Here is a 65892-nt window from a genome sequence, read left to right as displayed (position 1 = left end):
GCAGCAAGGGGCTGGTGAAAACCTGAGTGTGAGCTAATGCGATGCAGAGGCAACAGTCAGTCTGGGGCAACCTCTACCAGAATGATGTTCTTGCTTTCATCTTTGTATCTAGTTTGCATCTTGTCAGCGTGGTGTTTGGAAGCGCCAGGATCTAACAAGTATTTGCACATAACTGTAGAGCCAAGAAGAGTGTTGAGTCTCAGCCTGTATCTCCAGCGCTAGCCTTGTTAGTGAGTCATTGCCGTGGTAGTAGAGAAATGGAGATTACTGGGCTATCAATAGGTGTTTACTTCTCTTAGTTATAGCAATGACTCACCAGCAATGTAATCTTTTTCTGTTAATTCCCTCTTGTATGTAGTTTTCCGTTTACCTGCCGCTGCGATGTTGTGAGTGGTTCATCATAACTATTTTTCTATCGTATGACTCAGTAGAACAAAAGACAATAAGACAAAAACCTGTGTCATTTGCATCCAGATTTTTTTGTTTCATTGCGGTTAAAATGACTTCTGATTCCTTTGGTTTAAAGGGAGAGCGGTGACGATAATTTAGCTGATTTGGTTTAAAATCCTCCATTGCAAAAGTGTATCCTATATTTAATGAAATAAAGCATGCCTTGATGTCACTTGATGTCCTCACTTTTGTAACTTAACCATGACTATAGTTAATGTATATTCTTAAGATAAAGATTATTTTATTATGATAACCCTTTGTAATTCTGAAACAAGTCTCCTTTTCCCACACTGTTTCCTCCCTTATGTACAAACACTGCTTTGGTTTTTTTCAAAGCAGTTCAGTATTACAGCGTATGGATTCTCTTCATCTTGTAAAAGCATTTACAATAAAGAAAGATGCAAACAAAATATGGTAAATGTATATAAAATTCAGATGACAAATTGGGTCTATCAGGCGGAACGCCGTCATCTGAGATGGAAAGTATTTTAAAATTTGTAATTTTTCAATCTTTCATGGTACTGAAGGTTAACTTAAGACGGCAAGAGAATTCAAACGTCTTTGTTACCGGATGAGAACTCACTATTGGGATGGAGTAATGAGGTAAAATATTAATAGGTTTTTAATGGGCTTGATATACAGCTGAGTGTTCCATTGCACTTGGATGATCCAAATGCAGGATATTCTCCTCAACCGAAAAGCAACTATTGGCAGAAAGAGGAAAAGCTCTCAGAAGAGCTCTCTCCCACTATTAGTCTGTAGATGTGTAAGACCATAAATATTAAATGCTGGAGATATGTATCTTACATAAGAACTGAATGTTTGTTGAAAAACAGATTGTAGTTTATTTTGGCCTGGTTTTAAGTAAAACAATAATTTAAAGTTCTTCTATTTTGAGTGAACTACTGGATGTCTTGCTGGAATATGGAAGGTAACTATTGATCCCACTGAAAATGCACATAGACCGTATCTCAGCATATGGATGCCCCTGGGTAACAAACCCAGAACCACAAGCCTTGTTGATAGCAGGTCATCTCCTTACGGATTTGGGATTTGACTGTGTTGTAACTCCTGTTGTGGAAAATCAGGGGTCTTTCCACACAAAAAATGAATCAGTGAGATCTTATTCAGGGCTGCATTACACTCTTCTCCTTGAGAAACGGAATATAACAAATTGAGTGTGCTAATGCCCTGTTGGAAATTTCAAAAGGGCGTTATTTCAAATGTCAACGTTATTGAAATGACACATTACTCAGAATTTGATATTTGAGTTTTGATGTCTTACAAAAAAGCCCAGTAAGTAATGTGCTAATAAAATATTCACAAACAAAACCTTTGTTAAAACAGGACTTCAGGATTCTCGAGAGTGCTGCTTCTCATAGCCTCCTGGCATACAGAAAAGCTGAGACTGAGACTGGGTGAAACCAGGCAAGCAGAGCTCAGGCAAGCAACACTAATGTTGCAGTAGATTTATAGGGAGAATTAAACCAGTATCTTTTATTAGACTAAACAATACAATTTCGAAAAAAAACCACAAGCTTTTGGGGGTTTGATGCTTTCTCTCTGACATGTTTGTACACTCTATCAGAGTATAAGAGGCAGCACTGCAAATCTGGGTACTTGTGCTCAAGAGCCATAAACCCACACGCTTTCTCCATCAAGCTGTAAGACGATTTACTGATCAACGTCAGGCTCAACCCCAGAAACAAGCACTTCACAAAGTCACTGGACCTGGAAATCGTGCCTCCTGTAACTTAGGCAAGTTTTTCTTGCTTGGTGATCAGCTGGGAACATGCCCACTTATATTTGGAGAAGCCTCTAAACTTGTGCTGGGAGAGTGCTGGAGGCAAGGCTGAGCGAAGGGAACTGGAGAGAAACGTTGAGTGTCCAGAGGCTCGATCTGGAAACAGAAAGGTGTTGTTTCTTTTGAATTATCCAAAAGCTTATTGGAGCCTTTATTAGACCAACCTTTTTCAGTTGGTCTAATAAAAGACGGTTTCCCCATAGAAATCCTCCTGTCCATTAATAGGTGATCGCGACTATGAAGACACTTGCCCAAATGGCACTTTGTTTCTCAGACACCGACCTGATTTTTCACAGGTAATATCCCCCGTTTACTTTGGGACACGCACAAACCACTGTTGCTGTTGAGATTGCCTTTCCCTCGGAGCCTCGTGCGAGCCCTGGGAGGAGACCGTAAGCGTGTGTGATAACGGGCACAGGCTTGCCTGAGCCCTGCCACGGAGGTGTTCGTTACATTGTCTGCTTTGGGGCACAGTCGAAAGAGCTGAGCCTGGGTCTGTGTTTGTTTTGGAAAGGATAGTGTTTCTCATTGGATAATGAGAGAAGTAGGTCACCCAGGTCGTGAGGGGCCAGGTTGGATGAGCTGAAAGACGATGAAAGACACTGGTTTCCTGCCAGTACAGGTGCTGCTGCATTTCCTCATGGTTAGTGACACACGTGATTTTCCACGTGTTCATCCCAAGACGAAAGTATGTTCTGTGCACTCGCAAGGTGTGCAGTGCCTGGAGGAGTTTGGCTCAGGTTTGTAGAAGGCTTACGGCTGTGAAGCTCCGACTAAAATACCTTACTTTATTTCTAATTTTTTTAGCACAGCTATTCCTGCTGTCCTCTGCCAGCTGGGAAGGCCAGTGGGCAGGGAGGGACTACTGAGTGATTCACGGGCAGCTGTTGAAGGCAGCATGAACTCAAGCCATTCACAAAACCATCATGGAACTAGGTGCTTCTGACGGGGCTATGGGGGACAGCTGGGAAGCACCATGGAACAGCAGTTTGGGAATGACCTCAAGCCTTCAGCCAAGATGTGGTCATGCTCCCTCATCAACCTGTTGCTACAGCGCTTGTATGTTTGAAGTGGCTGGGGTGGTGGCAGATTTTTGAGAAAATTGAAAGTCTTTACATCATTGCTACTTTGATTTCAAACAAGGCTTTTACAGCTAATCCTTTTCTCTCCTCTGGCATTCCCCCTGCTGGGGTGTTATGTCAGGTCAGCTTTTTGCACCCCGGAGCCTTCCTTCCTCCTCCCAGCACCCTGGAAGGCAGCACTACCCCATCCTGGCAGTCAAGGTCCCTTGTGCGCACTGACTGATTATTTTTTCCTCAGGTTTTCCCCTGATTTTTGCAATTCCAGAAGGTTCCCTGGATACGAGGGGTCGAGGCAAGAGCTCCCACAGCTTGCGTTTGGCTCTCAGAGATGTGGAAAAGGCCCCGACGATGTAAACCCCAGTGAAAATTTTCATATAGCCCATGTTACCCGCCCCATGACCTAGCTAAGGGGTGCCCCCCGAGCGGGGCGGGGGCAGCGGCAGGCAGGGTGCTGTCCTGTGCCCCCCCGCCGCCCGGAGCCGCGGGGCGCCCTGAGGAGCGGTGGGGCTGAGGGAGGTAAACCCGCCTCACCGCCTGGGGCCTCGCGCCCGCTCAGGCTGCTCGCACGGCGCGTGTCTCCGGGCGGGGCGCGGAGCGAGAGCCAATCGGAAGGCGCTGCCGCCTCTCGGGTGGGCGGTGGCGCGGGCTTCTGCACCAATCAGACGAGGGAGGGGGGGCGGAGAGTGGAGGGGGGCGCGCGCCCGTGCTCGCGGTGCCAGGGGGGGGCGGCCGCCGCTCGTGGGCGGGGCTGTGGGCGGGGCGGCTGCGGGGCGGTGGCGGCGGGTAAACACGGCGGCGCGGCTGCGGGGAGCGCGCGCCCCGGTCGGCCATGGCGGCTTCTCCCGTTGAGGTATTCGGGCTGCCGGGCGAGGAGGTGAGGCCTGTGACCACCCCCCCTTCTCCCGCGCTTCCCGCTTCCTTTCTCCGCGGAAGGCATGCGGCGGCTTCCCCGCAGGGCTGGGCTGGGGCGGGGGGTATCCCCTCAGGGCGGGGGTTTCCTGCGGGCCCGCCGCGATCCGGCGTGGCGGCGGGGTGGGGGAGCAGGGTGAGGTGAGGTGAGGTGAGGGGCCCGGGCCCCGGCGGGCCTGCCCGGGAGCGGGGCAGCGCGGGGCCGACGCCCCCGTGTCAGCTCCCCTCGGTCCCGGCTGCCGGGCCGCCCCGTCGAGCCCCGGCCGGCGGCGGGGAGCGCGGGGAGCCGGCGCTGCCGTGTCTCCTCGCACCGGCCCCGCTGGGTCTCGGCTGCCCCTCGGAAGCGGTGCGAGCCTCCCCCTGCGGGCGGAGACGTTCGCGTGCGTTGGGCAACTTCCTCGTGACGGAGCGAGAGGGGTGAAGCGGGATTTCTGCTCCCCCGGGGCTGGAGAATAAAGTCTTTGTTCGGGGCTTTGTTCGCACCACCGGAGCGGTGCGTGGGTTAAAAAGGCACAAAAGGTAGTTCGGGGCCTGAGCGGTGGTGCCTTTCTCTGCGTTGCCCTTAGCGAGAGTGTGACGTCTGATGCGCGTTTTAGTGTTTTTTGCGGTAAACTCGTGGGTAACTGAAAAGTGGTTTCTGCAGCGACTTGAGTCGCTGGAGGGGTCGTAGTTCCCGGGCACATGAATCTTTGGAAGGTGAATATACTGACACTGGGGTGCCTGTGGCCGTGCGGAAGGGGTGGGCAGGTGGGATGGGTTTAGGGCAGATTGTTTGATGGAATAATTAACTTCATCAAGAAGAAAGAAGATCACTTTTCTTTTTAATTGCAGGTACAGGAAGGCTAAAAGCTGTAGCCGTCTGAAATCTGTTTGGTGACCTGTGTGCAATGTCAGTAGCATTGTCTTTGAGCCAACAGGATATTTCACCGCACTGGTTTTGATCAGTTCATTTTGTGTCCAGGCAGCGATGAGCTCTTTGTCAATGCACACTTGTTGCGTCCTTAGAAAGAATTCACTTTATTAAAACTATTAAATGTTATTCCTAGTCTGTTAGCGTGGGTGTCTCTCAAGTTTTGCTTTTCTTCTGGAGAAGTAACTATAAAGCTCTCAAATTATTTATTTCTTTGTCTTAATATTTTAATTGCATAGGAGTTCTAATAGAAAATTAGCACAGCGCACTGCAAGAGTTGCGTAGCACTTCCCAAGCACTTCCAAGATCCTATTTTCAGTTGCTAGTGACTTTTTGAGGCTATGTAGTTGGACTAAACCATTCAATGCCTCAGGCTCTCTATTTTAACTTTATTAAGAATTGGTCAGTTTAGGTTTTTCTTAGGCTTCCTTGCTATGGGGAAAATATTTTTAAATCTGGTCAAAATTGAACAATTCTGAAATTCCCTTCAGAATCCTTTTGAACATGAACATGTTCCTTTGGAACAGCTGGGGGGAGGGAGAAAGTTTGAGTGTGTAACCAATCTGTTGGATCCAACCTTTTCTGTAATTCAAAAGCTTAGCCAAACTTTTCCAAGTTACAAATATGAATGAAGTTTATGATCAGAGACTTTGATATTCAGTTAGTGCTTATTGATTCACATGTAAAGAACTTGCTCGGTTTTCTTCATACTTTTCATGTGTGATTCTGCTTGCACAAACGACAAAATGAGTGATCTTAGGGTTACAGGAAAACTGCTGCCAGCTGCTTTTGCCTAGGCTACTAGAGTGGAAACTAGAGTTCTGCCTCTCTAGATTATGTTTTTGTGATTCTGTGTATGCAATCTTCCAGACTTAAGCTTTGGTAAGACAAAAAAAGATAAAGTCGGAAAACCGAATCCTATTGGAAGTAGTGTGAAGGAGTTTTCTGTGTAAGTCTCTCCCGCCCTCGTTTTGCAGGCTCTTCATAGTGTATGTCTGCACAGCGCTGCTTCTGCGGGGCTGCTCTCTTATGCGTTCTGGAAGACGGATTTGCCTGGGGTATGAATCAAAATGGTCTGATAAAAGAAAGCGGTGTTACCTGCAAACCTCTCTACTTATTGCAGCTATTGCATATGATTGTATGGTAAATATAGTAGTTGTAAATAAATGGTAACTAAAACAATGAAGGAAGGTGAGGAGAAGTTGGTTTAATTGTTGAGGCAGTTGAATGCAGTATTAGTGTGGATTGCTCGCACTCTCTTCCCCCCACCCCCAGGTTGTGCGTTTCTTCCAGATTTCTTGGTTAATGGTGCGTTAGTCACTTGGACTTAAAAAAGGATTGCTAATACCTGAATTTCAGTGCCTGAATCTAGCAGATGCAGTTATCCTTGATTTCTCTGGTTCAGTTTTTTTTCTGTAAAATGGATCCTTCTATCACTCGTAGGATGATGTATGGCTTGGTTGGATATTGAAATAAGGAGCACTAGAAAAGCCGGTGGGGAAAACAAAGTAAGAGCAGGGTCTTAGCAGTGTATGGAAAATGAGGTCTGTGGTCACATGCTGAAAAATGAAGACAGGAGAAAATAGAAAGCAGTAGTTTGCGAGCAATCCCAATTTTGTTTACTTAGTAAGGTGTCTCAGAAATAAATTACGATCCTATCATCAGAAGTTCTAATGGGATGAACAGGCAGTAACAGGCTAAAATGAATATAATGTAGGAACAACATTAGGCTAAAACTGAATGCTGATCACGTTTCTGAATTTTTTTATTGTAAATTATTTTACATTGCAGGATAGCATGTAGGAAAAAAAGGCAAATGAACAGATTATACACCTTGCTAGAGCTGATCTCAATGTAGAAAAATAAAGAGCGCTAATAATATTTTTAAAAATTACTTTTTATCCACTCATTAACTTTTTTTAAAGAGGAAAGAAATGCCTTAAAGTATACTTCCCACCTGCAGGTCAAATTTTCTCTCATAGTGCTTTGCCTCAGGCTGCTTAAAAAAAAATCAGTTGGGAGCATGAACCGCTGCTGCAGACTTTGTCTTGACCTGTGAGGGGGGTAACTGTCTGTTGTTGCATACTCAGGATATGTCGACCTTTGAATGTAGTTGCAAGTGTTGATTTAGAGCCTCAGGAGTGGACTGACACAACTGCTGCTGGTTTTTCTTCTTTGTCATAGCAGTGGTGACATTGCTGGTGCTCTTAATGTGCTTGTTGAGGTGAGGTGTCCATAGCTCCAGGGGCTTTGGCTGAGGGACTTTGATACAAAACTTTCAAGTTGCTATGACTTGGATTTCTGTAGGTTGAACACTTCCATCGAGCGTTTTCTGACACTGAGCTATTCACTTCCAGTTACTGTGTTTTTGTGGCAATTGGCTGCAATACTAAATACAGCACTTTCTGACAGTAATTATGGAATGATCTGTCAGAGACTGAAGGAAGAATTGTTGATATCTCAGCTAATGCTTTGTTATTTCTTTGGTTACTGAAGGAACTGAATTTTTCAGTGGTTTGCTGTGTTAAAAAATGTAACTGTTAAAGAACTGTCCAGAATGACAATTTATTTATTTCTGTTAAAATACCTGCATGCACTGTAGGACTTTGGAATGGCATTTAATAAAATTATGCCATTTGTCTATACACATATATTTCATAGCCAGTTTAATTTAAAAATGTCTGTATGTCGGAGTTCTTACACTTCCAGCCTGAATGATGGACCTTCTTACTTTGCTTAGCTATTTTTAGATCACGTAAATAGCATGGTAAGTTAGCTAACATTTTTGATCTGTTGTGTCTGTTATGCTTGATCTGTTCCAGGGATCAAACTTGTAATGGGAACTTCTCACAGGCAAAAATACACTTCCCACTTGTGTGCGTTTGCCATTTCAGGTTTCTCAGTCGCTTGAGAGCTGTCCTGTGTAGAGCAAGTGTTCTTGTTTTCTACAGGTCACGTAAGATTTCTCATAAGCATATGGTATTTCATTCTGTAGAGCGTTAGATATATTTTTATATTCCTTTAGGATATGCTACTGCAGTAGGTTGTTTATGGTTATTTAGCTTGCTGCTGGTGAACTGAATGTCTTGGATACATGGTTTGTCTTCTCTGCCTCTGCATACCATATCCCACAACCCTTCACGTATTGCTGTATTTTGGAGATGATGGTGATGGCCAGAAGTCTTTCAGCCATTACTTCGGAGACTGGCATGGAGTAGTCTTCCTCTGGATTGCTTCTGACCAAACCAGTAATTTTCTTTGGCTCATGCGTGCCTGAGCTTGAGGCAGCCCAGTGCTTCTGTTCCTGTTCAAACCCGATGGCCTCCCCAGCACCTCTGTGCTAGATGTCAGCTCCACCTGACTCTGTTCTTACATGGGGCACTCAAACAGAAAAACAGACATGCATGCCTCTGGGCTTCAGGAGTGATTTGAATTTATTCTGGGCTGTGAAGGACCTGCCCTTTGCAAGGCATGATCCGGAATCCAGTGTGTCTGGAGTAGTTTAGACACTTGTAGAAACAGCGTTGCTTGCTGATTTGGGGTTTTGGGAGGTTTTTTGTTTGTGTTTTGGGGTGGTTTGGTCTTGGTTTGGTTTTGGTGGGGTTTTTTGAACAGCAATATAGTTTGTGTAGCTCTGATGGTTTCCAGAAGCTATCTTATATACCTGGGTGTGTTTTGTTTGGTTCTGCCACACTGAACTAACAAACACTGACTGTGACTGTGGTGGATATTGGGTTGCACATGTTGAAAAGTGGTTTGATTTTTGGTGTGTGTGGTTTTTTTTTTTTTTTGGGGGGGGGGGGGTTGGGGTGACAGTGGTGTTTGGTTGTGGGTTTTTTTTAAAGTAAAATTCTGTTGACAGATGGATGACTTCGTTAGTGGACTCTTGTCTTCTTCAATCTTTAATTTGCAATTGAACAGAGGTGTTAAATACAATCTGTAGCAACAGCCAACATTTCTGGAAGGATGATGCTCCCTTATTTATGAACACAAAGTACTCCTATGGTACAATTAAGTTCTTGTAGTGATTTAGTAGGACTGGACTGTAACCAGCAGGCGGAAGTAAATGACTTTCATTATGTTTACAAAGTAGATTAATGTAGCTCTACAATAGGTATCTTTCTGAATCTAAAACTTGCTTTGCTTGCTTTGAGAAAATTTCTTCAAAGGAAAATGGCTCAGCTGTACTGGTTGCCATAGAGGGGGAAGAGAGGGCTCTCTGGGTTGTGAAGGAATGGTCAAGACAACAAAGCCTCCTTCCCACTTCCCACCTCCTGGTGAAATGAACTGGTGATGCTAACAAAACTTAGAGGTCACCTGATATGTATGTCTGCCTCGCCTGCAAAGTCTGAATATTGCAGGAACTATTTTCCTTCGGCTGAGGCTCACCATTCTGTGGGAAGTGCTTTCTTTCAAATGACATGGTAAGTTTTAACAATAACTTCATTGGGCCTGTTCCTCATGCTGTCAACTTGCTATCTAACTTCTGCTGGAATTGCTCAAGCTGAATCTAGCATATATAAGTGCACTTAGCTAGCCTAATCTTACAATTGCATGTTGGAGTTTTTTGTTTAAGATCTAAAGAATTTTGTGAAGAATGCCACTATCTTGTGAACTACTTCTAAGGGAAAACATTCTGTGCTAACCTCAGTGTAGGTAATGGAAGAGGCAAATCCTTAATTATTCAGGCTCTGAAAGGTTTCTTTGAGATGAAAAGACTGCTTATGGCTCTAGTAAATGCCATTAAGGAATATGTTTTTGTTGTGAAACACTCAAACATAACTTTTATGGTCACTAATGATCTCAAGGTAAAAAGCTCCAAACAAAACAACAAAACAAAACAAACAAAACAACAAAACAAAACAACAAAAAACAAAACCACAAACAAAACCCAAACAAACTTTGAATGCAATTATTTCATTAAATAAGTGCTTTTGAGTGGGAGATAGGGAAACTTGCTAAGATACAGGGGGGTTTAAGTTCTAGAAACACTGCAGTGCCGTCTACTAAAACTGGCAGATGCAAGAAACTATCTATTCAGCTGGGATATGTAGGCACTTTAGCTGTAAGTAATCTTTCAGCATCGTTTCCGAGCTGCTCCTAGGCTCATAGAGCCTTCTGTGTGGTGGGTCTGTCTTTAATCAATGATTTGTGCTTGAAATACAAGCTACTAGTAGAGTGAAGCTGGGTACCTTGACTAAGATGTTTCACAGATTCGAGAAGCATGCTATAAAAGAGACTGCATTCATGGTGTGTGTCTCTTGGGCTAGTACTTAGTCTTGGCTTCAGTGTGCTCCCACCCATGCAAGTGCCCTAACTTTTCTTGCTGTTTATAGCTGCTCCTTAATGAGGTCAGCACTCTGTGTAGGTGTGCACTGCAGAACAATCTGTAATAATCTTTTTTGTTTGTTTGGTCCGTGTCGTGTCCCCCCCGCCCTTTCTTCTCCTCTACTGACTTTCTGGACCTCTGTGCATGGGATGGAAGGGATTGCTGTACATGGGATGTACAACATGTTCAGCCTGTTGAACATGTCTTCCTTTTAATGCTGTTTCACTGGGCCAGGCTATTTACCAGTTTGTTTTGAATTTCCAAACTATTGGTATGCTTATTTTGGCTTGCCTTATCTGCACATGCCCAAATCTGAATTCTCTGTTCTCTTTTTATCTGTACACTATATGCAGACATGGTATGAAGCTTAAGAAAGCCTTAATATCTAATTCCTGATATTAACAGAATCTTAAAAAGCGATGTACAGTTTTATCATTGCAATATCCTTTGGTGCTCTTTTCTTGGCTAGATTTAGTGGTAGTTGATTCTTGACCTATCTAACTGGAACAAAAGAATAACAGGATGTTATTGCCTAGAGCAATTGTTTACTACAGAGTGTGCTCTCCATTAGGCTACTTGGACACTTATTTTGGCTTTCTTGAAGAAAGCTGTCTAGTAGTCCAGCAGATACTACCGTTACATGTTTTACATTAGATTAGCCATCCTGTTTTTTGTGTTTCCTTAGATCCTGTGTGAATCTCTTCTTAAGAAGTATATTGAAAAGGCAAAACCAAAACTTGAACCGAAGTTTAAAAAAGGATAGCTAATAAATGATTTTTTCAATACTAATCAAATGCATACTCTGAAGAATGCTTCTCCTGATTAAAAGCCTTTATCTTCTACTGCTATACAATTATTTTGTCTGAATTTTTTATGTCTTACACGTGTCAAACTGCTTTTTCTGTATGGTAGTTGTTTATCAGAGTTTGCAGCCAGTCACCTGCTGGAGGTTTGGGATGTGTCAGGAATGATTTGCAATCTGTTTCTCTGGTTGAACAATTGCTGAAAACTTCTGTAAAATTGTTTGGACTTGAAGTGTTTACATCAAGATCAGAGAGAGCCTTTATAGCCACTGAATTAGATAACAGCAGATTATGTGTTTTGTCTTGCTGTTTCAAGCGGAGGAGAGCAGTTAGTAGTGTGATACGTTCATTGTTGAATTACTGGGTGTTGCACACACTAATGACTGGCAAAGGTAAATGCCTGTTGCTGGTGTAATGTTATAGTGTTTCAATGCACAAAACAAAATTTTGAGCTTCCCCACCTCCCCTGACTCAGGTATAGGAGCTGCTAAAACTTGGAAGGTGACAAGTGACAACTCTTTATTGTAATCTTGTTGTGAATCTTATCGCTGTTAGTTTGTGTAGGAAATGTTTTATCATTTACAGTCTGTGGAACTGGCAGTGCACTCTGCACGCACGTACTTGCATACATACACACAGATGTGCACACTCACAGACTGGGGACTACCTTCAGGGACTTGGATGAGGATCACACTTGATCATAGTTCTCTGGTTTGTTCAGTGTCTTGTACTGAAGTCGTCACCATGTCACCATTTCTTAATTTCTGCTGCCTTTCTCAAGCTTTCTGCATGTGCCTTTTCTTCTGTCTTCTGCTCCGTCTTGGACTTACACCACTAAAATAGGAGTCACTCTCCCAGCTGTTGTTAGCATTGTTTTTCCTGTTCGGGAAGAATGGTGGTGAGAATGGGCAGTGTTAATCCTTGTCCTTTATAGTCATTGACTATAAACAGCTGTAAAGCTGTGAGCAAATTTAAACTCCATAAAAGCTTGACAATTCTTTTCCAAATGCTGTTTTCTTGCCCAAATTCAACAGTTCAAGAACTTCTCACCTTAATGTGTATTCATTGAATCTAGGTAGATTCATGGTGACTTTGCGGAAATGAAACGCTAGCCACTTCTGGAAGTGCCACTTTATTAATTTTGACTCTTGCTTTCTGTGTAGAGAACACATTTTTAAACTATTTTACTAGACATATATAAAAAGGATTTCTGTGTTACAGTTAGTTCAAAGTACCACAGGCTGGCAGGCATTGCCTTTAAAGCTTTAAGTGTTGTCTATGTATCAGCTCAGAAACCTATTTCATCATCTCGTTACATACTATCTGTTAGTAAATAGATTCATTGTTAGAGGGTGTGAAAATGGTGTGTGTTAGCACATCCAGCTATTTTGACCAGTTAATGTTGAACATGTACTTTAGAATATACTACTATGTTTAACAATAAAATAATGATAAAACCTGGAAGTTCAAAATAAGACAACTAACTTGCTGATTCAGCTTTGTAAAGGATGTTTTGTCTGACTTAATCAGACCAAGAATTCTTGGGCAGTTCAGCCTCTGTAATACGTGGTAGCCTTATCCCCCTCCTCACCCCTCAGCTTTAAAAATATTATATAACCCCTAAAAATAATTTATCCTCGAATTTGTTAGGAGCAGACTGATACACGCACTCAGGGTCATTTGGGCTTCATTTGTATGCAGCCACTCCCTGGTGGATTCAGTAGTTTAAAAAATACTTATTTTGCCACACTGTTTTTACCTGATGCGTCTTGGGGTACTTGTATTCTCAGAGGTAACAGCTTAACAGTTCACAATTTTAATGGTGAAATGATCTGCTTGTGTTTTATATATGATGCTGTGTTGTGGGCCATTATTGTGTTCCTTTTTTTTTTCCCCCTGGTGTGTTTTGGGTTTTTTCTGTTTTTTTTTAATTTATTTTATTTTCCTCCCCTCCAGCCTCCAAAGTGGCTGGCAGTCAAATGTCAAAAGAAGCTGAACATCCTTGCTCCATCTCTACGAACAACCCCTGTACAACTCCATGCCCAGAGCTCCCCCTTTGATGGGGGGGCATCTCTCATATGTGCATGTCTCCCAGAAGTGCGTCTCTGTGTTACAGAGCGGCTGGGTGCTGGGGCATTAAACCTGTCAGACTCCTAGTGTGTTCGCAGCAGCAGTGAATACTCTGCCTTTTCAGCTGCACAGACGGAATAAAGTCAGACTGACCCCTCCAAGGGAATGTCAGGACTGCGGAAGCGAGCGTAGGCATTTATGGCCAGGGAGAGACTCTAGGGGAGGTAAACTGGTCTGAGCACGCCTTTTCCTAGACCAGCTGCCATGCTGCTAGACGTAGCTGGGCTGTTCCTGGTTACTGACTCAGTGCCTGTCCCTTCGTGTGCCACCAGAACAGCTGGAAGCACCACGGTGGTGGAAAAGAGTAGCATGGTGAGCTTGAGAGTGCAGTCAATACAGAAGAGGTACAGGCTGCAGCCTGTGTTTCTTGGACCATGAAAACACTCTCAGGCTGCAGCTGCCTGTGGATCTACAGAAGCAGTTACTGATCCACCATTTCTTGTATGTGTGGCTATGAAGGGGGATCTCCTGAGCAAGGTGAATGACAAAGAAAAGGTTCAAAGTTGCCTTTGAAACCGTGAAATTTTGGTTTTGAAGCTATTCCCTGTGGATGCCGGATGCAAGTATATGAAGCTTTGTCTCTGTGCAGAGCTTGTGTTGCCTAATTTTTGGCTGCATGAAATTAGCTTTAAGCTAACAGTCCTGGAGCTCTTTGGCTGCTCATTGCTTTCTGAGGTCAGCTTTTGTGAGCTGCAGCAGCAGTCCCTTAGCAATTCTGCCTGTTGTCAGGGAGTGGGGAGAAGGGGTCATATGGTCACAGTGCAGAGGGGTAGCCTGTCAGCAGGCCTCTCTGCCTCATCAGGGTCTACAGGACTGTGGCATAATGGGTCCTTCCAGTGTAAGGCACTTCTGACTGCATTTGGATCAAGCTGTCTGAATTTCTCCTGATCTCCTTGCACACTAGTGTGGCCAGAGAGTGAGGAACCTAATTAATGATTAAGTGTGAGCAGAGAATGGGGAACTTAACCTAATCATTAAGTATTGCACGTTAGCATGGCTTTTTTTCCTGAAGTTTCTAGTCTTTGTAGCTTGGAAAAGGAAGAAGTGGACCTTTCAGTATCTTCTATCAGCTTAAAAAATATACAGAAAGGTGTGTGGGGGTCTTTGGGAGTGTGAGTGGTTAGTGGAAAAAGTGAAAAAGGAGATCTGTGAGGAAGATTGTTGTGAACAATTCAGAATTTTTTTAAACTGTTTTCATTAATCTAGAAGGATATTTCTACATGGCAGTTCATAACCAAATGTCAGCTTGCTTACTTGTTCTGCTGAGCTAACCAAAATCCTGTAGCTGTCCTAGTGTGGCACCAACCCCAAACAAATAATACTTTCTCTTTCAGCAAGGCATGTTTAGATCAACCTTCAGCATGCCAGCCTCAGGTTTGTGGCTTCTGTTTTCCTGAGGTCACGTACAAAGCAACTTGGCTTTCTGTAAAATAGCATTCAGATAGATTCAGATCTCTGTTATAATACAAGTAAATAAACTGCACGATTAAGCAAATTTCAAAATCTGAGGAGTGTGAATCCTATTTCTGGGGTCACCCCCACATGAACTACACTGCTGCCCTGTTAAGCGTGACTCTGAGATGACGATGCCCAAATGCATCGAATTGTCTTTACTTTTCTCATGCCTGAATAACAGAAAACTTGTGGTCCAAGCAACTAAACACAGATGCCAGAAAAGGGCAGTCTTTTAGGGCAGTGCACCAATGTCTGCTCTCGGTCTTTTTATGAGGCGGTGAGATTGTTTCTCGAACTGGATTCTGTCAGCTGGGTCCCACAGGCTGTGACTGAGGACCTCCCTCTTGCTGGGAGAGGGCAGTGGTGTCCTGAGTGACATGCAGAAGTGCTCGGTGAGAGCAGAAGTGCACATGTGGTACTCTTCAGCTTCAGTACTCTCCCAAACTTGCTGATGTTGAATGTCGCTGAAGCCGGATCATTGGTACAAGACAAACGGAACGCTGCTTTGGAATGTAAGACAAGGGTGGATATTTTAGGATATTTGTGGTATATAAAAATAGTAACGAATGGCTCTTCTTAATTTCATGCCAACATAGTTTTGTACTTATTTTTATTAAATCTGGTTGGCTCTATTGCTGTTATAAAACATACTCGTAACATTATGTACCTTAAAGCCTGATCATGACTAAGAATTTTGAAAGCTTAGGACACCTACCAGTGGTCAGTGCTGGGTGAGGTTGGTTGTTGGGTATTTCTGTTCTGAACTATTAGGTTTCCTAGTAGGAGACAATTTTCTTTGAGGTGAAGGTAGAAGATAGACTTGTGATTTGGCTGGAGTTGTCTTGGCCAGTTGACTGTTTGAGATGTTAATCTCATTTCACTGGCAACCACCTCTAACTGTACAGGGTGGGAGAAACCGGCTTTTTTTTTTAAAAAAAAAATTTTGTGTAGTGGTTTGTTTTCAGCTTTACCTTGTTAGCCAGCAGTCTCTGCCTCAGGATTAGCATGCAGTTCTCTGTTAGCTTTACAAACCCCTCTGACTGGTATTGGTTAGGGAGTCCAGCCCTGTGGTGTTATAGGAGAGCAATGATAAAGTAAACTTTCTGAGCGCTTCCTATGAATCTCCTTTTGAAAGCAATTTCATGCATATGTGGAATTCAGGAAGGCCTCAGGGACAACATCTGCTGCTTCACCCATTGCTCTTGGTATCTGTTTAACTTCTTAACCACCTAGATGGGATCAGCTTTCCTCACAAATGCTTCTGACTAGCCATTGCCTACAAACAGTCCTTCAGCTGCAAAGCTTTTTGCTTTCCAGAGAAACAGTACTTGTTTGTCTTCTTCCTCTGACATGGTCACAGCTGTGGGTATTTGTTTTTCCCCTCTTGAATTCAGTATCTTACCAGATGAGCCATGTAGGACTCTACACAGCTATATTACTTAACAGAAGTGCAATCACTTATGTCATTCCTATGGAGCTGTATTTTGAATAATGTGTAACTGAAGTAGTTTTTTGGTTTTTAAAAATCTCATACCTGTTAGCACAGGTCTTTTCAGAAATATTTTGTGTGTGGCCTCTGTGCTGTAAAATTAAAATAGATGCAAGAATTCTTTATTCTTTCCTTTTTTCCTTTACTGCTTTATTCATCTTTTCTGATAAACTTGATACCCTTTTCATTCCTCCCAGGAAATAAATTTGTGGTCAGAGTGGTTTCTCGCCCTCTGATGAATGCTGAGATGCCATTAGGTGAAAACTTGCTTGGTCTGTAGTCATTTGTGTTTAGTGCAACTGGCTTGAACGGCTCGTGAGATGTAAATGGCAACATGTCCCTTGTGTCCTAACAGACCGTGCCCAAGTGCATCAAAAATTGTTGTGCTGTTCAGAGCATGTTCTCACAAAGGTCCCTGCCTGTTCTGTAGAAAAGCTGGCCAAGAACTGCCTGCTGAGGAACGCGGGAGCTGCTCATGGAAGCTGCTCCCAGATGCCCACCTTCTGGGAGCAGTTGGGAGCAGTAGGAGCCGCCGGGCCTTGCCCTGAGAGAAGCTCTCAGGCGTGCGCTGGGCAGGACGTGCGTGCTGCGTCTGTCTGATAGCGGCGGGTTGCTGGGGGAAAGCGGGGACTGCCGCTGCTGCACCATGTGGGACTCGGGAAGGACGGCTGGCGGGAACAGGTGTATGCTAGGTGAACGATCCTGCCCCGGGGCATTCAGCACCCTGACTCAAAACCAAATGCCACTCCTTTAGAATGCTGAGAAGCAAAATAAAATGAATTTTTTAAAAAACCAAACCCTACTGTATTGACTTACCCAGTTTTTTAGTTTCTGTGTCTACTGTTGTACGTGGATATGATGGTGATAAGCCTTTAAAAGGCGTAAAGGTAGAATAAATTTGCTACTGCAAGTAGCACCAACTGCTTTACTTAGTCTGTAGGTTTCAGTGTAAATTTAAAATTATGCCAATAATTGCTTTTAGCTTTATAAATTAAAACTAGACCTGAAAAATCTGAATGCATCTTGAATATATTATTTTGTATTTTAGGAGAACACGCGAATTGTCAGGGTGAAGGTTATAGCTGGAATTGGCCTGGCCAAGAAGGATATCTTAGGAGCCAGGTAAGAATATATGTTGTTAACGTATTAAGGGACAGCTGCTTTTTTTAATTGCCTTTCCATCTGTTTAGATCTTAGTAAATCCTGCTGTGCCTCTTTCCAAAAACATCAGAACTGTTTTAACTGGTAACCTTATAAAAAGTGATCAGAGACTATATAAACATGAAGATATCTGTTTTCTTGCCCAGGAGTCACTTGGACAGATCTTATGCATTGGCAAAAGAATATGTGGAAAGGTTTAATTCTCTGCATGGTAAAATAGTTCTGCCATGCAGGATAGATACATGTATATGTTTTACTTCAGATAGGCTGCAGCTAAAATAGCAAGAGTTCAGTTGTACTCAGAATTGTCTCATCTGTGCTTTAAAGACTTGGAATGAACACAACGCTAAACACTGGTAGCAACAAGACTATTTAAACTCAAATTATATGCAGAGGAACTGCAGCCACCAGTTCTGTAGATGTGGTAAACCCATGCCAGTGGCTGCAGGCTCCGGGTATGTCCAAATTTAAAAGTTAATACTCTATATATAAGGGAAGAAGCAATCGAAGCGGCTTAACATTTACCACAGGACAGATCAGACTTTTGGATTGGTACTTGAAATGCTTTGTAGGATCTTGTAGAATTGGCAAGTGGCAGCGTGCAGCTTGTACTAAAGCTACTTTTTCTTCTGGCCCATGTACAGAGCGTCTAGAAAAGTATTGATGGGTTTAATACTAGTTCTGCTGTCAGCTGCTTGGCATATATACAGGAATGTTAATATTTTAGGGCTAGCAAAATTGTTATGTGTGACATCAGTTTAGCGTTAGAAAAATTTGTCTTGTGATATTCATCTTTTCCCTAAAGCCAGAGTCTCCAATTTTTTTTCACATGCAGTTTTTTACTTTAAAGGAAAATAGGGCAGGTTTTCGCATCACAGCTTAAATATGTGAAAACAGCCTCGGTCACATTTTGTTACTAGTCTGTTTGAGCAACTGAATGCCTTGACTCTGTTCATGAAAAGTAGATATTCACAGAATCTGTTGTTTGTTGTACCACAGGAAGGGGGGGAAAAATCTGAGACAGTAGGCCATTTTAAGCAACCATATTAGGACACCTTCATTAACAGAAAAATTCGGGTTAAACTCAAATTCTATGAAACTGGTAGAACATTTAGTAAAAATATTGCATGTTCAAAGAAGTAGCTCAAATTCCAGATGTTTTAAACTGTTAAACCCAGGACATTTAATACTTTGAGCTTTTCCAGTCACAACTGGTTTTTTGTGTATGTCTTGTTGAAATGGATAAAGATTTATTAAATCTGTTCTGATGAAATAGTAAGTGTCAAAGAGGAGACAATCAAGTTGTAGTGATATACAGAATACAAAATGGTGTAGCTAGTCTGGTCATAATCAGTAACAATGTTTAGATTAGTTTTATCTCTCAAACTTATTTAGAAAATTATTGTAAGTACAAATTGTATGGTGTTCATAAAGTTATTGTAACTCCTAGTTTCATAGCTTCTATTAATTTAAGCATTTCAAAACTCAACTGCTAATAATGCTGACCAAAAAAGGATATATAGCAACATGCTTATCTTTTTCTTTCCCCTTCCTAGTGACCCGTACGTGAAAGTGACAGTGTATGACCCGGTGAATGGAGTCCTTACCAGTGTTCAGACAAAAACTATTAAAAAGGTTGGCCATCTTATCTTTGTGGGGGTGGTGGTGGGGTTCAGTTGGTTTGGGTCTGTTTGATTAGGCTCTAGAGGAAAAGTTAATACTACAGGAAATATAAGGGATTAATGTCACTTGAGTGAACAGACACGGGGAAAGGAATGTTCCGTGGCCTACTCTTTTTCTCTGTTCATGGCATTATTTTGGTATTTTTCTCTTCAATGGTTTTAGTGGAAGGTAGAGAAACACTTAAGGAATACAAGGTGAGTATTGATTCAAAACTACATCATTCATGGAAATACTGGATTGTTCTGATTTTTTTTGGAGATCTTTAATGAAATAAGAATCTCTCTTGCTGTATGATTTATCTTTTATATTTGAAACACAAACACAACTTGTGTTTCAACATCAAATTGCACAGTTCACCTGAATACTAGTCATTTCTCTAGAATACCGGCAGGAAAAAGTCAGTCTTACTACTGGTACTGGTAACTTAGGTCAGATCAACTAAAAATGTATTTGTGAGAGGGGAAAGTACTCTTCCAAATCATTGTTCTCGGATAGTGGCTGTGACTTGTTTTATGAGATCACTCATACATTTTCCCTTTACGTTGATAATTGTATTTAGCTATGATGAGAGTTCGAAGTATCTCTAGTATTTTTAAAAATAGCCACAATTGAAAGATGTGTTTAGTTGAGCAGGTTACATTGAGCTTGGCCCACGTGTGCCTGGTCTGTCTAGATTATGTTGTGGAGAGATTTGGCATTTGCTAAGAGTTCGTGGGTTTGGGATTAACATGTTTGCATGTAAGCAATATGGACAGTGGACTGAGGAGAAGGCAGTGATTATTACTGAAGACATACCGTAAATTAACTGATTTGAACTGTATCATGAGCCCTTCTCTGCGTCCATGGCATTAGCCGAAATCTGAGAATACTTGCTTAAATTGTCTTAATTCTGCACTGTGTTGAAGACTCCTGTGGCTCTTACCTGCAATAGCAAGGTTAAAGCTTTTGTACCTTCTTTCTGAAGTGGATTGTTACATGGGATAAAATGGGTGTAAAACATCAAAAAAGACACCAATATGGAATTGTCACTATAACAAATGCTGTCTTCCTTTTTTCCTTTTTGTTTTCTTCCTCACATACAGTCCTTAAACCCCAAGTGGAACGAAGAACTCTTATTTAGAGTAAGTGTTTTTTTACAGCCTTATTACCTATGTCAGATTTAAGATTAACACATTAGGGAAAATGTTTTCTCACTACTTCAGCTTAAAATCAGAAATATGCCTATAAATAATGTTCAGAAAGGTTCACAAGCTGTTTTTGTTCGAAATACATTTGTTGACACTTATCTGTGCCAGAGTTAAACTTTCAGTCTTGATTTCATCTTCTTTATTCCATGAATGATTAAAAACATGAACATGGATTTGAAAACATTTTGGGATATCACCCGTCTTGGCTCATTGGTTCCAATAGAAATGTGTTGCATAGTGAAATGGCAGCAAGGTGTAGATTTGCTGTTTCATTTCGGTCTTACGTATTTCTTTCCTCCTGCATAAACATAGAGATTTTGCTGAAGACAGATGCTTGTACTTAGCATATATTTTAACTATTAATGTATTTCTTTTTCCTAGGTTAATCCTCAGAAACACAGACTCCTTTTTGAAGTGTTTGATGAAAACCGTTTGGTAGGTCCTTTTGTGTTAATATTGCAGTATGTTAAAGACGTGAATGAGTGTAAGTTCATCTGGATTCAACATGGATTAAAAAACCCCCAACACACCAAACAACCTTAACTTCTATAATGAAACCTACAGCTGAAGGCAGACCTAATTTGTTTACTTACTTGATAACTACCACACTTCATGATGCTCTGAAGCAGTTTTATTATTATTAACTTCTAATGTGCTTTAACTCATAAGAGCTGTGTTCTTTTATCGTGCTTTTCGAATGATATGGCCCAGTTCTTTGGTGATTTTTGAATGCTCTGCACTGAATATTTATTTTTCCCACAAAGTAGTATTGACAACATAGGTGTCTCTGTACGTGGTGTAAGAAGGTTCTTCAATGTGTGAGGAGTAGCATGGAAGAAAGCATGTGTGCATTTTCTTTGGAGACCTTAATGAGTGAACAGTGGTTTGTGATCTTGTAGAGAAGTGTCACTCTCTGAATGCCAGATCATAAGAAAGATAGCAATAGCTTATGCATTAATTTTCTTGGTGAAATCAAAACTCCTTTGACCATGCTTTTATTTTACGTGTGAAAGTGTCTACTTACCTATCTTTCTGTCTGTATGTTTTATTGTAAATAAGGCTGATAGCAGTACAGTTGTGACACTTGCATCCTGGGGCCACTTCACAGACATTCCTTGTCACTGAAATATATACCTTCTGCAGTAGTTTGAAACTCATAGGGGTTGAGTGCTCTTTAGTTTGTACTCCAAACACAGTTTTATTCTGATAGCTGTTCCAAAGGATCTCTGTGCTCGAATAGTGTGTCACCTATGAAAAACTTGTTATTTTTCCCTAATGCGTTCTGCATATATTCAGCAATTCATTGTATCTTTTATGGAGGTGCTGCTCTGCTAAAGTTGGGAAGAGTGAAAATGCATGTAAACATAAGTACAAAGTGTCTAGAATAATTAGGTTTAAGAAGAAGAGGCTTGTTTCTTGGTTATAGGCATTACAGAGTCCTCAAACCATTTACTTCTTGGCTGGCGGTGTTACCAGTCCGAAGTATTTCAAATGTGTTGTCTTTTTTTTTTTTTCCCAAGCAATTTTAAAGGGAATCGCCAGCATTTGTGGCTTACATGGCAGGTTAAATATGATTTTTCAGGATGCTCATGTGTTTATCTCAACATAATATTATGGGCTACCGTGTATTCTTCATGAGGTCAGAGTACTTTGTCCGTTAGTCATTGGAACATTACTGCCACCCCCTGGAAGCCGGGAGGCATGAGTAGAAAGTCAGATTCCTAATTTTTTTATTTCTTTATTTTTCTGGAGAAGGACAGTGCTTTCTTTGTGGTTTCCACCAAGAAGATTCCTTAGCATTCTTTCTCCGATCTAGAATAGCTGAGTTTGACCTCTTTGCTCGTGGGAGAGGAACCAATAAAACATTTTATTGGCTTCAACTTGGAAATGGTGCTTTGTTTCCTAGGTATGAGTGTACTTAGAGATCAAAGCATTGTGACCATATCAGTCACTGTAGTTCCTCAATAGCCCTGATATTTTTCATCTTTTCCATCCCCTCATTTGGGGAGTGGAAAAGTCTGCCTCCCTATTTCTCTCTAGCTTGCTCTCAGAAACACTGTTTCTATCCCAGTTGTCTTGAGCCATTTTGAATAAGTTGCTGTTTTAGCTGTGGTTGGTTTAGCATTGACAAGCTCCCCCACTTCTATTAATTCATCTTCACATCAGAAATTATAGGTGCTTTGCACTCTTTCAGTAGGATACACAGCTGTGATCAGAAGATGTTTCATCTTGCATTATTTTAGTGGGCTTCAGTGTTAATCAGCCTGCCTTTCTTCTACCTATTGGGTGATAGTTTAAACTCTAGGTGTGAGCAAGCTGATAAAACTGAAATTCTCTTACATTTCTGAGATGGTCTTCCCAATGGATAATTTCCTCTTTATAAAAATTTATCCCAAGTAGTTTTATTCTTTGTAACTTTTGGGGGTAAATTGAAGCTGAAATATCATCTTTTTGTTTTTTTCAGAAATGTCGGTTTCTTGAAAACTAGGCTCAAAACGTTTCTTCATTGTTACACTTAAATTCAAAGTCCTGCTGCACTGGTTGTATCACCAACAGCTGGAGTTTTAAAATCTCTCTGTAATAGCTTTCAAACTTTTCAAAGATCACCTCCCTTGGATTTAGTAGGGGAACACTGAATGCAGTATGTTCTGCTGACTTGTGGCAAACCATTAACAGAATAAAGAGCTTGAGCAGTTTGTGGAGTCCTCAATTATGGTAGTCTTTAAAAACACATTAGGAAAATCTCACAAGAAGGACAATGAGATCACTTCTGAGATGGACCAGTGGATAGCTGACTTTTTGGTGTCTCTTCCTGTCTTAACAGTAACTTGTCACAATTACGTATGTTTCAAATGAAGTATCAAAGTCTTACTGACACTGAAGAAGTCGTGATGTTTAGATTTGAATGGAGCTATTGGTACTGTTAAATTATTATTTTTAGTTTATTTTTGTCAACTCTAATTCAGCAAGATAGAATTTTGCATTTGAAAAGCTTTTTTTTTTTTCACTTTAAAAGCCGTTTTGTGTTGACTGAGGAGGCTGTAGGTGGCTGACTATACAGTTATGGCCGAGGAAGAGTGATGTGTTGAGAAATTTCACTTAAATCTGAAGCCTGAGTTACCAAATTATGTCTGCTTATCGTTTTCTTAGAGGTTTCTTTAGTAAAATTGGAAAAACATTTCGAATCGTCTTTTGGGGGAGAAAGTGGAGCTTTTTTCTCTCGTAAAAGCCGTATCTCTAATGAAGTGGTTGCGATTTGCTGTGTATCACATTAACATAAACTGTGCTGCTAGTAAATTTGTTGTTGGGCAGAAAATGAGCTATAAGAAATGCTTTTTACCCTTCACTCACATATCTTAAGGTGAGGTTTTTTGGTTTTGGGTTTTTCGGTTTGTGTTTTTGTGTGTGTGGGTTTGGTTTTTTTTTTTTAAATATTTACTTGGGGTTTAAATGTAACTTTCTGAAACTGTGACCAAAAGATTCTTTTATGGTATTTTGCTTTCCTCTTCTCTCCCCATTCCAGTCCCCCTCCAACATACACCATCAGAAATCCAGTTGCTAAAGCATAATGAAATAAATGAACTATTGTATTTGTTGGCCTTTTATGAATAAGCTAGTATTCATTTATTGCTGCATTCTAATAATGGAATTCAGGTAACAGAGGTTAAGTAAGCCCTGGAGTATAATTAGAAAACAAATTTGTTGCTTGCAAACAGGGTACTGTGAATTTGATTCTTGGCTCTTTTTTGGGAAGGAGGTATAAATGTTAATTTTACTGCCTTCTAGCTTAAAATACAGTGAAGGTTAAATAAATATGGAGCAGAAAAAAAACCTAGTAGTATGACCCATAAAAGTATAAATGGCCTAGTGTTCTCTTCTGTTTGCACTTTGTCAGCAGCACTAAGTAATTTCATGTTAGTGCGGTAGCATTTAGTACTGCATCATATATGGCTTCTGTATTCAAAAGTACATTCATAGGCAAATGTTTGTTTTAAAAAATCAAAACAACAAAAAAAACCCAAACAAGGAAAAACCCCACCTAACAAGATTTAAAGATTGTCTTTTTTTCAGAAGTCCCACTAGGTGCCAGCAAAGGACCTTTTCAGATACGAAACATTTTGTAGGAATTCTCAATCCCATTACTTTTGTAAGAGTTGACAGTATATTAACTTCTTGACATGCTGATAATGTTATTTAAAAAATAGAAATAGATTAGTAATTAGCTATGAATGTATGAGAGTTTGTATATAACTATACATAATAACTTTCTTTTATAACTGTGCTTGGTAATCTTAGCTCTGTGTTCTAAAGTTTGCATAGCTGGTCATATATTTGCATGCCATAATTGAACTCTAATGAATGTCGCCTTATCGTGGGCTTCCAGCAAACAAGATGAGGTAGTTCAGTTTGGAAGAATAGTTTTGTTTCTTTCTGCCTTTAACAGCTGTAATTTGGAAAGGTTAAAATGTAAAATAAAAGTTTAACGTGGTAGGCTGAAAATAAATGCCAAATTATTAATCAGAATAACTTTTGTGCTTCTAATTCAGTTGCACCTCACTGAAAATTATTAATTAATTGGCAGGAGAGGTTTCTACTGTATGCAAATCTTTAGAAAGTGTGATTGCTTAACAGTGTTTAGATTGCAAGATAATGCCAGATTTCCTTCAGGTTTTATTTAAATAGTGCAGGAAGACTTTTTTTTAAGGGGGAGGAGGCTTATTTCACTGGTTTATACATAATCAGACCTCAGCAGTTTGCTAGCATGGTTACTATTTGGAAATTCAATCCTAGACTTGATACTCAATTATATGGGACTTCATTCCTACCAACTTCCTGTAATTCTAAACCTATGGGTAAAAATATTAGTAGTCATACGCTGCTGAGGAAAGTACGGACACATTGACTCAGCTAGTGCAGCTGCAGCAGGAGTTGCTGTTTTAAACTTGGAAGTACTGGAAGTTTGTTATTGTATTCATTTATGCAAATTGCAGAAGGTATAATGAAACAAGGTCAGTAGTGTTTGTCAGTGTGTTGCAGCTGAGGTTGTTGGAACGTAAGTGCTTTCTAAATGAATGCTTTCTGACTGCCAGCAATCAGACGGTCCAGAAACTGCAGTTCAACGAATGGCTGACTTATTTCAAGAGGTACAGTTTGTTTTTTTAACACAAGTATCTTGTAGAAATTAGCACAAAGACTGCAACTTTTATGGGCTTTTACTGTTGTGATGTACTAGCTCTAGGTTCTGTATAGCTGCCCGTAGCCTTTCTGCTGAAGGATCTTTGTGGTTTTCATTTGCTAACATGCGTGGAAATGAGAACAAATGGCACGACGGTTAAGACTGCATTTTGCTACCCAGAGAAGCAACACAGATCCGTTATCGGAAACCTCTGAAGATGTTTTGGATAGTAACAATTTTATGTACTTCAAAAAATCGCAGAATTCTGCACCTACTGTTACACAAATGAAGCTGACTCCTAGACAAGTTACTCATGCACCTGTGATGCAACAATTAATTAATCAAGAGGAAAACGCACCTATTTCTTCCCTGCAAATAAAAAAGAGCACCTCGCTGCACATTTCCCTACAGTCTGGAAAGTATAGTGGATATTTTCAGTCTGGCGGTGCTGTAGCTACTGGTGAAGATACTTCATTCCTTGGTATTGGTAATGAAGGGAATTGTGGTGCTAGAAGTGGGGCTGATCATCGATGTAATGACAGCCTTCTGAGCAATACTGCTCTGTGCAATGGCAGTCTTGGCAGTATTGCAGCCAGTGACAGCGGATCGTTCAGCAGTGCTGGAAGTGACTACGGATCATGTGCAAGTACCACCAGCGATGGAGGTTCGTATAGTAACAGTGTCATCAGTGACAGCGGTAGTGGCAGCCTTTCAACGAGCGATGGTACTTTCTGTAGTAGCGTTGTACTTGGTGATTCTTCATGTAGGAGCGTTACAAACAAGTGGAATCCCTACAGGAATAACTCATCTCAGGAAACTCTGTGTAGAAGTAATACTACTTTTGACCAAGATGCTTTGTCAGTGAGGAAGAAAACAAAAATTCCACTTCGACGTTGTTCGTCACTGGTTATTTTCCCTAGGAGTCCTTCCAGTACTCCTCCAGCTTCTCCAGTAAGCTCAGGTCAGCTACCACATAGAGGTGCCTATCAAACATCCCATAAACTAATTATTTCTCCTAGTGAGCTGGCACTAAAAGAAGATCAAACCATTTCCAAGGGATTCCTTTCAACAGCAGTCAATGGACTTCGACTGTCTAAAGCAGTTTGCTCTTCTGGCGAAGTCAGAGACATTCGACCGCTTCATTTGAATACATCATTACAGGACAAAAGTCAGATTTTGAGTAGTTCCGAGCAGGCAACTTGTGAAGAAGTGTCTGGCTTCCCGTGTATTTCAGTTCATCTCACTCAAAGAGCGTTTGCATCAAGCAGTGAAATGGTTAAGGGCTGTTGCAGTCCAGAGCTAAATCTGAACTCCAGTGCAAAATACCCTCATTTAAAACTGGCACGTAGCACATCTGCCTGTTTGCCCTCAAAACCAGATTCAGAATATCAGATTAATATCAGTGAACTAGAAAGACCGAATGCACAGCTGAGCAGAACCCACCAAGTTTTGCAAAGAAGCGTTTCATTGGAAGGATCACGTCAAAAAGTTTCTTGCTGTTTATCCAGCCTTAAATACAAGTGTCATAGTGCAAGGACGTCTCAGTTGCACATACAGTTCAAACCTGGGAATGAAGGAAAAACAACTGGTGTTAAGAAAAGATATGGAACTCCTAAAAGGGAAATGTCTAGCACTTCTTTGTGGAGGCCCCATAAGGTGAGTGTTCTGGTTTATAGAAAAATTTTGCAGTATTTCACAGCTGAAATTTAACAGGAAAATAATAAAATTTACAATCAAGACTTAAACACAACAATTTCAGAATTTCCTAATGGTGTCAAACTGTCACAATTAGGAAGTTAATTTTTGTATTATCTTTAACATTTGGGTTTTAGATTTGTTTCTTAGAATATGGTACATAGAGTAGCATAGTTGAATTGGTCTTGCAGTGAAATACCTGTATTTAATGTATTATAAACAATAATTTCCTGTTTACAGGAACTCAAAGGGATTTTTTGTCTAGTTATGGAGACATGGGAATTATTTAAACTTCAGATGAAGTTTTATAGTTTTAAATAGATAACTTCTCAGTAAATTAATAGTAGTTACTAAGATTGGATATAAAATGGGTAAAAATGAGATTACTCTAGAGTCCTTTACGTTTATTTCGTATAGGCTTTATTTTACAGAACAGTTTGCTGTATGTAGAATTAAAGATAAGTAATATTTGAGCACAGAAACTGTAAATACCATTTGTTTCTGTATACACCCTGAACCACAGGAATTTTCAGTTTCCTCTCTTTTTTTTTTTTTCCCCTCCCCTTCCAACCACTACTTCAGCCTGAGCAGTACACTGTAACTTAATACTTCTCCCAACAACTTTGCTGTTCAAATTATAGTACTGGAGTCTAGAAGGCTTATATTAAATATATTTTTTTGGTAATGAAACTCACATCTGACTAAACCGAAGAAGTGTGTTTGCTCTTATTAACTCTTAAAGCAGTTTATGTTGTTAGTAGGGCATAAGCCATGTGAAATGTGGATTTTAAGACTTGTTTACATAACGTTGTGAAGCTTTGAATGATCTGAATATTATATAATAGTTTTAATTGTGAATTAGTTTTAATGCTGCTAAAACTGCAACTACCAAAATTGGTTTAAGATCTCATTCTCTATTAATTAACACTACTACCATGTAACTAACGTGTGTTTAAGCAAAAGGCTTTATGCCAAAAATCTGCAGTTACGACAGTTACTTTCTAAACTAGTAATAGAATTACCTTGGAGGTATTAGCCTGTATTTTTCAGTTTGTTGTTGCCTTAGAGTAGTGCCTGATGATTCTACACTTTTTGACTTCTTTAGAGTTTAGTATTGCTTTTTGGTTAAAAAGAGTTTGAAGAAAAATGCACTTTCCTTCTTGTAAAACTGTCATTTGTGTTTGAGCTTCATTATAAAACTGACAGTGGATCGCAGGTCATCACTATGCATATTGTTTGGTGATTCCTTGTCCCAAAATCAAACTGTAAAGTTGATGGTAAATTCCCCAATAAGCAGAAACAGATTATGACATATTTTAAGCAGTCTGGATCCTAGTTATTTTTAAAAAGTGTACTGTAAAAGGAAAACATGTTGAGTCATGCACTTCAAGTACATTTCTCGTCAACTTGCACTGCTAACCTCTGTGTTTAATGGCACTTGATATGCAAGATATTTTATATTTTAATACTAAGTGAATTTTAATAAATTCAGTTTAGATAGAATCCAAGTTCAGAATTAGACTGTTGGCCAACATTTCCAGAAAATGTTGGAGGATGCTGGATGGACAATAGTTTGTTTTGGTTCCTGGGAGTGGATTGACATAAAATCTAAGGACACTTAACTTTTTAAAGCATTTGATAGCTTCTGAGGTAGTTGAGCATTTTTACTGTGCTAATGTGGCAGCATGTTTTAAGCTTCCTGATTTCTTAAGAGTTCATCTTCTGACTAAAAGATGAGAGACAAGTTTAAAAAAGAAAGTCTGAATCCCGAATTGTTGTAGTTATCTTGTACTTTCATGTATCTGCAAATATTTAAATTGTGCCATGTTTAAATGCAAATTAAAAAGATCTCTGACATCAGAAAACTGGACACTAAAGGTTTTATAGCAGTATACTTACTTCAGAGTCCTTTATGCAACAACAGGCACAGGAGCCTTTCAGTCCTGAAATGGCCCTGTCAGTCTTTATGTAAGATCAGTTTTTATAGAATATCCTATGAAACAGATTATCAAAAAATTTAAAAGCCTCCCCCACCAAACTAAGCAAAAAACGTAATTGACTTTATAGCAGTTCAGCAATTCAGTGGAATAGAGTAGAGAAATACTATTGTATTTGCTGTTACAGTCTTTGTGACAAATATAATAGATTCTATGGCAATCATTTAATTATATAGTCCTGTTAATTATCATGGTGTATTGTGACTCATTTAAAAATAAACAACTCCCAAAATATTTCTCTTGACTCCAGTTAGTCTGGCCTAGTATATTGATATGCTGAGTCTGGGTTCAAATTTAACGAGTTGATACTGGAGTAGCATTTAGTAATGTCAGCTATCTGTACAGAGCAGTCGTGAAATCAAATCAGTGCTTTGGTCAGAGACTCCAGAGTCTGAAGCAGCAAAAGGTCTACGCATTCTTTTCTTACGTGCCTAGCTACTAGCCTTCAGCCACCTCGTATCAGATTTCCTGCTTTCTATAATCAACAGCTTGTTAAAGGCTGACTTTTTTTAAAAAAAAATAAATAAAAAATTAAAAAAAAAAATCACAACACCATTTCTGTGACAACTGGCCTTGGATTATTTTTAATGAAGTTGAAAAATGTGGAATGGTGATGGCCCACATACCACTGCTGATCTTTACTGGAAACATATTGAATAGGTTCTGCAGCAGATAGTGGAATTTCATTTATGCAAAGCAGGAGGAAGAGGTAGTTCATGGTTGCAGCACTGAAGGTTGTCCTTGACTTCGTATTTCTGTTTTTAATGTGTTTTCCAGTGCATCTCTCTCTTGCTCAGGGTAGAAGTAGATCTGCAACTAAAGCACTTTGACCTCACAAGTGTGAATTGGGAGGGTAGGAGTGAGTAAGGGAACAGTTTACATGTCATCTTACATATTAAACTTTAAGAGGCATAGAGGAAGGCAGAAGCAATGACTACAGTTCCACTTATTGTAGACCATAAACAAACTATATAAAAAAAGCTGGTTTAATAGCTTCCACAAGTATAATATTACGCCGACATCCCTGTTGACATCAGCCATTCCTTCCCCGTCAGTATCACTGATGGTTAGATAATGTGAATATTGTAAATGTACTTGCAAATCTGTTTCAGCAACTGTATACCTTAAAATAATTTCTTGAGCAATTAAGGGAATCATTGTGTAGTTGTCCTGTTGTTTATAACTAATTTTATTCATAACTAATTTTATTCAGTTTTTTTGTCTAGTGAATGAAATACAATGTTTTGAAGGAAAAAAACCTTCCGAGGTGTGTAAAATAACCAAAAATGTTTTTCTACTGTCAGGTTCATGTGAAGAAAACCTTTAGTTGGAACTCTCGAGCTTTTTTGACCAGGTCCTGAAACTCTGACTTGTATTTGTAAAAGGAGATGCTATTTGAATCTTTCAGTACTAAATATAAATTTTGGACAAACAGCGATTTGAGGGCGCTGTGTGTCAGGATGTCTCCCTTCACTAGCTTACTTCCCAGCTGATCTGCACATGCTGAGGGGACCAGAACTTGTGCCTGGAAGATCTTGATTCCCTTGATAAATGCTGCACCACAAGTTAGCACTGAATAGTCTGAGGTTGTCTTCTCTTGCATCCTCTTTAAGTATAGAGTTTCTGTCTTAGCAGAACTCCTTCACAGAAGATAATGGTCCAACCAAGGAGAAGCACCAAGAAAAGGGGAAAGCAACTGTGGCTTATCTCCAGCCATCTCTATCTTTGCATATTGAGCAAAGGAGCTGCATGGGTATCAGTGTCCCAAATCTGCAAGGAAGGGAGGTGGAAAAGGAGCAGGTGAAGAAAAAGATCATAGAGGCGATACAAGGCAAAGCACAATTGAGCTACAATGAACTCGTCACCTAATAATTTTCATATTGTTCAGTGTTGCGTATCTTGAAGGATCACGTTGCAGAACTGTCTATGGCACGTTGCTATGTCAGGGCGTATCAGTTGGGCCAAGGAGAACTGGGGTTGAAAGGAAGGTGGTGGTTTTCTGAGGAATCACGGTGACAACTACTTTAGATGTAAATCACATAATGCCATTTACGTTGTCTCTCAGATAAATCTTAGAAGTTGAAGTGTACATCAAAGCATTAAAGGGAAGACAGTGGAAACTATCTGTTAATCACAGTAATTAACAATTTGTAATTAGTTGTAGGTAGTCTACTTTTATACTTTATATAACAATGACCTGTAGTGCTTTGATAACTTGTACTGATTTCTTCTGTTTTCAGTCTCAATTAAATGCAGAGTTTTCTTATAGCTTCTCCTCTGCCCTTCTTCATGCTGTTAGCTTTTGATTAGCAATCTTTTTCATGGGGAAGAAAGATTACACACAAAGGATATGATAAACCTTACAGCCATGACTAGCTGTGAACCATTGCTACGTGGAAGCATTAGTAAAGGAAGCAATCTGTTAATATTGTTTGATGTCAGCTCCATGCCTAAAACTTTTCTTTGTCGGTTTCAGCAAGCTGTATTTGGCAATAGTGAACCATGTGTAACTTTTGGAACATGATCATGCTGTAAGGGACAGTGTCTGGGCTGTAGCAGAATGCTTGAATAACCCCGTATATCGAAGCTCTTGCACTTTGTAGTCACCAGCAAACAATACACGTGGGTATTGAGGAGGGGTTTTATTTGATTGTGCTCTGCACAAGTTATGATTAACCTCATTCTGTTTATAGTCTGCAGCTGAACTGAGTTTGGGTAGGTTTCTCATGCCAGCAAAAGGGGAAACTAAAACTGCAAAACCAGGCACAGCAGAGCTCCTGAAACAGCTTATATGAATATTTAATTATCCAGCCTTTGGGTTGATTCCCGTCCTTTTAATCTACCAAAAAGAGTGGGAAGCACTGATGCTGTGGCTTCTTTCATATAGCCACAAGCTATAGTTGTTCAGTCTCTTAAGGCTTAGTATACATTTAAGAATGTGTTTAAGTAAGTAAGAGACGTTCTTCCCTTTACTCCTGACTAGCCAAATAGCTTGTAGGCTTTTAGATAAGAGATCATGATCATCGCTATAACTTTTTAAAAATCATAAATCCTTTTGCTTTCTGTGAGAAATTAGATTGATGCTTTAGGTTAAACAAAAACATTTCTTGGAAAATGTTGTGGTGATGTAGAAATCATAGTCTTTACAAGCATTATAGCATAAGACAGAAGCCCTTAACAAAACTGCTAGTCCCTGCAGGTATTCGCCTAAGAATTGTCAGGAAGCTCAGCTATAAAATGGTTGAAATACTAACTATAATGAATAATCTTTTAACCTATTAGTACCTTACTGAAGAAAGCTGGTAAGTACGTGCTGATATTTTAAAATGACCAAAAGGGGAACTACAGCTATGACAACAGGCCGGTCTGGAAGAAAGAGTACATGGAACAGAATTAGTAGACATAAGACATGTTTTCTGTTTGCAAGGAGGGAGAGTGAGCACTGCCTTCATAAAAGGAAGTTTTGTCTTGCAAATAGAACTAAGCAATGACATGCAAAGACGAGCGAGCTGGTTAATGCAGGACACTGAGCTTTTGAAAATACTTGACAAGAACCCTTAGCAGAAGTCCTGGAAAATAGTCTCAAGACATCAGTGCAGAAAAAAGCTTCCTCATTGATGACAACTAATTAAAAATAAGAAACAGAAGGGAGAATTAAATTATCACCTCTGAAGTTGCAGAAAATCATATGGTAGTGAGTGACTAGACAGTAGAATGGACAATTTTGAAAGTCTGTGTTGATAAATGCCAAGCGCTGCACACAGAGGGAAAACGAGTAGTAATGCATGTGTGGTAATGGTCTTCTGTACTGCTCAGGAGATGGTTTATGTCATTGTGAGTGACTTGCTGAAAATGTCAGCTCAAATCTTGTTGACAGTTGAAAGGCAAATAGAAGGTTAGGATTTATTAGGAAAGGAATAAACTAACAATTAAAAACACCAGAGGAGCTGTAGAAATCCACATATATGGATGGCATGCATATTTCTGGTCATCCTTTTTCAGGAAGCACGTATAACAGAACTAGAAAAATACTAAGGAGGGTGACAAGCTTGGGATAAGTTTTATGTGAGAAGACAGTAAGTAGACCAAGGGCTTTGCAGCTTTGGGGTTAAAATAAGTTGTATAAAGGGAGTTTTATAAAACTATAGTTCAGAGGAGGTGAATTTAAACAGAGACTCCACTCTTATAAACAAAATACGTTCTCTTATATGTTGCTAAACTCACTCTTGCAAGATGTTGTGCATACCAAAAGTAGAAATGGATTTCAAGAAGAGATTAGATAAGTTGAAGAAAGGTCCATTAAAGGGTTTTAAATTCTCAATATGTGTTTTAATGTCAGGATCAAAAAGTCCATGACCACTTATTCGTTAGAAACTGGGGGATATATCAGAGGAAATACTCTTCCTAATTGCTGATTTTATTATTTCCTTAAGCGCCTGCTCTTGGCCATTACTAGGGAAAGGATACAAGGCTATGCAGAGCATTAATCTGACTACTAGGCTCTTCAGTGCCTGCTCAGCCCTTGCAGCCATCTAGGATCAAATGGTAGAAACGCTTCTTCAAATTCTCCCCTCACCCTGGGCTGAGTGTGTTCTTCTGTGTTCCAACATGCATTTTCTTGTCTTCCAGAAGTGGATGAATTTCACAGATCAAGCAAGCAAGCAAAACTGACTGGCCTTTTCAGGCGGGTCATTTGCTTACAGCTGACTTTCACCCTTGTCTGAAGGGGACTGCCCTGCATTTCTGTTAAGTGTCTCTGTTTCAAGTGAACTTTCTTCCTCACTCCCTATGACGAACAGAACATGCTGATTTGGGAATGCAGCCAGCAAAATGTTTGTAGCTCGTTTCAGTGTTAGTTTGTGGATCTATAATAATCTCTGTTTCAAGAGAGTACATCACTCTCTCTTCCCATGGTGGCAGTTTACAGTAAACTGAAAAGTCTACAGATAGATGCAATTATTGTTTGAGACCTTGGGCTGCTTTTAGTTCTATCAACCGTAACATAAGCAAACAGAATTTAAGGAGGAGACCAGCAAGTTCCTGGCTGAAATGACATACAATCTTGAATTGGAGTCATTGAAGTTAGGGCATATTAAAATGCAAGTGGGACACTCTAGCTACTCAGTAAGAGGAATGTGGGAAGAAACATAGAACTGGATTGTTTTAGACCTAGATAATTTCTGTGGCAATCTGTGATTTTCCTAGCATAAGGGAGAAGGCCTTGTTCAGTAACGTGAAAGCAGCAGGGGTTTTTGACGAAAAAGGCTTCTAGAATTTATTAGGTACATTACTTATTTTTGAATAGAGTTTCTCTCTTAGCCAGTTGGAGTAATCGTTGTTTCTAGTAAATTTGATTTGGGACAAATATTTAGCTTGTAAAGAATAAATCCAAAGTGTTTAACATCTGGCGAATTATAGGCCAATAAAACCCATGCCTAATGTGGGAAGTGTGATGTAACTTTAGTAAGACATGTGTTGAGCTTATTTGAAATAAATTGTAATACTGCTCTTGTTGTAAAAGTAGTTGTGGGTGGGTTATTTGTGTTGTAGCTGCCTTGTGTCATGGAGGTTGAGGCATCCAAAGTCAGTTCACACAGACTGGTTTTGGACAGATAGGATTTATAACTTGAGCATAGCGTAGCCTAAGACAAACCAGTAAGTTCTGATGTAGCGAGGTCATCTGTCTACATTTAGGTCTGGCAGCAGTAGGTTTAGGCTCGGGGCTGGGAGAGGTCAATAGGTAGGGCTTGGGGCTCCCGTTCAGATCAGCGGTGGCTGAGGACTAACGTGGAGTGCAGACGAGCATGGAAAACTGCACCGTGGCTGGCAGCGGCCGCTAGCTGTGTGCTGGTGCAAAGGCACAGGGAATTCTGAGTTAGTGTTGATGTTGAATTTGGATCCACGGGAGCTGAGAACAGCAGACTTAAGAATGCTTTTGAAAACTGCTGGGCTAACTGCAATAGGCTGAGGCCATTCAGCCTGCATCCAGCCCTGCTGTAAGTCTGTGTTTGCAGAAATTTCTTAGAAGGGGTCAGTTACTTGTACAGCCTAGGCTGACTATTGAGGATTATATTTAGGGCTGGAAGAAACAGCTTCCAGGCTCAACATGGGTTTGTGCATCTGTGTGGCGGTGTGCTGGACCTAATGAACTTCCCAGGAGTCAGAACATGATGCAGAGATGCTCCAGTTGCTTATCTGCCTTTTGGAGGCAAAACGTTTGTCTGTGTATTTTTTTTTTTTCCAATTCTTTTTGTTCCTTCTTGCTCTGAATAACAAAAAGTTGACTGAGTGTTGAGTCCTTTGGCTGAGCATATTGATTAGCCAGTGTGGTTAATACCTGTCATACCTGGTTTGTCTGGTTGCTCATTTCAGGGAGCAAATTATACATGCAGTTTAATGTATGTTAGTTTTACGGGTTTTGAGTGTTTTAAGCTTTATAGTATAAATTGGTGAAGGTAGAAGTGCATCTGGAATTATTACTACAAGAGTTTGTTTTTCAGACTTTGTTTGAAGTCGCAAGATTTGGCACAAAAGCTGCCACAAAGAGATGCGAAAGTGTAATGTTTTTATACTGCTGTGAAGTTCACTGACTTGATGTCAGGAATGGCTTGTTGAAATAGTAGAGCCTATTTAAAATTGGGTACTATGTTCTGAATTTATTTTTTTGGAGTGTTGGCTGGTTTAACACAGGAGGCCAAATCTGGATTGGCTCTTGACTTTTCATAAAATGTAGTATTCCTGCCTTTTATAAGGTAGTTTATTTGGCAGATCTGTCTGTAAAACCAAAGGAACTCAAATTCCTGATGAATCAAATATACACACTACTAACTTTTGACTTGTTCTCTGGTTACGTGGTGCTTAAGTATGCTTCCGTTATATTGGACAACTTCTTGACTGCCTGTGACGTATGTGACAATGAATTCTCTCATGCAAAAAAAAAGCTATCTTAAATTGCTCTCTTAATGAACTCTTTAGCACAAGTTCTCAAAGTAGCAAACATTCAGTGGAGTAATACATGAATGTTGTAAAGTTACTTTTAAGGAAGCTATCTATAAGATTGTGGTTCTATATAAAAAGTGTAAGCTGTAAATGGAGAAGCAGATGACACTTTTGCTCTGGCCTTTTTAGAGAAGAGTTGACTCAAAATACCCTTGGAAGCAAGGGAGAATTAGTGAAAATAACTTCAGTGTCATTTCTAAATGCTGTCTGTTAAACAGATGGTAAAACTGCTGAGGCATGTTATGCTGACACCTTGCTGTGGCAGCAGCCAGCAAGGCTGAAATTCCTGCAGAAACATATGTTGCGTAATAACCATTGATCCAAGAGTACATATTTTCTCTATTTTGAAAATGCTGGTAGGTTCTTATATCTCAGTGTCATAGATATCTGATCACAGATACCAACTACAAAGAAATGTCAAATGTCAAAAAAAAAAAAAAAAACAACTAAAAAGCAAACCACTGTCTAGCCCTCCCCCTTAAAAATACAGGAGACTGGGACTGTAATCAATTCCATGCAACAAAGTATTTATTGCTTTGCAAGACAGAGAAAACATTGCTTTCAGAATCTGTGAATTTGGTAAGATCTTAACATGCTAATTGAATTTTACTTTTTTGAAACTGTTATTTTGCCATCATGAATAGCATATGCTGGCAGTATTTTATAGAAGAAAAAAAGATAACTTTTCTCGATTTAGAGTTCAAGAGAACCCGATAATATACTCAGCGCAGCATGAAAAGAAAAATACTTGAAGTTGCTAGTGTAGCTCAGGAAAGTTGGTGGGGTTTGTTTTATTCATTCTCATCAAGCTTGTAGCTAATGTTGATATTTGGGTGTTTAAGCAGGAAGAATGTTGGTTTTATAAGGGATCTATTGAGCTCTTGTTTTGTTAAGCAGCAATAGTCCAGATCACTGTTTGTTTTTTCAATTTGAATTGATACTTTATATTCCTTCCAATAAAAGCTGTATGCTTTCTCGTTTTGCCATACAGCTGTAGAGTCTGTGAGAAGACTGACTTAAACACAATAGCTGTCTGTTTAGTCAGAAAAAGACTGGGAATATTCTTAGGTTCTAATTCATTACATCAACAAAAATTAGTCACAAAAGTTGGTAGAGAAAATACCTGTTATTTCAACACCCTGGTTTTATACAAGAACCGTTCCAAAACGCACTGTGGTGAATCCAGCAATTAAAGGCATTGAAGTCAGTTAACTGTCTTCAAACCTGATAAATTACAGGTAATGTTCTCAGTACTGCTCTTAAGTGTGTGACTTAGATAAGCATGTCTGTTTAAAGTTGTCTTCTATCCAGTTTCTGATGGGAATTGCAGAAAAAAACCCAAAATCTTAACTGTTAAGGCTTATTGAGTATGTATTAATAAAATAGCTGAAAATAAGCTTTGGACTGGATTACTTTTGGTGCTTTTCCTCAGAGTACTCACTTTGGCATTGCGATAGACTTCTTTAAATGTATTGTATACAGCAGCTGTCTGTCCTCACACATTTTTATAACTTTCTATAGACTAAACCAATGAATTGGTAAAATAAAAGGCCTCTTTGTCAGTGTACTGTATCATTAATTGACATTTATGCACTTATGGTTTGGCAAGCAGAAAGTTGAGTTCCCTGGCTGTTAAGAAATTAGAAGTTGACAAGAACAACTGACCCACTTGTCTGTCTTGAAAAAAGTGGGATGCCTGCTCTCCTGAAACAGAGATCCACACAGTCTCAACTTCATTGGCATTTAGTTGTTAATGTGTGTGATGTCTGTTTCGAAGCTGCTTTGGCACTTCTTTGAAAGCAGTTAGTCAGCTTGTCGTAGTGAGGGACATTGCTAAAGAGCATTCTTGCTATCCGATCTACGTATTAGTTGTTTGGAAGTCAACAAAAATCTCCACTGGAGGATTTTACTCTCTGGCTGGAGGAGAAAGTACTGTTAAAGGTTGGTTATCAAGGCTAGCTCTGCTAAAAATAGCAGGAGAGACAGCGGAATAATAGTGAATAACAGGAGCCTGTACTAAAATAATGCTGGTAACAAACACAATGTTCTGAGGTTTTCTAAAATACAGCAGACTTTTGTCCCACATTCCAGTAGTTTATTTGAAAGGCATGTTCCACTTGAGGATTGCCAAGAACTTTACAAATACTAAGCCTTTTAACATGTCTAAGGTATGTACTGTGCCGTTTTAAAAAGAACCTCATAGGCAAAAACAATAGGTATCTTTTTCCAGAAGCGTGTGGTCTATAATGATACAGAAAGTTTTCCTTCAGTGGTTCAGGGAAGCTTCGGACTCTGCAGGTATGAAAATGTGTTGTAGCTTTCTATCTCAAGTGAGTTTGTGAACTAAAAGGTGGTGGTGGTGGTGTTTTCATTACCACCACACCACCGCCCCCCCTTCAAATCTGAATATCAGACATAGACTCTACAAATTGAATAAAAGTTGTATATCTCTGGATTTCTAGCATGTTGTTGCCTATGCCAAGCTCTGCAGTCTAGCTATGCTTTTATGCAAGTGTGAAAATTAGAGCATGTACAAATGTGAGCACTGGTTCTTCATATATATGTACAATTTAAAAATGAGATGAACGATCTTAGGAGAACAGAGCTAAAGAAAAAAGGTACCCGAAGTATTAAGGGAGAGAACTGCTTCAAGAAATACCTACAGCCTTTAATGTAGAGCTGTTTGAATGGAGAATGCTGTTAATGGGACAAAAAAAATAGTAGAACTGGATGGAGATTTAATGCTGTAAAACACTGGCACTGAAAATTAAAGATCCAGTTGTGCCTGAAGAAAGGTGAAATACACAGATTTGCCCTGAAGTGAAGGGAATAGATGTTAGTGAGGTGCAGAGCCTCATGGGGAAAGTTTTATGGAAGAAGGCCGTCAAAATCTTGGGGTGATGGGTTTGAATAAAAGCTTGTGGTACACCAACAGGTTTAGGAAAGAGTAGGCAGCAGATATTTTGTTAGCTGGTAAAATCAGGTAGACTAGAAATCCTGAGGCTGCACTGGCTACGCTGTTGAAGACATTCACAGTCCCTTACTCTGTCTATGCAAAAAAAATGTGGTCTTGTTAAAGTGTAGATTTTTGAAAAATGCCATGGGCTTATACATACCATTTAAAAATTTCATGCCTTTTTGGTTTGAGCGCACAGGCGGTGCTATGTCTTTGTGTTAAATGACCCATATAATACATTTTCCTGCTTTTGTGGAGGTTCGCAAAGGCTTTCAAATCACAAATGAACTTGAAACAACTCAGCATATGCTCCAATAATCCAGTAAGAAGTCACAGAATCACAGAACGGCAGGGGTTGTAAGGGACCTCTGGAGATCATCTAGTCCAGGCCCCTGCCAAAGCAGGAAGTCAAAGTACTTTCACTGTTGGCAGTGATTATTAGCAAATACTGAAATTACCTGTATAAATTACTAAAACCTTAATTTCTTCAGTAGGTAAAAATCAGTGATTGAAAGTAAACTGTGCAACAATACCATGTCTGGTCAGTCCCTCCCCTGATACTGCTGTAGGCTGGAGGGAATCGGGCTGCAGAGTTGCTGCACTCTATGGTAGAATCTTTCAGATTTTAGGTGTTAAAGCTGAGCTCCATAATGTGTGTAGGCAAATGGTAATTTTTCATAGATATAAGGAATTTTAGCACACTTTCAGATGTCAACAGGAATGTCGGGCAGGGATAGGGGAAATGCCAGACACGAAGCTCCTGCTGCCAGGCTTGGGACCGCTGGAATTGCTGGAACTTCCAAGGCACTTCTCACAGATGAAACTTATTTTTGCTTTGTCTTATTTTTGACAGTAGCTGTATTTTTCTGAAAAGAAAAAAATGTGTATATATATGCTTGTTTTGAACAGCTGCCTAGGCTTACAGAAACTGTCAGGTCCTCCTGCGAGGAAGGTCTTTAGTTCTCTGTTAATCTGCGATGAATGTTTAGTTGCTTAAGGATATACCGAGGCAATTATTTTGCTGAAACAGCTAAGGGAAAAAGTGTCTTTACTCTTTGCCCATTGATGATGACTGGAGATGCTGAAGACCTCAGTCCTGCTGCTGAACAGCTCTGTCCTGTTTGATTAGCATTAGTCTTTATGATTAAAAACCAATCTAAATCTCCACCCCCAGCTCTCTCAAACTTCATTTATTCTGAGGAAGGCAGAACTGTCCAAGGCGCTGAGTGTTGGGTGAATCGGAACTTGTTTTGTTGTTTCATTGTCTATAATTTAAGAGTACCTTCAAGCATTACTGTGCTATCAGGGCTTGGAACAATGTTTTTAAAACACTTTGCAACTTTAAACTTTCTTTGTTTTTTGTTTGTTTTTATTTTCTGTAGACTCGAGATGATTTTCTTGGGCAAGTGGATATTCCTCTTTATCAGTTACCGGTTTGTATTTTTTGTTTGTTTTTGTTTTAAGACTGTAAAAGGGAAAAATGAACCTGTATACACCTGTATTAGTCATCTAAGGAATTTAATAGTACCGATAATATAAGTGATTAAACTCTCCTCCTCTGTGGGTTTTTTGTTTGTTTTTCTTTTGTGAATTTTTTAGGCATTTTTAGTGCTATTTATTTATATTTATTTATGATATTTATAAAAAAAAATTTAGGTTACCTTGTGTTTAGATATTGGCTTCTGCTGCTATGAGTGTTAGGAGTGCTTTTAGCTTTTTCAAGAGTAAAAGTGCAAGATTTGAAACAGTCTTAAGAGATTGTAATTGTTACTGTATTTCTTGAAATACTTTCTTTAAAATCTACACATTTACTTTTTATATTCCTTATTCCCATGAACAGATACAGAAGAGGGTAAGTGGGAAATAGAGCTAGTGTTGGTTTGTAGGTTTGGGGTTTTTTGGGTGTGTTTTTTTTTTTTGTTTCCTTTTGCAAAGCATATTGTTAGTTTTAAAGAAATATCACCAAGAGCATTGAAATAATAAGCCTTTTCATTTTCTTCTGAGGTCTCAAAACATTAGCAAATAGTCACAGATTTATCAGGAACTGTTTTAAAGACAGGATAACAACCATGGCAACATGTTTCCAAGAGCAGTTGTTCTTTCCTTGTGCTAAGAACTGTGTCAGGAGTAGTTATAGACATGTCCCATTTCCCACTGGAGCTGGGATGTGGGTAACTCCTCTTCCTCAGTCGGGGGGGTTGGAAAGGCTGGCTGTAATGTCCCTCTAGAGAAGACTGTGTTTTCACTTCCCACTAATAAGCTGGACAGCAGTATCTGGAGTCTTCCGGAGATACTGGTGCATTTCTCTCTTTTTTTTTTTTTTTTTTTTTTTTTTTTTTTAGCATGAACTGATTTATAGAGTCTCACTTCAGTATTTTCAGTGCTACTTTCTTACCTTCCTCAAAGGTCGACTTTTGCCTGTCTTGGCTTTGTTTCAGTCTTCCCAGTTCCTTGTTCTTAATTGGTCTTGCCATCTAAACCCATTGTACTTCATTGGCCCAAATATAGGTGGATTTTTTTGAAAGTCTTTCATTTACATAAGTAAATATATCTTCAATAAATAAAATCCGTTTATAAATTCTTTATTGCATGCAATTTTAGCTTTGCTGGATACTATGCAAATGCAGACTGTTCGTAACTAAAACGAGCTGGTGATCAGGGACATGTAAAAAGGGCAGACCGTCGGCAAGGTAAGATAGTTGGCAGATAGGAATTTGCTCTTTCCAAAGTCAAAATGTATTAATCCAAGTGGAATCTAAGGCAACTGTTATTTTTGGAAAGTCAGAAAAATAATTATAAGAGATTAAGAAGATAATATTTTTCTTTTTCTCTCTTCTGTGATATATTTCCACAGTGTCTTAGTGTGTGTTGGTAGAAATAATGTAATGTTTGGGGACGTAGACACCCCAAACCCCACAAAACCAAAATCCAAGCTTCATTCCATTTTAATTTCAAAGAAGTATTTACCTTAGTTGTAAGACTACTAATTTTATAAGTATAGAACGTGATCTTGCAGATAACACCAGTGTAACACATATCATTACAGATCTGCATTTTAATTCAGTGAAGGTGGAACACTTCAACTTGAATGTAGTATTTCTAAATTGTATTAGTAAGAGCTTACGCTGAAATATCTGAAATATAAGAGATCATTTTTCTTTCTGAGATTTAGTGTAATAGTTGTCACATTCAGTAAAATTTAATCAGCTTCATCTTAGGACTTTTTCATAACAAAGCTCAACAGTTCCAAACAAAATTCTAAAATATCTAACTTAATAATGTCTATCCTTTAAATTCTGGATTTTTTGTTTCTTTCCAATCAAATATTGACACACATTATATAATTTTTGAAAATACTATTATGGAATTAGATCAGCCTTCAAGAATTGCATTGTGTACCACTGTTCTTAATTAAGAGGCCTACAAATGTAGCAATGGCAAGTTTTTCCTCCTGTTATATAGTACTTCTTGAAATGGTTAAAATGTGTTGATTAACAGGAGCCTAAAGTTACTCCCCAGAACTTATAAAGAGCTGAAAAAGGGGGGGGGGGGGGCGACGACGGACGGACATGGGGAGCGGGGAGCAACTTAGACATTTACAAATGTTCCTAAACAATGTGGTGGTGTAAAAATCGAATGTTTTTGTAAGAATTGCAGAACTTCAGATGGATTGTAAATACTGAATGTTAACCAGAAAAAGAAACACCTTTGTTTCTTTAATGATCCCTCATGTGTATTTCTCTACCTATGCCTGGGATGTGTATTTATAAAATGATGTCTGTTTGTTTACCTCTGTGCTTCTTTCTGTTGAGAAACTTCACTTCTGTGAATCTGAACAGAGATGTTCTCAGAATGGATTCTTCTGTGATGATTTGTTATCCCCAAGTCCTAAAGCTAGAAATGGCTTTTTGTGTACGTTCTGGGTAGAAATATTTGAAAAACACTGAGGAAGAGGAGTTATGGTAGATCTTTTAAATGTGAAAATGGAGACTCTGTTTCTTGATTTCAGGTGAAAGATTTTTTTTTTCCTGTGCTTTGCAAACTGTAGTGTATGTATACACTGAAAGGTAATTTTTTTCTTGAACCAGGGAATTAGTCCTATTACTGAGATTAAAGCTGGTATTGCTATTACTGTACCTAAACCTGTAATTTTAAATTTTAAAATGTTATATGGCATTTAAAGAAATTAATTGTAAATTTCTGATGATTTTCTTTAACTTCAAGTGTTTGGTACAGACTTTTCTTGAAAAAACTTGTCTTATTCCAGACAGAAAACCCAAGTATGGAGAGACCGTATACATTTAAGGATTTTGTTCTTCATCCAAGAAGGTTAGTAAATACCACATAAAAATACTAACTTTCGTGTCTAAACAGAGAAGAGGAGACTGAGGGGTGACCTCATCAATGTTTATAAATATGTAAAGGGCGAGTGTCAGGAGGAGGGAGATGGGCTCTTTTCGGTGATGTCCAGTGACAGGACAAGGGCAACGGGTGCAAGCTGGAGCACAGGAGGTTCCACCTGAACATAAGGAAAAGCTTTTTCGCTGTGAGGGTGACAGAGCCCTGGAACAGGCTGCCCAGAGACGTGGTGGAGTCTCCTTCTCTGGAGACATTCAAAACCCGCCTGGACACGGTCCTGTGCGACCTGCTCTGGGTGGTCCTGCTCTGGCAGGGGTGTTGGACTGGATGATCTTTCGAGGTCCCTTCCAACCCCTGACATTCTGTGATTGTGTGATACGTAAATAATGTCTAAATTTATGTTTTCATCAAAGAAATTTGAGCATCAATGGAGTCAGATATTTGTGGTTCTAAAAAGTCAGCATTTGTTTAAATACTTACAGATTATTTCATAAGAATAAACCATTTATCTTCAGGCCATAGTATAATTCATATTATAACTTCATCTGAACAATTACTATTTTGCTGAACAGTGAAATCAGTGACCAATGTTATGCCATAACTCATTTATCCCTTTTCAACTTGACATAGTTTCCTGCCTTCCTGTCTCTCTTGTTTGCCTGTTTCATGTAAGCGGTTTCATGTGACCTCAATTATAAATGTAACAAAACTTAAATGTTAAGCAGCTTTTCCATCTAGGAAGGCCTGTGTTAAAAAAAGAGGAATTTTTAAATGGTAGGTAACACTTTGACGCTGATGTTAGTATTATGTGTTTTGTGTTTGTTTTTAAAATGTAGATACTTATCCTAAATCTGAGCAGTTTTGAGCAAGTTTTATTAGAAATAAAATAGATAAAATGCATGTCAAAATTTTTCAGATAGTAGGTTCCAGCTTAGAAATAAGATCAGAACGTGTAGGATCTACAGATTTAGAAATAACATCATAACATGGGGGATCTATAGATCTTTCTCAGCCATGTTGGTAGCAGAAGCATTTTTTAAGTATTTTACACTTCTTGAATTTTTTGCAGCTCAGTGGTTTTAACAGAGTTCGTGACTGTCAAGTTTTGTTTCATCTCCTGCTTTTCTGAATGTAACATTTGCTATCCTATAAATGAATGGAGATAATATTTATTGTCTCTACATAAATTAACTTCAGGTGTTGTTTGTTAGTCAAGGATCCTAACCTCTTCATGGCACAACTACCAAATGAATTTGTCCCTGCTTTGTAGTAAAAGATGATGCCACAGGTTTCGGGCACTTTTTCTGCCTTGAAATCTTAATGTAACTCTGAGATGCTTTAGTGTTTTTAATGCACATTCTTCAGTTTTGCTCATTTTTGCATTACTTAGGCAGGAACAGTAATAATAATGTTACTACCCTCCCAATACCTCAAGCTGAGTACGAATTATTAAAATGTTAATACTGTGAAATTAATTACTCTAACGATTGTATTGGAGAGTAAGATAGTTGGTTACTTCCCCTTTCAAAGGGATGTGGGATTTTCTGAAACCAAAATACGATCTGAATGAACATGTTTAAAATCCAGCATGAAGTGTTTTTCTGGATGTTGGAAAATCTAACTTCTTTCTGCATGGCAAAAAAAAAAGACATTACACCTTAGTGATGTGGGGGCTTGGGTGGGGTTGTTTTTTCTTTATTTTAATAAGATGATGGGTAGCTATGCAGTTGACTCACTAGTGATATTTTCAGCACATTTATTTTCTTTTTTTTTTCAATATCAGTAGCCAAATAGATGAGATAATTTGGCAGATTTCTTTACCAAGTGAAGTTATTAAATAAAATCAATATGGGGAAGTACTATTTTCAAGCTTCTAGTGATGCATTAAGCTAAATACAGAGGCAGATGCTGAAGTATATAAGTTTGCTGTAACTTAAAGTTTTAGGAGAAGTAGTGCTGTAGGTTGAATTAATGTTTGAAGTGTCTACACACAGTCAAATTATTAAAATTATATTAATTAAATTGTCATTATTTTTATTTTCTTGTCCTTTATTGTTATGCATTGGTTGCTAGGGAAGTTTTCAGAAGAGTGAGTTGGAAAGAAAGGTTTCCAGTTGTGGTGCATAATATCAAGGTGTATTCAGAAGTCTTAAAAACTCAATACCATTATAGAACTTCATTAATTTAATCTATAAAAAGCAAAGGTTGTGTTGAGACAGTTAAGAGTAATCCTCTCACTGTGCTTTTTCAGCTATTTTATTTCCCAGTGACAATTTCACAAGTGCACAACAAGAACATTTTATTTTCTCTTCCACAGCCATAAATCGAGAGTTAAAGGCCACCTTAGATTAAAAATGACTTACTTGCCTAAAAGCAATGGGTCTGAAGAAGAAACCACGGAACAGGCTGAAGAATTAGAGGTGGGAAAAGATGTGTTTATTGCTGAAAAACCTACCAAATGTCTTCAGCTATTAGGTGTAGTTATAGTAAAAATGAATGCTAGGAATCACTAAACTGTAAATTGTGTTTTAGAAACAATCCAGTTACAAGCAATTGCTTTTATCTTACATAAAAGTTGTAAGTCCGCATAAAAATTCTGGAGAATTTTTCCAACTAAAGGTGTGGCTTTGTCAGTGTATCTGAAAAAGAGAACATACATTAGGCTTTTGGTTTTGTTCTGGTACTCGCTTGGCATATGTCTGTGTAACTTTTCTTGGTTTACAATTAATGGAAGTATCATTGCCAAGTATTTTTACTGCTGTTTAACACTGTTTGACCCCAGCCAGCCACTGACATCTTGCTGGCTTTAGAATTTCAATGCTCTCCTATTTTATAGGGATACTTTGATCTTAGCTGCTTTACATTTGCCATCTTTTGTAAGGAAATCCAACTTAGATCAATGGATTTCTTTTCAAGACTTAAACAACTCTAATCAGCATTACCACATTTGCTGTAATTAAACTTTGTTACAAAGTGATGTGCTCATCTGACTAGTACATTTGCAGCATAGGTATGAAATAAAATCAGTTTACTTTTTTAATCTGTTCTATGAATGCTGTTTATTTTCCTGGAATACACATCTTTTGACGCTAATATGTTTGAGGAACTTGAGTTCTAAATAAGATTTCTGCATGCATAATCTGTCCTGTCATTTATTGATAAATATACAGGATAAACCCCAAAGCCAATCTTACTGGCTTAAGATGTAGTGGAACTGCACCTTAAAAAGGCGGGTGGTTTAATAAATTGAGATAGTTCTTCAACTTTGGTAATATTAAAGGTGGTTAATATGTCTCTTAGCCTGGGTGGATTATATTGGATCAACCAGATGCTGCTAGCCAGCCGCAACAGCAGCAGCAGGAATCTCCTCCGCTGCCTTCAGGCTGGGAAGAAAGGCAAGATATCCTCGGCAGGACCTACTATGTCAATCACGAATTCAGAAGAACACAGTGGAAAAGACCAACTGCTCAGTATGTTTTTTGGCCTGAAAATTCAAGTCTTACATTAACTAGTGTAACTAATTCACTCTAGTTACGTTGAAAGCAAGGAGAAGTAGAAAGTGAACAGCTTGAGAATTAGTAGAGAGATTTCCCTAGCTTAACGTTCAAGCCCGTGTGTAACGGTCACTGGAAGTATGCATTCCAATAGCAATCGATTACAGCTGGAAGAGATAACAACTACAGTACTGGAAAGGGAATTACTTTCCAGCCCTAAGCCTGGTTCCTCCTTCTCAGCAGGGACTGCATTAAATTATTTACCTTGCGTTTTTTCAGGGTTGTATTTTTTTTCCCCGTAGCACGTGAATTACAGTAATCCCTGGAATGCTATCTTGTTCTTTAGTGTAACGTACACTTCCTGTGGACAAGAATGCTTATTCTTTTTAAGCCATTTACATCTATTTTTATAGCTCATGACTGTTTCTTTTTCTTCTGCCAAAATGACTATAATGTATGTTTTTGCTGTTAGCCTAGCTTACTGTTGAAAAATAAACTATGGCTACTGTATGCTGACTTCCCCCCAATAGGGACAACGTAGCTGTTGCAGATATTGGTAGTGTGCAGTTGGAGGCCCAGCACGTGTTCACTCATCGGCGACAGATATCAGAGGATACAGAAAATCTAGACAACAGAGATTCCCCTGAGGTAAAAACAATCTCTAAATGCTTCTGAAACACAAGTAAATTTTAATCTAGTCAAAAAGCTTGTCTTAACTATTTGTAACTTGGAACTACATAGTTAAACTGTTTTTTCTTTATTTTCTTAAAGAGCTGGGAAATTATAACAGAAGATGAGGCAACAACGTATAGCAATCAGAACCTTCAAATACCTCTTTCACAGAGTAATTGTGATCTACAAACTCATCTTGCAGAAGAATTAAATACCAGACTTACTACCTCTGGAAGTTCAGCTACTGGCCAGTCAGCAGCCTACACTGTAAATTATTTTTCTCATTGTGCTAATGTACAGAAATATCTATAATATTTTGCACAAAAATGTTACTACTGATAGAATTAGATCAATAAATACTTAATTTAACAATTATATTTTTAATTTCGTCTTGAATGCAGAGAATTTAAGAATCATCTTTTTTACTATAGAACCCCAGCTAAGCAAACATTTTATTCTCCCTGCTTTGCTTATGTGCATTTCTGTCTAAGATTAATACAGACTTACATGAGTTATTTTTTTCAGTCTGTAAATCTGCCTCTTATTCTAGTGTCATACTGAGTACTGTTGAAAACTACAGAGGAAGGAAGCTGTTTATATCCTGAAAACTTATTTCAAAGGCAGTTGTGCTATATTGGTTACTCTTTTCCACTAAGAAGAGTTTTCAGATAATTTGTTTTTCATTGTGAATATTGGGGTAAAGTTTTATGATTGGGCTGAGGAAACCTGGTGACTCCATAGCAGTGAAAAAGGGTCTTCGCTTATACAAACTTGTCGGACATCTCGGTGAGTTTGCTCAGCTTGCTAACCCAGCAGAAGACTATTCTCTTTTCCTTCAGTTCTGTGTTTTTGCAGGTTTAGCAAGCTGAAACAGCATGCTAGGTTGTGTGACAAATGCTATAGTGGTAAAGGGTACATAGTACATACAGCACGAGTACGTAGCCAGTAGTGAGACATGTCTTTTTGGTGGTAGCAGGCAATTAAATAAGCTCAGCTGTCTTGTGAAACCCAAGCTCCAGAAACAGCCTTGTAACCTGATACGTGACTTGAGAAATCCACTGTCCATTGAGGAAGGTCTGTAGAGGTGATCCGGACTGTCTAGTCTGTAAGATTTTGGTATTTAAGTAAAATCATTAGCTTTTGTGATGCTGAGAATGCTGTTTCCAGCAGCAGTAGTGATGCCTTTGTACGAACTTAGAAAAACATAGTCAATTCCAAATTTACTTTTGGAATGACAAAGTGAGAGTATAGTGGTCTTTTCCAACCTAGCGATTCTGAGATCGAGTCCAACTGTTGACCTAATACCACTGTGCCCACTAAACCATGTCTACAAGTGCCACATCTACACATTTTTTGAACACCTCCAGGGACAATGACTCCACCACCTCCCTGGGCAGCCTGTTGCAATGTTTGACAACTCTTTCAGTAAAGAAATTTTTCCTAATGTCCAATGTAAACCTCCCCTTGAGGCCATTTCCTCTTGTCCTATCGCTTGTTACTTGGGAGAAGAGACTGACCCCCCACCTTGCTACAGCCTCTTTTCAGGCAGTTGTAGAGAGCGATAAGGTCTCCCCTCAGCCTCCTCTTCTCCAGGCTGAACAGCCCCAGTTCGCTCAGCTGCTCCTCATAAAACCTGTGCTCCAGGCCCTTCATGCTATTCAGAATCCTATGGGTAGCAAGAAAACTGTTATTTCAGCTTGCTTGGGTGGCCTAGTTAAGCAAAGGAAGAGGCCGATGTTCAAATTATTTGTAAGAGCCAGCTAGAATGACAGTCTTGCCTCCCTTCACCTCCGTCACCCCCAAAAAAATAAATTTGAGAACTTAATCATGCTCTTCCTGTGAAGTATTCTAAATGGGTATGTAGATAGGGAAAAATCCTTCAAATAATCAGGGAGATTCTGAAGCAACATGAAATAGGGTTACTTAATTGTAGCAGATGAAATCTAAATATGGCTCTAGACAGAAAGGTGGGTGCTTACGCAAAATCCAGGGATTGAATTACTCTTCTCAAACTGGATGTCTCAGACTCTCGTATCTTGTCATTATTAACTGAATCTATTCTCTGAAAAGTTGTCAGCTCTGGTACATCACAGGCTTTAGTCTGCTGACAAAACACAGGAAGTTCTATACTGTAAATTCAATTGTAAAGTAACTGGTTGCAATTAACTCAAATGTTTTACGTGCCAAAACATCTATTGTTAGGTTTTAAAACTTTCACAGCGTCTGTGTTACTGTGTTTTAAGGTTATAATAGACACTGTGAACTTAATGTTTGTAGCAGTGTTAAAAAAAAAGTTTCAAAAATACTGTGTTAAGTCAATATTCCAAAACAAGTAAGACTTTGTTCCAGATGAAAACTGTAATAGTTTAAAGTGTGATAACCATTGTTGACTTTGCTGCCTTCCTTAAAGCTGCAATAATAGCTAATATGTCATTCTTCTTCACTACTTCAAGAACCATTCCAGCAGAAGAGGTAGTTTGCAAACATACAGAGTTGAAGAGCAGCCGGCACATCCAGTGGTATGTCATTTTCCAAAAAACATCAGACTTGTGGAGCAGGGAAGTTGAAGGATTTTCTTCATGTAAAACTTTTTTTTTTAACTGTATATTATGTGCTGACATTTTAAATGAGATTTGGTCTTCTGCTTCTGACAGCTGTCCTGACAAAATTGCAATTATGAGTCTGGCAAAATTGAAGTTCAGTTGTAAAACTTTGATGTGTCAATTTTGTGGTTTTGGTTTAACATTAGCTTGATGCATGGATAGAGCCTGCCGAAGGAAGTAGTCTTGCCATGGAGATGGGAGTTTTGTTTTCTCAAGTTATTTGCTTTATAATTAAAAGCTGTACCACCATGCTTACATTATATTTTCATGGTGACACTGCAAACTATGAGCTCATAGCCAGAGGTACTAGGGTGGATCAGCCATGCCTAAACCAGGTACATCATTGAATCCTTTTAGATGAGGAGCTTGAATTAAAAATAAAATAATATTTAAAAAAAAATCTGTTACTTCATACTATTCATTAAGGACTTAAATACTGTTTTTCTATTTTATCCAGTTTGCAAAAATAATGAATCTTCTGGATTATAGTTTTGTTGTTATAATTTGACAGAGGAAAGCCTTTTCACAGCCAGTTTCATAGTTGTCTTAACTGTTTTTCTTCTATTGTCACTAATATTTAGTTACTGCCTACTTCATCGGGGTTACCCCCAGGCTGGGAAGAAAGACAAGATGAAAAAGGGAGGTCATATTATATAGATCACAATTCCAGAACCACTACCTGGATAAAGCCAGTTGTACAGGTACTGTCTGTCTGCGAGTTTATTCATGTTTTCAGTCATTTAACCTTTTAAACATCTCGCGTGATAGAAGTAGAGTTAGAGACCCCTTTGAAATAGAACATGTGAAAGGCATGAATTGGTAAAGCACTACATAAAATACCTGAGAGAATGCAGTAATATTTATGGCAAGTCACCTTACTATTAATGTACCAAGAAAGCCTTCCGGAGAGTAGTAGCTGATTGAGAAGCCTGAAAGATTTCTTGGTAGCATCATTGGTGATTGTTAGACAGTGTTGTTGATATTAGACTAAACAAATCTGTGTACTGTCTGGCACTTGCTTCATGAAACAGCTTTCATGAGTCAAAAATATAGGGTAATAAAAAAAAGTATATTGCTCTGCAGGGCTTTGATTTTTTTTTTTTAATTTATTTTTTTCCCCTCCCTTTTGGTCATTTACCGTAGATCACTATGGAAACAGGTCAGTTGTCAGCTGCACAAAGTACTTCTGTGGGAAGACAACCACAAGCAACACCAAGTGATTCATCGCAACAGTCTTCTCAGCAGCAGCCTGAAGTGGAGCAAGGATTTCTCCCTAAAGGCTGGGAAGTCCGACATGCACCCAATGGGAGACCATTCTTTATTGACCACAATACCAAAACTACAACATGGGTAATGGAAAATTGCTCTCATGGACTGAAATTCTAGTTCCTCTCAAGTCCAAGTTTTGCCACTTTGAGCCATCTTCTGTAGATTTCTTCAGTGCCAAGATAGCTGTGTCATGTCTATTAAGGAACATATATAATCAGAATGCAAAGTCATTTAAAAATATCTATCATGAGTAGAACACTATGAATTTTACAAACTGTATTGGTACTTGAAAGTTTAGCTTGGAAGGAGGAAAATATTGAAGTATATAGGAATAAGTTTCACTGATGTAAAGCATCGCCTAAATGACACTTCTGCTGTGGCAGCTTATATGCACTGTTAACAGAAATCAGTTTTGTAACCTCACTTTCAACAGGAAATCAGTTGCCTGGTACAGTGCCCAAGGCAAATTACTGTGAGTTCTTAAGAAAGCAGGCCAGGGGCAGCTACAGTGTGGATGAGGGAGTTTTAAAGCTACAGTTCCACAGACTGGCACTGCACACCGCTAGGCAGTGCTAATAGATGGACTTAAGCATTTAAAGAGAGGTCAGTACTAGTGTCAGGTAAAAGAGAAACAGAGAAATGCATTAAATTGATTCAAAGTGAGTATTCATTTCTTCAGGATTACGGAAAGACCCCATTTAACACAAATGCCTTCCGCCCAAAAAACCCCAAACCAACCAACCAACCATTAAAAAATCCCAACCACCACACCCAAAAAGCACAAGGTGTGCTAGAAATCATGTAGAAAGATTAATTCCTCTCAATTACACTAAAACTGAGTTGAATGAGGGATATTTCATATATATATATATATATATATATATATATATATATATATATATATATAAAAATAAAGTGAGAGGTCATTAGAAGATGATTGTGAACTACTGGAGGATTGAAAATCCCTGAGGAGCTACCTGGCTGCAGAATCTAGTTGGTACTAGGCATATTCTTTACACAATCATTAATAAAGAGGAAAAAATGAAAAGTGAGATAAAACAACAAAAGATTTTAACGTGCTGCTTGTTTTGTTTTCAAAGGAAGATCCAAGACTGAAAATTTCTGCTCATCCAAGGAGAAAGGCTTCCCTAGATCCAGTAGACCTGGGCCCATTACCAGTGAGTAAACCATTTTATACTCGTTTTGCAGATAGAACAATCTAAATATTTAAGTTAGCACTATTGAAACTTGAACATGAGAAAATGCAGCCCGCTTTGTTCATACAGAAAATACTCTTATTTTGAATTCCAGTGCTGAGAGTAGAGAGGGGGAATGCCCCCAGTTGCAGGCCATGTTGAGTTCTGTGCAAACTATGTGGTCAGAAATTGATAATAAAAGTGTCTCCTCCTTACAGCCAGGGTGGGAAGAGAGAACTCACACAGATGGAAGAATATTCTTCATCAACCACAGTATGTACAATGTAGTATTCTCCCACCACTCGTCATTTTATTTCTGAACATTATCTACATTAATGGAACTAATTAAGAAATGTCTTGCAGATACAAAGAAAACACAATGGGAGGATCCTCGACTGCAGAATGTGGCAATAACTGGACCAGTAAGCTTTCCTTACATAGCTTTACATATTTTTCAAGAATATTGTTAATAGAATGCAAACAAACTCTTGTCATATATCAGGTTCTCAGTCTGGAAGATGAAACTTCCAGGGTGTTTGAGCAAGGCATTTTTATTTTTAAAGACTGTTTAGAAAGCTTTCTGTGGAAATGGTCTTTAAATGCCAGAAAGAAAGAAAAAAAAAATTTTGAAAAAATAATTGGAAAAAAAAAAATCAGTTCCCAGAGTAGTAAGACAGTTTCCTTATAGACTGGGGAGCAGAGGGGGGAGGATTTGAAGCGGGTAAGAAACTTCATTTTTTTTTTTTTATCCACAGTGTCCAAAATAAAACTAGCTCAATTCGTGAACTAACCTTGGGAGGTGGGGGAGGGGGCAGACAAAATGACTTTAAAAGGCATGAAATTAACTTTGAACTGAAAAATGTTTATCTAGACTTGATACGTAATTTGAAGTGCAAAATTACCAGGACTAATTGCAAAGACTGTACACATTATAATTATAGATGGGTTTTAGTGTTCAACTGATATCTGCATTTATTAATAGCCCACACATGTAAACAACCTTCTCTGTCCATGGAAAAGAGAGGTGTTTGTAGCCAGGTCTCTCATGATCCAGCAAGGAAAGACCAGGCGTTGCGTAAGTCGCTAAAGGCATTTTGGTCGCTTTGCTCTGGGCCACTTGGCGATCTCAGTCACACCAGCTGACAGTGAAGTACTGAATAAAGTCTGTGAAACCGATCAGAACAAGTGAGCTGAACAAAGAAGTGCTTCTCATTCCTGGTGTTTTGAACTGTCCATGTATTTATAAATCAAAAGTCTCCCCGGTACTTAATGAAACATGTATTTGTGTTTCCTGAGAACTTAAATGCATTGTCTGTGTTTCACAAACGCAGACTTGTTTGTATTACATTAACTGTTAGAGTAGCTCAACCACTTTTTCTTTTTCTTTTTTTTTTTTTTCCCAAAGGCTGTGCCTTATTCCAGGGACTATAAGCGGAAATATGAGTTCTTCAGAAAGAAACTGAAGAAACAGGTTAGTATGCAGTAGGAATCCAGTAGAAGGTTAAACTTGTGCACCGAAATGAAGGAAAGCTTAGATTACAGTGAAAGGAAACTGAGCTTTGTAACCTGCTTAGGGAAGGCAGACTTACTGTTTGATCACAAATACATTTGTGAAGCAGTGACTGGTAACAATTAGCATTTAATCTCATAGTAGGGTTTGTGACTTTATGCGGCAGTGAGACTGCAGGCAATCTAATTGAAAAAGTAGAAATTCTAACAGGTTAAAAGAGTTGTGACCCTGGAAGTAGGCTGGCAAGAGGAAAGTTGGGAAATCGCTGATCTAGCATATGATTTTGGAACTCAGAATATGGAAAGAGAAGTTCTCATAATAGATTGTCCGGACAGAAATATGTACTGTCATCTTTATCAGGCTAGATGACTGTAATAAATTGTTATAGCCTTAAAATATGAAGTTTATGAATCTCATTTGCAAGTTCTAGTTTGAAGCGGCGGTGCCAGATATACTTATAACACGTAGCATAAAAGACTGTAAATAGCATCTGGATATCCAGATAACAATGAGTCTTTGCACAACTGCAATCAAATTTGGTATCCTTGGGAGAGATTTTTTATATATATTTATATATATCTATAAAAAATAATAGCCTTTGAGTTTAGGCCCATACTTCACCTTTTACCTGTACCAGCCTTTCTGACCCCTGTGCCCTTTGAGCTGGCGTCTAGATGGCACACAATTACAGAGGTGCCTCATTTCTTGTGTTCCTCGTCAGACAGGCGTAGCGTTCGTTCAGGTGTCGTTCTCCGAACCTGGGAAGTAATAGACAGCTCAGCCACACAGTACGGTCGTAGTAATTGAAGAGTTAAATACACATGTAGGTTTTAAAGCGTATGTTACTCCTGCCTTTGAAGCATTCACAAATCCTTAAGTGACAATTAGGGTAATGGATTGATTTATAGAGATTTAATTATTGAATACTATTTTAATCAGCTAAGTTTGGTTTTATTATTGCTTGAACTTTTTTCTGAAAAGTTGATTTGCAACTAAAACCAGGAAAACTTTTTTTTTTTTTAAATTTAGGGATATTTATTGCTTTCTGAAATGATGAAAAAGACCTATATATTTCAGCCACCATGTAAATTCAAGATACAATATTATACAGTATTTTGCAACTTGGAAAATGATAAATAATGTGCTCCCACACACCAAGTAATTGTTTTTGTTTGTAGTTTGGCTCAAGCTGTTGTTGGATATAAATAGGCATTACATTTAAATACAGCATTCTATTTTTTTTTTTGGACATTTAGGATAGATTATTTAAGGAGTATAAGAAAATAAAAAGGAAGCATATCTGAATGTGTCACACTTCTCAGTGATGTATTAAATATTTCTGCATTCAAAAAAATCATTATTTCTACTCAGTGACTAGTTCTTTGAAATTTGGAAAATACTGGGTTTCATTGCGTCATAGAGGAACACAAGTTGAAATTTAGTGTTCTCAGTTTCCCTGGATTTCTCAATTTTTGCCTGGAGTAATTGCTGAAATAAACCAGTTGAAAGCAAGTCAAAGCAAGAAAGTACTCTGTTCTCATGTAGTGATTTTAATGATTCAGCAAAGTTTCATTCCTGGTTTGTTAGGGACTTACTCTGGAAGCTCAGCAGCAAATAGGAGCTCCTTGAATATTTTTGTTTAAATATTTTCCTATATGATAGTAAATATAAATGTGATTTGTTCCTGTGACTTCAAATTTTAAGTAGACTGATTTTTATTTTAATATTGTGGGAATACTTGTCATGTATGTCTTAAGAGAATGGGATGGACATCTAGCCTTATAGTTAGAATGTTGTGATGAATTTTCAGTGTTAAAAAAAGATTCCATGCCTTGCCGCTTGCAGAATAACTGAGCGTATCCTGTTACTAGTAAGAACTTACTTCAACCCTATTTTCTTGGTATGAAATAAACCTAGTATCTGAAACTCTCCATGCTAGTTGAATTGTATGTAAATAAAGCCTCTTGTAAATCATATTGTGTTATATTTCCAAATTATTTAAGAAAAGGATTTTTGTTCCTTTCTTTGTCTGTTAACAGAATTTGCATATGCTGCAAGACTAAGATACCAGGGTTTGTTCTATTATTCTGTTTTCTTTTTTCTTTTTAGAGTGATATTCCAAACAGATTTGAAATGAAAATTCATCGCACAACAATCCTTGAAGATTCTTATAGAAGAATCATAGCTGTAAAGAGAGCAGATTTCCTTAAAGCAAGACTTTGGATTGAATTTGATGGTGAAAAAGGTTTAGACTATGGAGGAGTGGCCAGGGAATGGTTCTTCCTCCTCTCTAAAGAAATGTTTAATCCTTATTACGGATTGTTCGAATATTCAGCTACGTAAGTAATGCAGGTCTGGAAGACATGGAGACTAGTTGAGGAAAGCAGAACAATTGTATTTCTCATACCTATTTTAAGAATGGAGTAACATCCCCCCCACCTCCCCACCCCCAAACTGTGTAGGAGGGTTTAGTTGTGAATAACTGCAGTACTCTGCACAGAGTTCTTTGTTTGACAGGAGGATACTGGGGAGACAGTACCGGTATTTTTTCAGCAGTCTAACACAAGCCATGTCATCTTTGCATAGACAAGCATACGCTTGTGACCATTTGCTACTTGCAGAAGAGGCAGTATTTAACAAATAATTCAGAGAGTGTTATTCTGACTACTTTAAAATTAATAAGAGTTATAGCAGTTACATATATCTGGTGTTTCAAAACTGTTATTTCTGCTATGCTGATAGGATCTTCTATTGAGTATTGTTTAATATTAGATTAGTGATTTATTAGTCCAAATACGATTATTTTTTCCAACGTCATGAAAAGTAATACCTGATTAACCAGTGATGTCTTTCAGATCTTCAAATGTGGGACTGTTCCAGTAGTTACAACATTTTGTTTTCTTTCTCTTCCCTGCTCCCTCCCTGAACTTCAGGGATAACTATACTCTGCAGATCAATCCAAACTCTGGACTTTGCAATGAAGATCATCTCTCTTACTTCAAGTTTATAGGTCGTGTAGCTGGAATGGCTGTTTACCATGGCAAACTTCTGGATGGTTAGTATTTATTTTATGTAACATGATGTTTATAATATTGTGTATATTTTTAATTTTAAGTTACATACTGTTCAATTTATTTGTTCTTCTTTTAAAGCCTTTTTTATTCGTCCTTTTTACAAGATGATGCTCCAGAAACCAATAACACTTCATGATATGGAGTCCGTGGTATGTAATTTGCTTTATCATGTATGGTAGGATTCCACGTTCATATTAATTTTTCATGTGTATCTTTTAATGACATTGTGAAGGTTTGAAAGTGCACCAAAGAAATTTTAGGGTACTTTTTTTTTAAGTCTGTGTCATTGTTTAACCCCAGCTGGCAACTACGCAGCCCATAGCTGCTTGCTCACCCCACCTCCAGTGGGATGGGGGAGAGAATTGGAAGGGTAAAAGTGAGAAAACTCGTGAGTTGAGATAAAGACAGTTTAACAGGCAAAGCAAAAGCCATGCTATGTCTTTTGATTATTAAAAAGAAATGCATTCTTGTACTTTCAGAGGCTAAAAATATTGAGTGATAGTGTAACATTTTTAGAGGAAAATATGGTCTTTACAGTTTTCGTGTTTCTCTGTTTCCCTAATAATGGTTCTTACCTAGAGTAGTCGTGGATGGAGTGATTTTTATTCAGTCTCTCTAATCTATTACTGTTTTGAAGTCCAATAAGAATGTGGAGTATAGTTCCTATCCATTTCTAATAATAGATTTGTAGATGTGTCCTGAATTTATTTTTTTTTTCAGTACTGTAGAATCATACAATGGTTTTGGTTGGAAAGGATGTTAAAGACCACCTAGTTCCAACCCCCCTGCCCTGGACAGGGACACCTCCCACCAGACCAGATTGCTCCCAGCCCCATCCAGCCTGGCCTTGAGCCCTGCCAGGGAGGGGGCAGCCACAGCCTCTCTGGGCAGCCCCTTCCAGTGCCTCACCACCCTCACAGGACAGAACTTCTTCCTAACATCTCATCTCAATCTCCCCTCTTTCGGTTGGAAACCGTTACCCCTCGTCCTGTCACCACACCCCTGATCCAGAGTCCCTCCCCACCTCTCCTGCAGCCCCCTTTCAGCACTGGAAGCCGCTGTAAGGTCTCCCCGGAGCCTTCTCTTCTCCAGGCTGAACACCCCCAACTCTCGGAGTAGAGGGGCAGAATCCCCTCCCTCAACCTGCTGGCCACGCTGCTCTTGGTGCAGCCCAGGATGCGTTCGGCTTTATCTTAATTTTCGTTTCCTAAGGCTCTTTGTAGTAATGCCTAACAGTAAATGGAAGACAAGTACAGGATGAGACACAAAGAAGAGTCCAAAATACATTACTTCAGATAATGCTGAGACATCACCATTTTGCTACTTGAGACATTTTAGTCCTGAAATTGCTGAGTCTTCAGATTTCAAATGTCTTTAAAGGTCTTTGTAGCTTTGTACAATGGCAGAGTCTCTATATCCAATACATGATTACCCTGGGTAGCAGCATTCGCTGGGCTGTAATGGAGCCACTTGTGGCTTAAAAGGTGGCTACTCTGTTTTGTATTTACTATTTTGTAATTCCCTCTCATAGGATAGTGAATATTACAATTCTCTGAGATGGATTCTTGAAAATGATCCAACAGAACTGGACCTCAGATTTATAGTTGATGAAGAACTTTTTGGTCAGGTTAGTATGTTTATGTAAAGTAGAATAGACAAAACAGGAAAGAAAACATTTGACCTGTGAAATTAGCTGATCTTATCTGTGTGGTATTAAGAAAAACCTTTCACTCAGTCATGCTGGTTTGTTCGCTCAGCTGCTTCTTTTAGCTGGCACATGCTCATGCAGTGCTCTGTTGGCCTGGCTGTGATGTGAGAAAGGACTTGGAAATAAGAAGAGCTTTAAAAAATAGCTTGTGCTTTTTTCTTAAATAACATTTGTATTGAAATGTAGCTGTTGCTGTGAATGCAACTGAGACTAAGATATTCATAGTCTCATTACTTAATCTGGAGTAGAGCTTGGTTTGATATGATCAGTTGGAAAGGCTGAGCTCTTTTGGAAATGGCTGGAATCATAAATTCCACTGGGAGATAATAATTTTTTTTTCTCTAAGAGGTACTAGAAAACTATGGAATAAACAAGTCTGTTGTATAGAAACTATCCAAGATAAGTCATGTAAAAATACCACAGGTCTTGAATAAAAACTCCAAATTACAGGTGCCAACTAGATTTAAGTAGGATTATAGCTTTTGTGGTCTTGGGTAACTAAAATGATCCTAAGTAGGAGCATGAAAATGAACATCTGTAATGAACTGAAAATCAGATACTTGTCTACTGAGGTTCTAGTAGCATAAATCACTATGTAACAGATATGCATATTGATTCACTTATTTACTGGGACCATTGCAGAAATTTTTCTGTAAGTGTTTTCCCTTGAGGTTTGGAAAAAAGGCTGGGTCATTGAAGGTGTAGTTAGTGAAGTTCATGTTACTGACAACTTGTGTGCAGACTCGGGTAATCTGTTGTAGCAGGTCAGAAAACAATTGAGTTTGCCTTGTTGCAGTCTGGCATCCCTGAATAATACTTTTTTTCTTTTGAAGCCATCAACCAAATTCTTTAGGTGACCTGTGAAACTGGTTCTATTTCTCGTAGTTCTCAAATTCTGCAGTCTTCAAGAGCTAACTAAGTTACCTAGTATTAACTTATGTATTTGGTTACATACTTACCTCTTTTAAGACCTGTTCTATGTATTGCATTTAGACCCATCAACATGAACTGAAAAGTGGTGGATCAGAAATAATTGTAACCAACAAGAACAAGAGAGACTACATTCAGTAAGTAGCGGTCACTATGTGCAGTGTATCTCACTGGATTGCCCCTCCTAGTCATAGGGGCTGTGTGTTAGTTGTATTAACAAAAAGAAGTTGTTGCTTTGTATATAAACTGCTTTTATTTTAAATGTTTTTGGTTTTTTTACAGTCTTGTAATTCAGTGGAGATTTGTGAGCAGAGTACAAAAACAAATGGCAGCCTTTAAAGAGGTATAGTTTTAATCACAAAAATTCTTTTAAGATTTTATTGCATCTAGTTTTAAGACAAGCTTTTTTTGGACATCCTGAAGACCCACAGATAATGTTGTTACAGGTATTAAAAAAAGGCCGTGATACTATTTGTAGTGTCAGCTTTGAATTATTTCAGACTTAAAACTCTTTTGGGTGTATTTTTACTGAGGTGTTTAATTCATATTGAAAAATGTGCTTATGAAAAATGTGCTTAGTTCTCAGTCTTGGCTGACAGCTTTAGCTGTAGTGCAAACTAATGATCTCTGCAGAAATAAAAATTAAATCAAACTAATAGAATTAAATTAAACTAGCTGGTTTATCCTTATTTGTATAAATGATTTTACATGTATGATATTCAGACTTAAACGTTCACCATTCAGTGTTGCACAATAAAGATGTGAGATAAGTCATAACTGAAAGTACTATAACCAAACTTGAGTCTGCTGGTGCCCAAACATCTGTATTTGATGTATTGCTTTGGCTCTGTTTGCTAACCTATCTAAATATCAACAAAAATGCTTAAAAAATGTTATCTTGATTTTTAAAAACTTCCCTCATCTTTTTAGGGCTTTTTTGAATTAATACCACAGGATCTGATTAAAATTTTTGATGAAAATGAGCTAGAGGTAAGTATATAATGGAAAAGAGAACAAATTATGTTGAACTTAATGTTACTGACTTAAACTTTGGTTGTTTTTTTTTTTTTGTCTGTAGTTATTGATGTGTGGACTAGGAGATGTGGATGTGGCTGATTGGAAACTACACACAAAATACAAAAATGGCTACAACATAAACCATCAAGTAATACAGTGGTTCTGGAAGGTAACATGAAGTTCTAATTTTTTTTTTTTACTCAAAACCTGTTCAAAAGCTGCTACCTTTCAGCTATGATAGTTTATCATGTGATTCATCAACACATAGGTAACCTTGACCATTAAAACTCCTGAGAAAGATAGTAAGAAAACTAAAGATTAGATGCATGGTAAGAATGTAAATACTTCTGGTTTTTAAAAAAAAAAAAAAAAATCCGTGCCTGACTGGAATTAAAAATTTCTGTGTAGGTTTTTCTGTCATGGTTACACTAAAGAGGTGTTAAACTCTTCTGTTTAATAAATTAGAGGAATTTGTCTGCTAGTTCATAACATCAGGAATCTTCAAAGAAAGTAGGGCCCAAATCTTCAAGGGAAGTATTTTAACAGCCTGCTAAGCCAGTAACTGTACTCTTGTTACAGTGCCATTAAAAAAGTTGTTGACTTCATACCTTTTAGCAATAGGCAGAGAAGTAGACCTTGTGTGTCACTAAAAAAAAAAAAGCACATATATAAAGGGTGATGATTCTGAGATAAAAACTATGCTGTATAAATCTGCTAGCTTAAAACCTTAATTTAAAAATAAGCTTTAATTGTGATCATTATCATACATAGGCAGTCTTAATGATGGACTCTGAAAAGAGAATAAGATTACTTCAGTTTGTTACTGGCACATCCCGTGTACCTATGAATGGGTTTGCTGAGCTGTATGGTGAGTACTTAACGATTATATTTGTGATTACGTGACGGCGAACACGGTACTGACACTGTCATGATACTGGACTTTAAACGTAGGCACGTTGTTTTTCAAATTTTGCTTTAAAAATGAGTAGGTACTGGCATACTAAGAAGCAAAGTTAGAGGAAAGTCACTTGGATCATGTTTCCCATGTTCTATAAATACTTTGTTTAAATTCTGGTTTTGGAAATTTTTAAGATGTATAGGACTTCTCGAATGTGGGTTTTTGAAGTCCTAAAGAGCTGCAAAAATCCCTGTTTAACACGTGACGGAGCTTGAAGAAAATTCTCAGTTATCTAAGATCTGATTACAAAGACATGCTGGTATCAGCAGTTAACTGCAGAGTCTCCCAAGTTCCCCAACTGCTCAGAAGCCACAGTTGCACAGGTACAGTTGTTTGTAATTATACACTCTAAGAGGACCACTGGTGCCAAAAGAAAAGTAGTAAACCTACAATGCAGAGACTGGAACATGCAGATGGTAACCAGAGCACACTCCAATACCAAAGACAGAAAACCTGCTGTGGAAGGACTGGGCAAGCAGATAAACCAGCCCACAAAGGGTGGGGGTATGTTGCTTATGGGAAGCCTTGTTTTCAGCTGCCACCAGCCATTATGTTTTCTGCCAGACAGCTTTATTAAGGTGAAAGTGCTTGAGATCCTATGCAAATGACTAAATAGCCTAACTTGGATATTTGAATAAACATTTCCTTCTTTGTAAACAAGACAGTAATTTGTTTATAAAATTCTAGAATTGTGAACAAATATCACCCACCACGTGTCCCCGTTTCTCCCTCTCTTCACTTTCATCATAAACACTTGGTGTATTTTTTCAGTACCCTCACTGAATGAGTTGTGTGTTCCACTGGGAAGGGCAGTGCCCTCAGTGGCCTTGAGCCATGTGTCTGCTGTTGCACTGGAGCCTTGGTACTGCTGGAATTCCAGCACGTGCTCATTGCACTGGAACCTGCTCAGAATCCTGCTGCCGCCAGATTTTTGTTTATTTGTCTAAAACCACTACCAGAGATAGAACTAAGGAATGATACAGAGAAAGAAACTGCTCTTGGCACCTTTCTGCTCAGGAATTACGATATCCTTGGGCAGTCTTCTGGCCAAGTCCATTTCTGTAGTTGATTCACTTGTTAATAAAAAATTCAATTAGCAGTTGTCTTGCACAGCGCTTTGTTTCTTTCTGTTACTGTTATTTCCGCTTTACTGTGGCCCACATGCCATCCTCACTAAACCCCAGTCATGCTAACAATCCCATTCCCAGTACCTGCTTTGATCTGAAGACCTGTAAGGGGTTCTTCAGTGCTTCGCGTTGGTATGTGGCTTTTTGCTGCTGCCGGGCTGCCCCTTCGGTTGTTCTCAAACAACCCGCCTTCGGGCTGCGGTGTCTGTGCTGGCTCTCTAGGGAGAGACCTCCCTCTTGTGGCCCGGAGAGGCGTTTCTGTTCCTAACGCGGAGTGCTCGGAGTCTGGGAGCAAATCCACCCGAGTTCGAAAACTAGGACGCTGAACAGACGTGGCTTTCTTATATTTCTTGTCTTCCCCCCCACCCTGCCTTGCCAGCCTCCGGTTCATTCGTTGGGTAGGTGAAATGCAGGCTTACTCTTCCCTAGCTGTTAAAAGGCGGTTTTATCTTCTTACCACGACATAGAATGTACTGCCAGTCATAGAGCTGCTTCTCTGCTTCAGCCTCATTCCAGGCGTTTTTATAGTTACCTTTTCTAACCAGCCTCCTGCACTGAAGAAACATGTAACCCGAAGAAGAAAGTAAAGAGGAGCTGGAAGTGTTCACACAACTACTGACATCTATCTCACTGACGATGTTTTGTGATGAAGTGCTCAGTGTTGGCTCTCACCTATCTAGTTCATTCACTGGACTTGTGTGACGTATAGTTTCTGTGCAGTGATTGGTGTTTCCTACCTTTTTGTGTATGTTGGTAGTTGCAAAAGGGTCTTCTCCTCTTGTTTTATTTTCGTGATTGGGATGAATGGTCTTATGTTTTTTATCCTTGGGTTTTTTTTTTCTGTACATAAATTGGCTAACATCTTCCAAATCCACTTCTACACCATGCATTATTACATGTTATGATAATATAATTTCGTTTACTATGAATATGTTTCTTTTTTTCGTGTCTCCACAAAACCCACAAATGAAATCTTTTTGAATTGACAGTTACAACTTGTGTAGTCAAAAAAAAAAAAGAAAACCCAACTCAAAAAACTCAAAAAAACATTTTGGAGGAGTTGTGAAGAAAAGGGAAGGTGTCTGCCCGCATTACAAAAACAAATTCATTTCGTAGGTCTGAAGGTACTCTACACAGCACATGTACCTCAGCTGTATTCACAGATCAGCCTGTTCTCAGTGCTGCTCATCTTTGATCTGAAACGTGTTTCACATCTCCCATTTCGGACGCAGAAGACTGCTCGTACTTGGGTAGCTATCTGCCTTGGAATGCGGTTCTCTAACAGTATGGGTGGTCTCCCTGTGGAGTAGTCAGAAGACACCCACTGTCAGACATCATCTCCTGTTCTCTGACAAGATAATGATTTTTAATTTTTTTTAACTCCACAGTCTTCTCTAGACATACACAAGTGCTTTAAACAGCTTAAGGAAACAGTGACAAAACGCCCTTTGCATCCACTTGGCGAGAGCTGAGAGATCCAAGAAGCTTTCAGATATGACATGCTGTAAGACAGCTGTTGAAGGCACAGGTGTAGCTGGAGTGGCGCTTGGTAGCCAACAAAGTTCTCTCAGGTGCATATGGACATCCCTGGAGTACACATATGGCCACCATGTTTCAAAAAGTTCTCAGTTACTCCACTGTGTTGCGTAGGTGTTATGCGTAGTTTTACAACATAAAACTTTCCGCATAAAATTTTCCATGCCAACTGCTATGTGTATGCATTTAGGTCTTAGCCTTCTGAGCTTAAGGTGTAAAAGCCTCTTGAAATTAAGGTATAACAAGAAATAATTAAAAATACAAGTGAATTGGGATTATTGACCATTACTGAGTAGAGACTGTCCTTGATTCTTTTAGATGGCTACTACTAATGTCAGAATTGGATTACAAAAAACCCAGAATATTTCACAATTTGAATTTATAATTATAGAAATCTCATAATGGGGTGAAAATTTCTGTATTCTTTTCTGCAGGTTCAAACGGACCACAGTTGTTCACAGTTGAACAGTGGGGTACCCCTGAAAAACTGCCAAGAGCTCATACCTGGTGAGTATTTAATTTAGGTAGGTTGCAACCTTTAGTAAGAGTGATAAAATGCTTAAGAATTTTTTTTAATCTGTTTTTCAGCTTTAATCGCTTGGATTTGCCTCCATATGACTCGTTTGAAGATTTATGGGATAAACTTCTTCTGGCAATTGAAAATACTCAGGGTTTTGATGGGGTTGATTGAGATACAGCATTAATTATATCAGTCCAGTGCTGCAATTTTGTTTTAAGGGTTTACAAACAGATTTGAATTTTCCAGGGACTACCATGGTATTTAGTCACATGGCTATTGAATCTTCATAGTATCACTTGTAAAATCAGTATTAAAAATTCACTAACTTTTGAAAATGTATTTTACCATTTCTACAATTTTGTGTACTTTGTTAATAACTGCAGTATACACGTTGGATGGGCCAGTGCCGAGTAAGTAAAAAACTAAAATGTTTTTAAGCAGTTGCCTCTTCTACAGTATTTGACACTGTCCTGCAGTAAACTACTGAAGTAAAACTGTGAAGAAATCTTTGCAGAGGATTTAAATTCGAACTGCTGCTCTAAGAGGAACAACTGAAATTGTTTTTAAAAACAAAAACAAAGCCAACAAACTTCACGTGATGCAATATCATAATCTGTGCTGCTTCAGGCTGTTTGCTACAGGTCTGCCCAAAGCACCTTATAATCCAGCATATTAGGTAAAACGTTGGAAGGCATTTGTTTGCA

The 65892-nt window shown here is 38.9% G+C and overlaps 1 protein-coding gene across 5 annotated transcripts; it reads left to right on the top strand.

The window, feature by feature from the left end:
• Nucleotides 1-25712: 25712 nt before the first annotated feature.
• On the top strand, nt 25713-65493 carry NEDD4 (NEDD4 E3 ubiquitin protein ligase). 5 transcript variants are annotated; one of them, XM_086471538.1, is made up of 27 exons: nt 25713-27158; nt 29594-29634; nt 33040-33052; nt 40598-40648; nt 43483-43544; nt 45892-45994; nt 46926-47044; nt 47599-47716; nt 47840-48007; nt 50194-50259; nt 50925-51044; nt 51487-51693; nt 52713-52790; nt 53027-53081; nt 53172-53230; nt 54214-54279; nt 56428-56657; nt 57252-57373; nt 57471-57541; nt 58924-59019; nt 60094-60167; nt 60313-60373; nt 60961-61020; nt 61109-61216; nt 61819-61915; nt 65103-65175; nt 65257-65493. In XM_086471538.1, exons 1-27 carry the CDS (start codon nt 25713-25715, stop codon nt 65357-65359), a joined length of 3867 nt encoding a protein of 1288 aa, XP_086327664.1. In that variant the 3' UTR covers nt 65360-65493. The 5 variants fall into 5 exon arrangements, with proteins under 5 accessions (XP_086327664.1, XP_086327662.1, XP_086327663.1 ...); XM_086471536.1 differs by having other exon boundaries at nt 46875-47044; XM_086471537.1 differs by lacking the exon at nt 40598-40648 and having other exon boundaries at nt 46875-47044.
• Nucleotides 65494-65892: the final 399 nt, after the last annotated feature.

Source organism: Leptosomus discolor, chromosome 11 (genome assembly GCF_034619465.1).
Source record: "Leptosomus discolor isolate bLepDis1 chromosome 11, bLepDis1.hap2, whole genome shotgun sequence".
NCBI lineage: Eukaryota > Metazoa > Chordata > Aves > Leptosomiformes > Leptosomidae > Leptosomus > Leptosomus discolor.
The sequence above is the reverse complement of the archived record's forward strand: the minus strand, read 5'-3'. Positions and strand labels throughout refer to the sequence as shown.

Bases quoted from the DNA above. Each gene is read 5' to 3' on its own strand.
- NEDD4 (XM_086471535.1), top strand. From the start codon at position 25,713: ATGGCACGACGGTTAAGACTGCATTTTGCTACCCAGAGAAGCAACACA. The intron at 27,225-40,597 runs GTGAGTGTTCTG...TATTTTCTGTAG, and splicing joins CTTTGTGGAGGCCCCATAAG to ACTCGAGATGATTTTCTTGG. The intron at 43,545-45,891 runs GTTAGTAAATAC...TCTCTTCCACAG, and splicing joins TTTGTTCTTCATCCAAGAAG to CCATAAATCGAGAGTTAAAG.